This window comes from Hevea brasiliensis, chromosome 1 (genome assembly GCF_030052815.1).
Source record: "Hevea brasiliensis isolate MT/VB/25A 57/8 chromosome 1, ASM3005281v1, whole genome shotgun sequence".
Taxonomy (NCBI): Eukaryota; Viridiplantae; Streptophyta; class Magnoliopsida; order Malpighiales; family Euphorbiaceae; genus Hevea; species Hevea brasiliensis.
In genome coordinates, this window is record NC_079493.1 from 33,119,694 (window position 1) to 33,191,782 (window position 72,089).

The 72,089-nt window shown below is 33.6% G+C and overlaps 2 protein-coding genes across 2 annotated transcripts; one reads left to right on the forward strand and one right to left on the reverse strand.

Annotated features, from left to right (window-relative positions):
• Positions 1-7,396: 7,396 nt before the first annotated feature.
• Positions 7,397-24,275, forward strand: LOC131179199 (T-complex protein 1 subunit eta-like). The gene is made up of 14 exons (XM_058145317.1): positions 7,397-7,538; positions 7,647-7,907; positions 8,475-8,600; positions 8,696-8,899; positions 19,729-19,898; positions 19,982-20,117; positions 20,661-20,777; positions 20,889-21,008; positions 21,113-21,211; positions 21,318-21,407; positions 22,048-22,135; positions 22,370-22,458; positions 22,568-22,642; positions 23,955-24,275. Exons 1-14 carry the CDS (start codon positions 7,524-7,526, stop codon positions 24,051-24,053), a joined length of 1,689 nt encoding a protein of 562 aa, XP_058001300.1. The 5' UTR covers positions 7,397-7,523; the 3' UTR covers positions 24,054-24,275.
• A 744-nt stretch (positions 24,276-25,019) lies between these two features.
• On the reverse strand, positions 25,020-33,956 carry LOC131179206 (NADH--cytochrome b5 reductase 1-like). Its single transcript, XM_058145324.1, has 9 exons — positions 33,706-33,956; positions 32,046-32,187; positions 31,867-31,957; positions 31,697-31,774; positions 28,914-28,994; positions 28,729-28,818; positions 27,457-27,522; positions 25,428-25,514; positions 25,020-25,340 (listed from the first exon to the last, which is right to left on the reverse strand). Exons 1-9 carry the CDS (start codon positions 33,815-33,817, stop codon positions 25,248-25,250), a joined length of 840 nt encoding a protein of 279 aa, XP_058001307.1. The 5' UTR covers positions 33,818-33,956; the 3' UTR covers positions 25,020-25,247.
• Positions 33,957-72,089: the final 38,133 nt, after the last annotated feature.

A 72,089-nucleotide genomic window follows, 5' to 3' on the forward strand; every position in this document is an offset into this window, starting at 1 on the left:
TATCACGATGTATTCCACGAAAATCTAGACGATAAACTGAAGCACTCTTACTCTACCCAAGGAATAATACATAATCTAGAAATTAGGAATTACTGAGAAAAGATGAAATAGGATCCTATACTCATGTGATATCCTAAAGACTTTTTAAAATCCCGGACATACACCTAAGCTCGATTTTAACTTTGTTATGACTCAATCCTATGAGCCTGATCGGCACTAGGACCAAGGCTAGCATAAAGCCCTCGAGGCCCGTAGTAAACCTTACTATTCCCAAATCCATAACCAGGGGTAAAAATTGAGGCCCAACATGCAAATAAAATAAAATATCATATTTTTATTTGGGTCAACCCAACCCGATAACCATCAGAAACTAAGGTTAGGGGAGCTCAGCTCAACTCTGATACCATCATTTATAAAATATTTAAATATCTTAAAAATTTTTCATTTATTAATACCAAAAACTTAAATTAACTCAGTCCCTGATAAGATCAATGCTACTGCTAGCACATGCAGAGCTCTAAATCACAAATCAAGAAAATAATAATACAAATGAGTAGCCACTGATAAACCTACAAGCAAAAGGGAGCAAGTTATTCTGAAAAAGAAATTCTTCTGTAGCCTGAAAAAATAGAGTGAACAAGAGTAAGCGTTCAACTCATAGAGTAAGATATTGATTTTAAATACAATTTCTATAACTATCTAGGGCTAATGCATCCCTAAGGATGAAATGCAACATATATCAATACATTCAACCCAAAGTCGTACTCACTCCGACTTATCACAAAAAGAATCGAGCCCCAAGCGAGACTATTCTCAAGTCGATATGCCCATCCTACCCATATCTAGTACTACACCTCACGCACGTCGACGCACTCACATAACTCTAAATTACCCTAAGGCGACACCCACATCAATTTCATCAAATAATAATGCAACACAAAGTGTGCCTATAATAGCTGTATACATATAATTATAAGTGAATGCATGAGCATACCTTATATGTATTATAATATTGAAATTATAAATAAAATCAATATTTATTTACAGTACATCGGAGACTACTGTGGCGGCTGAGTGGAGGAGCATGACTGACCTTGATCACCTAAATAATTATATTATGAATTTATCAGTGCTAACTCAAATCAAGAACTTAAAGAGGCAAAAGAGATCCTAATTTATGCCAAAAATCTAGCAGAATTTTCCCTGTACTTAAGACCTACCCAACCTGCAAGATAGTTCAAATAACACTTCTAATATTGCAAGCCTCAAGTCCACATTTTAACAACATCACATGACCCCTCTTGGGCCTTCCAAACCAGACCAAACTCAAGCATTCAGATAATTCAACTATAATCCTTAAAACTAATATTCCGCAAAAATCATCCAAACTAGCTTTAAAAATTCTAAAATTATGCCATGTGGTTCTTAATAATATTATAAGGCTATTGCAAAAGGAATAACAATTTTCTGACTACCCACGAATATTTTATTTTATTCTAAACTGAATATTAGGCAAAAATAAACAACTTGGAGTTTGGGTTTAACTATGTCAAATCTGACACCTGGAATGTGTTTAAAACATTTGAAAATGTTAAGATCGATTGTAATATTGACTATGTTCAGAGATGGGCCATTGGGCAGCCGGATCTGGCCAAAAACTCGATCCCAGGCACTGGTGAGCTATCATCGATCAGATTACACCTAAATAAAGCCCAAAAATTATTAATAATTATCATAAAATTATATTTAATTTTCGAGCATCAAAAAGTCGAAAATCTCACTAAGTGATTTGAATAATCCGATGATTCACTTTTTCAAATGGTGTCTAATCGGAGCGGGGTCAGTTCCATCTCGAAGGTCTCATCACTCTGAGTCCATCGGTGGTCTTGTATTTTTGATTTGACAGTCAGATCACTGAAAAAGTGGCCGAAAAGTTTGAAAAATACTAATTTTATCTCTCCTTGTTTTGCATGAATCTGGTGGTTGCTGGAGGTGAGGCTAGTCGGGAAAGCTTCCCCAAGTGGAAGGGAGTTGATCGGGACCGATGGTGTTGCTAGACCATGGCTGGAACGACCAGCGTAGCTTTCTCTCTCTTCTCTTTTGCCGCCACAATTGGAGTTGCTGACCATCGTTCATTGCTCCTTAACAGTCGCCGGTGCTTGCTGACACCATAGAGGAGGCTCACCAACATTGGGTGGCAGGGGCGGGTGGGGGGAAGGGGGAGAAGTCTCTCCATTTTTCCTTTTTTTTTAAAAAAAATTCGTGCAACTGACAGTGGAAGTGGATTTCCACTGCTACATGCCACTGACACTTCATATCTTTTATCTTTTTTTTAAATTATATATATATATATATTAAATTATAATATAAAAACAATACTTTTAACATTTAATTGCATAATTTTTATTGTATTATGTTAAATTAATTACATAATATTATATTAAATTAATTACAAGTCTAAATAGGGCCAATCCCAGTTCCGATGTGAGTTGAGTTAATTCCAATTCGATTCAAGGCCTGAGTCGGCCTCGAATTTGGTTTACTTCAATCTAATTATCATTACCTAAATACAATTGGAATCCATCAGGTTTTATATATTTTAAATAATAATTTTTATAAAATTATATTTTTAATAGTTCCATAATGTCTTTAAATTCTATTTAGAATTATAAAATACATAATATATTTAGTTAATTTATATAAATGGATTGAAATAATAAACTCAACTCAACTCAACTAAACCTCTATCCCAAGAATTTGGGGTCGGCTATATGGATTCTCTTTCTCCATTCTAAATGATTTTTGGTTAAATCCTCGAAAATGTATATGCAATTGAAATAATAAATATTAATATATTATATTTTGTAATTTAAATTCATTTTAAACTCAATTATACATGAGGATATGGACCATCATAGCATGGAACATCTCCATTGCTAAATCATGCTCTTTATTTCATTTCAAATGCCTTTTTAAATAGAAATTAAAAAATATTAGATATCTGTATTTTTATAAAAAAATTAATAATTAATTAAAATATTCTGATAATACCTTTACAATGTAATACAAGCATAATTACTTGTGGCTTACCGTGAGTTAACATAATGTTTTTATTAATTAATTATATATAATATTTAATGATTCATATATATTTATATCATAAAAACATAGTAATAAAATTAATAAAATATGTATTTTGTTATGATTTGTTTATTATTTATGTCTTAAAAATTTAAACATATTATTATATTTTATATGTAAATAAAATAATGTGTATATCTATATTTATAGTTAGTAATGATAATAAGAACGTTCTTTAAAAAAGTAAGGGAAAAAATAATAAAAATTTGATTAAATGATGGTGACTAATTTTGTTAAATTTGGAGTCAATTACATTTAGCGGCTCATGTTAGTTAACATTCAAATATATTGTTAGGAATTTGTTCATTACTTATTTTGTTATTAAATATAAAATTGATTAAACATATCAAATATAAATTGTTTCACTAATGCAAATATATTTAGGATAAGCATTTTTTTATATAAAAAATATTAAATAGTTATTTCATTAGATTTTTGTTAAATTTAATTATTATTTTAAAATGTAAAATCTTTATTTTTTCAATTTTTTGACAACTTGTAATTTATCTTGTATTATGATTTTTTATCATGTAATTAATTATATTTATTATAACATTAATAATACAGTTATTCACTTATGAGACTTGCTAGAATTAAGATGGACTTGCATTTATTGTCACTACCCAATTTCTGGGCGGACCAGCACTAAGACTTGGGTTAGTATGAGACTCTCGAAACCCATAATAAGTCTAACTATTTTTAGTCTAATCATAAAGCCCATAAATGTAGTCCAATTTCAAGGAAATAAATAGGTAGAGTCTGGCCATAAATTGGATTTTCAATGGGGAGCATTAACTCACCGGACCTGTAAACTCAAAATATCAAAATCTGAGGAGCTTAGTTTACCCTCACAATCCTCAAACAAATAAATAATCAAATGGGAGTTCAGGTCCCTCATCCAAAGAAATAAATATCTCATGCATCCAAACATTTCCACATTAATAAGTTTACAACTCCAAAAGTTTAGTTATTACACCCTCATATGAGGATAATACACTATTGGTACATACAGAATTCTAGAATTGAACAAAGATAATAAAAGTAAAACTGAACTTTTCTAGTTTAATCTGCGAGAAAAGAAAGCAGGTTATTTTCAACAAGTCCACCTGTAACCTGAGGAAAAATAGTTGAACAGGAGTAAGCGTTCGACTCACAGAGTAAGTTATTGATTTTAAATATAATTTCTATAATTATCTAAACCTAATGCATTCCTATGTATAAAATACAATATACACACATAATTTTAAATAATTCAAATAATATTCCCACAAAAAATAATTTGGAGTACTCACACACCCGTGTGTCACATTAATATATATATATATATACATATGGGAGCTGATCTCTTACATAGCTCTCTTAATTCCAATACCTATCAGCGAGGTCAATTCAAGCTAAACTTTCTCTTAACAATCCAAGTGCGGTGGTCAGTGAGATTATATCAAAGCTGTACTCACTCCGACTTATCCACATATAAGGATCGGGTCTTAGCGAATCAAGCTTCAGCCGTAACTATCTGTCCTACCCATATCCATATCCACACCACATGCACGCCAACATACACACACAGTTCCAAATTACTTTAAGGCTACATTCACAATAATTTCATCAATAAAATATGCAATACAAGAGCATGCCTAGCATTTATGCATTCACTTATAAATAAATAAAATATATATATATATATATATATATATATATATATATATATATATATATTTTATTTATTTATAAGTGAATGCATGAGCATGCATTGAATAATAATAATAATATTGAAATTATAAATAAAATTAATATCTATTCACTTATCACTCAAAGATCACTGAGGTGGCTGGGTAAAGGAAGAAGGTTGACTTAGATCACCTAAACATTTATATAGATGATTTTATCAATATTAAAATAAAATAAGAATTTAAAGAGTCAAAGACATCTTAAATTTATGCTAGAAATCTGACATAATTTTTCTTGTACCTAAGATTTACCTAACCTGCAAAGTAACTCAAACAATACTTCTTAATTCAATGGCCTTAGGCCTACATTATAACAACATCATACTGCCCCTTTTGGGCCTGCCAAACCAGTCAAAAATCATATAATTGCACACTTCAGTTATTAAGCTTAAAATTAACAATTTGCAAAAACTATCCAAACTAATCCCAAAAATTCTATAATCATGCCCCGTAGTTTTTAACAATGCTATTATACTATTACAAAAAGAATTACAATTTTTTTACTATCCACGAATATTTTATGAATTTTATTCTAAACTTAACATTAGACTAAAAAGGCAGTTTGGAGTTCGAGTTTACCTACGCCAATTTTGACACCTAGAACACATTCGGGGTATTTAAAAATAGTGGGAAGCATTGTAATATTGACCTATTTCTGAAGTAGGTCCGTAGTTTGTCTGTCCAGCTCAAAAATGTATACCTAGTCATCGGTGGAATCTCCTAGAAACGAGAACACTTAGGCGAAACCCACAATACCAGGAATTAAAATATAATTTTATTTAATTAAATAGACTCATTTAAAACCCGAAAAATCACTGACAAGCTTGTAGGATCCACTGAATTTTCTGTGTTAGAAAAATTCTAAATTGGTGTTATTACGAAACTCTCGACGAGTAGAGCGTGTTAGTGGTCTTAGAATCTCAGTGGGGTTCACAGTTTGAGAGAAATTTAGCTCAAAAGTCAAAATAGGTTAAAACTTCCCAGGCTTGATCCACACAAACCATCTAATAAAAATTGAGAAAATTAGTGTCTATGGAAAGCTCTCGAGAAGTAGAATATGAAAGGAACTGGACCCGATTCGATTGGTAGCCAGATTAGTTGGAATCGGCCAAGAAAGATGAAAAGGAGCATTAAAGGGAGGAAAAGTTTTTAGGGTTTTTCCAGCCAACTGGAGGGGCGGTGATGGTAGGGGAGGTCGGCTGGAGGGGCGCCAGTGAGTGGACGAGCAAGGGAGGGGGGGTCAGCTAGTGTTGGGGGAGGGAGGAGAGAGGAAAAAAAGAAGAGAGAAGGGAGAGGTGTGTCGTGCACGGGAAGAGGAGGAGGAAAAAGGAAGGTCAGTCTGATTCGATCGGTTTGATCTAATCTGGTTTGATTCGATCAGTTTGACTCAAGACACTCAAAATTTAATTTTTGCTTTGCTCTGAGACCCAAAACGAGACTTACAAATTTCAAAAAAATTACAGACAACTCAAATATATTTTTAAACTTATCACATGGTTTTTAAATTAATTTTTTTAAAAATTATTAAAATTAATTATCTTAAAAAATAAAAATTTTATTTTGAAAACTCAAAAAATTTAAATTAAATAATATAATATTTAATACATTAAAATATCATAATTTACATATAAAATAATTATTTAAAAATTTATGATGTTATATTTATACGGAAAGCATAATTACACTTTCATTACTATTGAAAAAGAAAAAAATAAAAAATGCAAGATAAAAAAGCTAAAGAGTACTATAGCATTTTTACAATTTAATTAAGTTTATTTAAATTATATAAAAATATTTAGATAATATTTATTTATGTAAATATTGAATAATTTAATTATATGAAAAATTAAAAAAAAAGAAAGAAGTGAAATAAAATAAGCAAACGAAAAAAAAGGGTAGAATAGCACTTTTCATATACCTTCCCTTTTAATTTAATAATAATAATAATAATAATAATAATAATAATAATAATATGTTTTTGTGAGACACTTGAATTAGTATTATTGATAAGGATTAAAGTGGAACGTAACTTTTTAATATATTTTGTGTCATATAATTTATTTTATTTAGTTTTAAAATTTGTGGTTAATAATTATTTTTTTATGAATTAATAAAAATAAAAAAGTTATTTTCAAATCTTGTCTGGTTACACATTTACGTGTTGCCTCACGTTAATCTAAATACATAGTAATATATAAATAATGAAGAAAAGCTGATTTTCCATCTGCAGGGAACCAAAATATGACACTTTTATTGTTCATAAGAATAGTAAAGTGTAACTCTACTTTATAATATATATGTATAATAATAATAATAATAATAAATAAAAAAATAAAATTATATTTTTATTGTTACGATAACCGTATTATATTTTTTTAGTAATGTATAATAATAATAATGATAATAAAAAAATAATTAATTCTTTTTTTAATTTTTTAAATGACAAATAATGCGATAAAAAAAATTTTTAAAATCAAAGCTTAGGCGGACGGAGTATAACGCACTGCAATCCCACGTCATCCGGTGAACCCTCTCGAAAACTCGCTGAAAAACATAACCCTAGCGTCCTCTCTCCTTACTAAAAATCTGCTCCCTACTCTCTAACCCCTCTTTCTCTCATCTAATCTTCGTCATTTCTGCAAATCTTCAACAATGGCAGCCATGCTGGTGAGTTACACTAGCACACATTCTCTCTATTATATAATTTGTTATATGATCTAACTCTGTGTTGGTGCTTGTGGAAATGGCTGTGAAATTGGCCGAAACGATGAGCAGCAACCGCAGATCATACTCTTAAAGGAAGGGACGGACACGTCGCAAGGGAAGGCTCAGTTGGTTAGCAACATCAACGCTTGCACCGCGGTGGCCGACGTAGTCAGGACAACGATGGGACCCAGGGGTATGGACAAGCTCATCCACGATGACAAAGGCACTGTTACCATTTCCAACGACGGAGCTACCATTATGAAGTTGCTCGATATTGTCCATCCGGCTGCTAAGATCCTTGTCGACATCGCTAAGTCTCAGGACTCTGAGGTATTGGTTTCATTTTCGAATTCATGTAGGTGAGGCTGGAGTGGGGAATATAAGTAAATGATAATTTGGAGGTTTTTTTTTTTAATATTGTAAGATAATTATTCATTAGTTAATTTATTTCATACAAAATTCAATTTTGTGTTAAAAAAATTTAGAAATGAAAAACCAGAACATAGTTACTTGCGCAAGCAAAATGCTATTACTTGAAGAAACCTTACATATGAGGCATCAGATTTTCTTCAAATATGATCTTGGAAAGTTAGTTGGGCTGAAGCAACTTATGCTTTAGTCCAGAATCTTAGACTGGTTTGGAGAAGTGACAGAATTTTTCTGCTATCAACATCAAGCATTAATTAATTGTAAATGCTATTCATCACAAGAACTGCTTAGCTTTTGATACGGGGAAGTATGCACTTTTTGATGTCTTTTAGCATTTGTTAAAGAAATGAGATTTTCTTAGCCAGTTTGTCTCTGTGTCTGATATTTATTTTTTGAAAAGCTTCAATGATGATTTTTAAATATGTTGGCTATGCATTCTGGGAAATTACAGGTTTTGCTGTGTTACAGGTTGGTGATGGAACCACTACAGTAGTATTGCTTGCAGCAGAGTTTTTGAAGGAAGCCAAACCTTTTGTAGAGGATGGAGTCCACCCTCAAAATTTGATACGGAGTTATAGGACTGCATGCTATTTGGTACTTATATATATTTTCTCTTTTTTGATGTATTGTTGATATTTTGGGCCTGATCTTCACGTCTCGTTTCTTAAGTGCTGTAAATGATGTTGCAGGCAATTGAGAAAATCAAAGAACTAGCTATAAGCATAGAAGGCAAAAGTCTAGAAGAAAAAAAAAGCTTACTTGCTAAATGTGCTGCCACAACTCTCTCTTCAAAACTTATCGGTGGGGAGAAAGAGTTCTTTGCACAGATGGTTGTGGATGCTGTTATTGCAATTGGGAATGATGATAGACTAAATATGATTGGAATAAAGAAGGTAATTTAATTTGATCAATTAGACTTTTTATATATTGTTGTCTTGCTATTCAAATTGCCATTTTAGCAATTGTCACTCTTTCACTAATAACTTTGGTGCAGTGCATATTAGGAAATCATACAGTTTTGGATGTGTGGGCATAATTGAACAAATCATAGAGTATGACATGTGGAAGTAACTGCATTGGTAGACACGTTATTTCAAGATATAAATTGATAAGGAACTTTGGCAACATGATAATCTGCAAGATAGAGCTTTATTCTTGATTTATTTTCTGTAAATTTCTTTATCACGTTAGGTGTTAGATTGAATTCTGGTTTTGTATTGAGTTTTTGGTTGGCATTATATAATGGCATAATCAAGTTGGCTATAAGCTTGACTTGTCTGCTAAAAATTACCCTTAGCCAACTTTTGATGATACTATATGCTGAATAGTGGTTTTTATGCCAAGGCAAGGAGAACAACCTAATCCCCTGGAGGCAAATGGGGCTCATGGAAATATTTTTGTTGTATGAAGCACTAGGCTATTTTCCTTCCTTTCATCTAGTGGCATAGTTTTTGGGGGTGTTTAGGCTCAAAGCTCAAGAGGCGATTGGTCTAGCTCCTCAATTATATTTTCACTGCCACCATTTATTGCTTTCTATTTCTTGATGCTACTTGGAGTGTATTTGTTTTAGCTTATAAGATGGTCATACTAGGTTAGAAGCTTTAAAAACAAATTTACCTGATTGTTTATAACATTTTTGAGCTTATAAGCTAAAAAAATAAGCTGGGTGGGATTACCTTTTCATTTTGGTGCTTATTAGTATTTACAAGTCCTATGCTTATAAGCCAATTTGATAAACTATTTTACCATGTTACACTCATTTAATTTTTAAAAGTTTACCATATATAATAAATGTGCTTATAAGCTACCTTTTTTACCAAATGTGTTGGCTAATTATTAGCCATTTATACGTACTTTAACTAAACATGTAATTGTTTAAAATTTTAATTCTTATAAGCTTATATTAGCTTATAAGCACTAAATGCTTGTAAGTTAATTTTTGATAAGTTGAGCCACAAACTCTCTTAATATATACTATTAATATAAGGTAGGGTGTTTATAAATTTGTAATTCTCCCAATTAAACTGAAATCAACAAAGAAAGGACTACATAGGTGTTGCAACATTTAATATATGTTCCACAACCTTTCATAGTGTGAGATTCAGAATACAGAATGAAATGCTTTGTATATCCTTTGTAGGGCTGGACGCAAACCAATAGAACTAAGGAACCCCATGAATCCAAGCTAGCCCAACTTGACTCATTTGCTACATAGAAGTAATAAACTCAGTTGCTGCTTCTAGCAGGAAATTAAATCACCAATAACATGGTTTCATTGTTAAAAAGCTGGACGACTACATATCTTGATTGTTGCACAATTTCAGCTGTAATGTAGACATGGCTGACTTATTTAGTGAGGGGTTGCTGGACCTTGGTTGCATTATGATGTAGCTTGGATTTAACACTATATATATATATATATGTGGCTCTGATACCAAAGCGACGCAGGATCGAAGGGGATATCCAACAAGGATAGAATTAATATAAAGAAGAAGAAGAAAGAACAATAAATAATAAGAAGAAGATGCAATAAATCAACAAGTTATAATAGCTTAAACATATGGGCGGTAGAACTAGCCACAGATATGAATATAAAGAATAAAACAACAAGTTATAAAAGCATAAAAATATGGGCGGTAGAACCAGCCACAGATATAGATATAAAGAATAAAACAATTAAAGATTGTAAGAAAGTTTTATTAAAGCTCTGATATCGGACACTTACAAGGAGATAGAATAGGGGAAAGGTAGAGGTATCCGAAAGGAAAACTTGAAAAATGAAGTAGAGAGCCTCTTCCTTTTATAGATGAAGGAAAGAGGTTTACAATAATTATAAGTTACTATTACACATGTGAAAGTTAAAAAGATATATAAGTGGAGTGGAAAATGCCGAAAGTTGTTGCAAGTGGAGTTCCTATAGCCATGTGATGACCAAAGTTGCCTTGATGATAGCCAGAAAAGTTGACCTTGAACTGTAGGCATGTGAAGAGTTATTGGTGCTTTAAGGCAGATGATATTCCAAAGCAGTCATCTTCGTTATCATTACCGAGACTGACGACATTAGAAGATGAGCTAGCTTGGCTTGGAGTTTTCGAAGTGGGGACCTGCTATTCAGCAGTTGTTACGTGATAGTAAAATATTCTTCTTCAGACTTGGCCTGGGCCAAGAGGGCTTGAGCATTTGATTTTTGGGCCAAAAAAGTCGTCGTGTTTTGGGCAGAAGTTGAAGGAAGTTGTCTTTGTTCTTTAGGCTGTTTGAGTAACCATTGTTCCACAGCTTCTAAGGAGGCCTTTTGATGTTTTTGAAATTTGGACCACTATTTAATTTTGAACTTGCGAATTAGAACTGGCCCTTGGAGAAGTTGATCAGTTTTGTAACCATAGTCCCATGAAAGAACCCATGGCACAAAGAACTTTGAAGCAAATAGTATGAGGGGATGAAATATGTCTTCTTCAGTTGTAGGCTTGTAGTATACCCTTGATTGATTTTAGAGGGCAATATTTCAGGGATGGCTCCCATCCAATTCCACCATTGGGCAAACCATCTGAGAAAGTGAAATTTGAAGACGCTCTGGAAGAAAAATAGCCAAGTGTGACAGTTGCTGAGGTTTTGGATTAGGAGAGCATTTATCCAAACTTGGTGGTAATCCTAGTATGTGAAAGTTGTAGTAGAAGGGAGGCTTTGGCCAAATCTAGCTTGAAATTTCTTTGGATAATATTAATTAGACTATTCAACTCATGGATATATTTTGCAGAAATCAATCTATTTTCAGTTCTTCTACTTCTGGAACTGGAGAGAGGATAGTCAACAGTGAAGAATTAGTTATTGAAGACTTTAAAAAAGCAATAGATAATTGGGAACTTCCTAAAGTCCAGAAAGATCAGATCTATAAACAAAGCAAGTTTAACTTCCTGACCAAAACTGATTATACCATCAAAACTGAGAAAAGAGATATTCCAATCACAAAGCCTTTTGAAATCATCAAGCTTTTAACTTCTGCTTCTTAAACAAACACAAAGCCAAAGGTTACAACTATGTCCATATAGGAATAGTTCAGGTAGGGATCAAGCCCTTAACAAAAGGTCTAAACACTTCCATTTTAGCTGTTCTTAGAGACGCTCGCTTCTATGACTTCCAAAATTCTTTGTTTAGTTCTGTTGAGTCTAGTCTTTGCGCTGGTCCAATTTCTTTTGAATGTTATCCAAACTTAATTGTTTCTTTAAATGATAGAAATTTACTTGATAGTCTTTTTTTGCAAATTAAAACTCATAATTATAAAATGCTTCCTGGATCTATTCCTATTGCTTTGATTTTTAAAGTTTATTACAAAGCCATGATGACTGCTTTTGCTTCTAAAGTTCTAATTCACAGTCAGAAAGGAGAAACCCTCCTCCTTCAAACTGATCTTACCAGAGCAAATGCTGTTATTCCCAAAGCCATCAAATGGAATGAAGTCTCACTACCTGAAGACTGGATCCTAGAAGGAGCCACAAGACCACAACCACTGCCTCCACCTAGTCCAAATACACAGCGTAAAGAAATCGCCCAGTTCCCTGACGGAAAAGTAAAACTCTCTTTTGCTAGAAAACCCTCAACTTTCAGAAGATCTTTTGATGCTACCTCTTCCTCTGGAACTATAGACCTAGGAAGAATCTCACAACTACTTACTGTTATAGATCTACCTCTAAACAGAACACCTTCTGTGGTTAATTATCCAACAACTACAGAACACTTTACTTGAATCCCAGATCTACCTTGACACTCAACTTTTGACATACCAAGAAAAACTTCAATGCAAACTGCTGACTTTTCAACTACTATACCACGACCTGTCTATTCCACTCCTAAAGAACAAACTAGACCTACATCTCCAACCTTCTTTTCTGTGACTGAGAATATAGAATCTGAATTGAATGTTCTTCAAAAAGATTTTCAGATTACCAAAGCTTATCTTTAAAAAGATTTTTATGCCCCTCGTAATCATGAGAAAAAGCTTTGGTTTTTCCAAAACTTCATGGATCAAAGGTAGGAAATCCAAGAGAAATTTTATGCATTCCTTCATGGGCATCAAATGCATATTTTTTTTCTTTGATTGGTTTGAAAATTATGCTTCTAAAAATCATCTGGAATATCCTTTTGCTTCTAAAACTGTAAACCCACTTTCTGAAACAACTTCCTGGCAAACTTCAAAAGGTGAATGGATTCAATCTATCCATTCACCTCTCCGAGAACTTCAAATCAAACACCTCAAAACCACACTTCCCCTTTCAAACTTAAGAGAGAAAAACACTGATAGAGATCTTGAAAATATCATCCAGCGGAGCAACTGGACCAATAGTCATCTTCATACTATTGGAAAACATTTAAATGATCTACAAAAGTAGATTCAGCACCCAACTACCATCATCTCCTCCACATAAACAAAGGTGAGCTCCAGCCTTTAAGCCTTTTGAAGTTTCAAAAAGCTCTCTCACTGGACTTCAACAAAAGAGCAAAGAAGAATTTCTGCAAGCTATTCAGGATTGTCTGAATCAATTTCCATCAACTTCTTCAAAGTCCAATGTCGTCATTCTAGACACTCCTGAAGCCTTTGTCAATGTAATGGAACAACCCTCTGACGATGAGAATGCCTTTCAAGAAGAAGCTCTTTCAAGAATATATAAAGTTCATTGGCAGAATCCTCAACAGCTTTACTATCCACGAGCCACTGTTCCAGATATCAATATGGAAGATAAGCCGAGTGCCCTCTCCTAAAGCCGCTACAATACTTCTTCCGTCTATGAATGGAACATAGATGGAATGCTAGAATACAATGTTCTCAACATCTTCCAACAAATGACGATGGCAGCACCACTGATCAGGCTATTGCAAAACAAAGTTATAGCAGGATTCTCAGGTCAACTGAAAGAATGGTGGGATTATTATCTCACTCCCCAGCAAAAACTTGAGTATCTAAAGTTTGTTGAACTCGATGAAGATTAAGATTCAATACTTGATGAAAATGGCAGACCAATTCAGAATGCTGTTGCCACCCTCATCTTAGCCCTGACACTTCACTTTGTCGGAGATCCTTCGCATCTCAAAGACAAGAATGCCGAGCTTCTTTCAAATCTTCGTTGCAAAAAGCTTAGTGACTTCAAATGGTATAAGAATACTTTCCTTACCAGAGTTATGCTTCGGGAAGACTCTAATCTACCATTTTGGAAGGAGAAATTTCTCGTTGGCCTCCCTCCTCTCTTTGGTGAAAAGGTTCGAAATAAGATCAGGGAGCATAACTATGAAAAAATTCCTTATGATCAGCTCACTTATGGAGAACTTATCAGCCTCACCCAAAAAGAAGGCTTGAAGATTTGCCAAGATCTTAAGCTACAGAAACAACTCAAATGGGAGCTCCATAAAACCAAAAAAGAACTTGGAACCTTCTGCCAACAATTTGATATTTCCTATCAAAAGCCATCTTCCTCTTCAACTTTCAAACCATGCACAGACTGTCAAACCAGAAGACACCGCAAGCACAAAAAAAACTTTTCCAAACATAAAACCACTTACTACTAAGACAGACCTTCCAAAGGAAAGTCTTACATTAGAAAGTACCAAAAACCTTCTCAAAAGCCCTATGATCCCAACTCTACTCCCAGAAAATGTTACTTGCTATAGATGTGGCAAGAAAGGTCACATTGCAAAATATTGCAAGCTCAACAGGAGAATCCTCCAACTTGAAGAAGAAACTTTGTACAAACTTGAAGCCCTTTTGCTTGAGTCCTCTGATTTTGAAGAAACTGTTTCAATTTCTTCAGAAGATAATCAAGCCCTCTAGCTTGATGAAGTCCTCTCCGACTCTTCTATTTCTGATAAATCCGAAAAGCAACTGCATATACTTACCAAAGATCAAAGGTTTATGCTTGATGTTATTCAACAAATCCAAGACCCTCAACTTCAGAAAGAATATCTCACTAAGCTTCAACACTCTTTTGAAGCATCATCTTCTGAAACCCCTTCTACATCTGTGCCATCTAAAGTTAATAACCCATATGACCTCACAGCCATCTTACAAAAGGCCAAAACTTCCAAAACAAAAACCTCTGCTTCTGCCATTCAAGAACTTCAGACTGAAATCTAAACCATCAAGTTTGAACTCAAGCAACTCCAAACCAAACAGAAGGAAGACTCCGTAGTCATTCAACTTCTTCTTAAGAAATTTTCCGAAGAAGAAGACGATCCAGAACCTGAAACTGAAACACCAAAACTAGCTAATCTACAAGATGTTCTAGATAATTTTCTTTCAATTTTAAAACAAGTCACTTCCCAAAAATATTGGGTTAAAATAACTTTAAAATTTTTTGATGATTTTCGACTGGATACTATTGCTCTCTTTGATACAGGTGCTGACCTTAATTGTATCAAGAAAAAAATAATTCCAAACGGATTTAGAGAAGCAACTACTGAAAAGCTCAAGGCTGCCAACAACTCTTATCTCAAAATTGATTCAAAAACTGATGCATATGTTTTGAACAACGGTTTGCAAATCAAAACTTCATTTTTCTTGTGCATAACATTCATCATACGGTCATACTTGGCACTCCATTCATAAATTTTATTACTCCTTATGCTGTTAATTATGATCATTTTTCTGCTAAACTTAAAGGAAAGAAGATTGTTTTCCCTTTTATTGAAAAACCCCAAACTCGTAACTTGCATATTATTAAAGCCTGCTCTGTTTATGAAAATCAACTCAACTGTCTGATTTTGTCTAAAGAAATAGAACTTCAAAACCTTAGAAAAACTGTTTTAATCCGAAGGATTCAAAATCAACTTCAACATCCTGTTTTAAAAAAAAGGATTTCTCTTCTTCAACGACAAATAGAAAATACTGTTTGTTCTGATCTTCCGAATGCTTTTTGGGAAAGAAAACAACATATTGTTGATCTCTCCTACGAAAATGATTTTCAAGAATCTCAAATTCCTACTAAAGCCCAACCAATTCAAATGAATAAAGAACTTGAAGACCCCTTTAGAAACGAAATTAAAGATTTGCTTTCTAAAAATTTAATTTTTGCTTTCATGTCCCCCTGGAGTTGTGCTGCTTTTTATGTTAACAAATCTTCCGAAATTGAAAGAGGAGTCTCTCGACTTGTTATTAACTGTAAGTCTCTTAACAAAGCTTTGAAATGGATTCGTTACCTGATTCCCAACAAAAAAGATCTTCTTCAAAAACTTTTTGCTGCAAAAATCTTTTCAAAGTTTGACATGATATCTGGCTTTTGGCAAATACAGATAGCTCCCAAAGATCGTTACAAAACTGCTTTCATCGTCCCGTTTGGCAAATATGAATGGAATGGCATGCCATTTGGTTTGAAAAATGCCTAATCTGAATTTCAACGCATCATGAATGACATTTTTAATCTATACTCTGCATTTTGCATTGTTTACGTTGATGATGTCTTAATCTTTTCATCTTCTATTGAGCAACATTTTAAGCATCTAAGAACTTTTATCCTTGTTGCCAAAAGAAATGGATTAGTAGTTTCTAAGTCCAAAATTAGTCTTTTCCATACTAGGATTAGGTTCTTAGGACACATCTCCAATGGTACAATCTCACTAATAGAAAGGTCATTTGTTTTCACTAATAAATTCCCTCACAAAATTATTGAGAAACTCAACTTCAAAGATTTCTAGGATGTTTAAACTATGTCTTAGATTTCTTTCCAAACTTAAATAGATTGCTTCAACCACTTCATGAAAGACTCAAAAAGAATCCTAAGCCCTGGACACAGGAACACACTTCCCTTGTTCAGAAAATCAAAACCCAAATAAAGCAAATTCCTTGCTTACATTTTGCTGATCCATTTGCTTTTAAAATTGTTGAAACTGATGCCTCTGATCTTGGATATGGAGGAATTCTAAAGCAACTTAAAAATAACAAAGAAGTTATAGTTCAGTATGTTTCTGAGCACTGGGATGAAACCCAGAAAAATTATTCCACTATTAAAAAAGAAATTTTGTCTATAGTCATTTACATTCAAAAATTTCAAAGTGATTTGCTTAATCAAAAGTTTTTGCTTCGAATCGACTGCAAATCTGCAAAAGAGGTTTTGAAAAAGGATGTTCAAAATATTGCTTCCGAACAAATCTTTGCTCGATGGCAAGCTATTTTAAGTATTTTTGACTTTGATATTGAGTATATTAGAGGAGATATGAATTTTATCCCTGACTTCCTAACTCGTGAATTCTTGTGGACTCCTCACAATGATCCCAAGAAAGAAGACTGAAGAATCAACAAAAGAAAAAGCTTCAGCTTCTACCTCAAAGAAAACTTCACCCAAACCCCAAGCTTTCTTTCAACAACTTACGCTAAGTCAACCTAAGATGACTTCCTAAAGCCCTATTGTCTCATGGAATGCTTTATTCCAGAAAGAAATAGATCAACTTGACCAATCTTCAATTTCCCAAACTCCTCTAGAACAACTTTCTCCAAATGACTTGTAAGTTTGGCTTGCAGGCCTTATTAATCACTCGCAATTTTGCTAGTCCCTCAGAGATTCGCTCCCAGAAGGACAACCTAAAAAACTTTTAACTCAAGCATGCTCTCAAGAAGCTGAGAGAGAGATTATTGTTCAAAATCAAAAAACTCTCTCTCAAAAACAACTTTCTCAAACTGTTTCAACTCCTAAACTTGTTCCTTCAACGGATTTGACTTTAAAATCAAACGAACCAGTGGTTTTACAAAACTTTTCTCAAAACTCTAGTTCAGCATTTAATTGGATTTTAAAGGATTCTTATCAAAGTATTTTAACTATTGAGGATGGATTTTATGATTCTAACCCTCGTTTATGTGCAACTAAGTTCTTTGGTTCTTGGCACTACAAGCTGTGGGATAAGTCTAAAGATCCAGCTTACTATCAAAGTATCTTGATTGAAATTGGGTCGGTCAAAATTAAACATTTCCCAGAAAACTTCCCTGTCCCAAACTATTCCACTTGCACTATACTCAAAGTTATCCACCCTGTCAATTGGGGACAAGACTTGTCTGCCCTAAAGAAATTTCAAGCTAGATTTGGCCAAAGCCTCCCTTCTACTACAACTTTCACATATTGGGATTACCACCAAGCTTGGGTAAATGCTTTCCTATTCCAAAACCTCAGTAACCGTCACACTTGGCTATTTTTCTTCTAGACCGTCTCCAAATTTCACTTTCCTAGATGGTTCGCCCAATGGTGGAACTGGATGGGAGCCATCCCTGAAATATTGTCTTCTGAAATCAATCAAGGGTATACAGCTTTCAAGGCTCGCTATAAGCCTGCAACTGAAGAAGACATATTTCACCCCCCTCATACTATTTGCTTCAAAGTTCTTTGTGCCATGGGTTCTTTCATGGGACTATGGTTACAAAACTGATCAACTTCTCCAAGGGCCAGTTCTAATTCGTAAGTTCAAAATTAGATGGTGGTCTAAATTTCAAAAACATCAAAAAGCCTCCTTAGAAGCTGTGGAACAATGGTTACTCAAACAGCTTAAGGAACAAAGACAACTTCCTTCAACTTCTGCCCAAAACCCTACGACTTTTTTGGCCCAAAAATCAAATGCTCAAGCCCTTTTGGCCCAGGTCAAGTTTGAAGAAGAATATTTTACTATCATGCAACAACTGTCGAGTAACAGGTCCTCCATTTCGAAAACTTCAAGCCAAGCTAGCTCATCTTCTGATGTCGTCAGTCTCGGTAATGATAACGAGGATGACTGCTTTGGAATATTATCTGCCTTAAAGCACCAATAACTCTTCACATGCCTACAGTTCAAGGTCAACTTTTCTGGCTATCATCAAGACAACTTTGGTCATCACATGGCTACAGGAACTCCACTTGCAACAACTTTCGGCATTTTCCACTCCACTTATATATCTTTTTAACTTTCACATGTGTAATAGTAACTTATAATCATTGTAAACCTATTTCCTTCATCTATGAAAGGAAGAGGCTATCTACTTCATTTTTCAAGTTTTCCTTTCGGATACCTCTCCTTTTCCCCTATTCTATCTCCTTGTATGTGTCTGATATCAGAGCTTCAGTAAAACTATTTTCTTACAATCTTTAGTTGTTTTATTCTTTATATCTATATCTGTGGTTCGTTCTACCGCCCATATTTTTATGCTTTTATAACTTGTTGTTTTATTCTTTATATTCATATTTGTGGCTGGTTCTACCGCCCATATTTTTATGCTATTATAACTTGTTGATTTATTGCATATTCTTCTTATTATTTATTGTTCTTTCTTCTTCTTCTTTATATTAATTCTATCCTTGTTAGATATCCCCTTCGATCCTGTGTCGTTTTGGTATCAGAGTCATATATATTCTTTTTGGAATATTCAATTTTTATGTTTCGCCAAACAAGTTATTTCGAATTCTGTTATTGCTCTTAACACTTCCTTGCCATCATATACAAGTTTTCGGTAGTATGCTCGAGTATCAAAGCAACTCCTTGGTGAATTATGTTTTATTAGATTGTTCAGATTTTGGCCATCAAGTTATTAATTTAATTTATCAACTTTATGAATTGCTTGAGCATTCTTGTGTGTTGTGTAGTTCTGTCATGGCCCATTATTGTCTAATTAGCATTGCTTCTGCCATTCTTTTGGATGGAAGTTTGGAGCTGTCTTGAATTTTTGAAACTATTACAATGAAAGATTTTTATTTTTTATATAATCTATATGCATGTTTTCTTGCAGGTGCCTGGTGGCAACATGCGAGATTCATTTCTAGTGAATGGTGTTGCCTTTAAAAAGACATTTTCATATGCAGGGTTTGAACAACAACCAAAGAAGTTTTTAAATCCAAAGATACTTCTACTCAACATTGAATTGGAATTGAAATCTGAGAAAGAAAATGCAGAGATAAGGTTGGATTGTATTGATTTATTTTGATTTATTTTCAATTTAAGAGATAGATGCTGAAGTCCATGCTGCTGTTTTCTCACTGCAGGCTGTCAGACCCTTCACAGTATCAGTCAATTGTTGATGCAGAATGGAATATCATTTATGAAAAGTTGGATAAATGTGTACAGAGTGGGGCCAAAGTGGTTCTTTCACGTCTGGCTATTGGAGATTTGGCAACTCAGGTTGGTTTTCTTCTATTCCTGAATGCATATGACTTAATTTAAAAATTCGGAATGGAAGTTGAATGATTTATGGCACATTTTTGTCCTTTTTTGAGACATTTATTGCCCTGGCAGAAGCATTTGCACTTCCATTTTTGTGTTCATGAAAGTATTTTTAATTTGTTTGACTTTCAATAATTAGATTCAGCTGCAGAAGTACCTTTCAGTTACTATTCTGGATATATTCTGTTTTTGATGGTTCATCAAAATCTGTTAAAAAAAAAAAGAAGAAATGTGTATATATTCTGTTGATTCTTCCTATATGAATGCTCGTAATTCTGCATGAGCTTTGCTGGAAGAGAATGTGGTTAAAATTTTGATTTTTGTGCCCTAATAGATTACATTTTCTTTTTGCAATAGATTCCTTTTTCCTTTTTGCGGTCAATGGTCATTGAGTAATAAATTGTGTGAATATAACATCCAGTGTTACTAACAGAACATGTGTTCTTTGTAATTTTTTTGTGCTATTGTTGATATATTGATTGAATGTTTTGTTGGCAACAGTATTTTGCAGATCGAGATATTTTCTGTGCTGGACGTGTAGCTGAAGAAGATTTGCAAAGGGTTGCAGCTGCAAGTGGTGGAACCGTGCAAACAACTGTCAACAACATAATTGATGAGGTTAAAACATCTATTTATAAAAAATACAGAATCCTTTGTTATTTTATGTTTTGATGTAAAACTTTCTTCTCTTTGTGATCAATTGAAATTATTGTGTTGTTTGGCCTTTAGGTTCTTGGAACTTGTGAGATTTTTGAGGAAAAGCAAGTTGGAAATGAGAGGTTTAACATATTCAGCGGATGCCCTTCTGGAAGAACTGCCACTATCGTTCTTCGTGGCGGAGCAGATCAGGTTTGCTAGTTTATTTTGATTGAAATTATAAATGATTATTATAAATTAATTTTAATTAGGGTTTTTATGTTGATCTTTGTGTTTTCTTGTAACACTAATGTCAGTTCATTGAGGAAGCTGAGCGGAGTTTACATGATGCAATCATGATTGTTAGAAGAGCTTTGAAAAACTCAACTGTTGTTGCTGGTGGTGGCGCAATCGATGTATGAGTTAATCACAGCTAATTATATCATGATTATGTGTGCGTGTGTGTGTATTTATTTATTTATTTTAAGCTTTGGTAATAAAGACAATGCTGTTTTATGACAGATGGAAATAAGCCGATATTTGAGGCAGCATGCTCGCACAATAGCTGGGAAGTCTCAGCTATTTATTAACTCTTATGCAAAAGCCCTTGAGGTACATAGTTTATGTGATATTTTGGATGAAATGCCCTTCTGGTCTAGCATACAAAAGTAGTATTGCTTAATTTTATCATGATTTTAACCTCCTTGCTAGGTAGTTAATTGGTAGAAGTTTTTACAGTTATCTTGAAATCAAATTTTGATTTTAGAATTTATATGGCGTTTTGCAATGTCTGAAATTTCCATTGCGTTATGAGGGAAAATATGCATGATAATGTTTTCCTAAAATTGGTAATTCTAATATTACAGCTATTTATAAAATGTTGTTACGTGTTATATTTATTAGATTGAGGTGTAAACTCTTGGCACTAAATGTAATATTAGCTCCTTTTTTTTTTTTTAAATTACAAAGAAAGTTTAAGCAGGTAATTTTCAATCTTGAAACAATTTGTTTGATATCTTCTTTAGTTCATTCTCAAATCTCACATTCATTTTTTTAAACCATGAATAACTCTTGATAGAAGTGCTGGACCAAATACCTTGCTATTGCTGAATAATGCACATCATGGAAATGCATTTACTGGTAGAGTCAGAGATTCTTTGTAACTGGTCTTCCGTGTACAGAAAATATCTCATACTCACAACAGATTTATATTGGAAGAAGGTTCATGAGATTTACCCCTCTTGTGTTGCAGGTTATCCCACGGCAGCTATGTGATAATGCTGGGTTTGATGCAACTGATGTGCTGAACAAATTAAGACAGAAGCATGCACTTCCATCTGGTAGGTCTCCATTTTAGTTACCATTTGGAAAAAAAAGTTTGCTATTTGGCCATGGTTGAAGGAAGCTTTGATATATTGATATACTGGCCCATTGCCCTTGTCCTTTTGATGAGCTGGCATCTTTCCTGAGTATAGGGCTTCTATTGATGGCAGGCTAGCAAATTCAGTTTCAATGGTTATTTCCAGAATGAATTTCAGGTCGATCATTGCATAATATTTTGAGCTTTTTAACAGGTGAGGGTGCACCTTTTGGAGTGGATATCAACACTGGTGGAATTGCAGATTCATTTGCCAATTTTGTTTGGGAGCCAGCTGTTGTGAAGGTGTCTTTCTTTAATTCTTCAGTCATATATGCTGATACTGGATACATTATTTATCTTTTGTATTTGTATTTATATAATGGTCCCTTTGGTGATTGAAATCTTGTAACAGATCAATGCTATAAATGCTGCTACTGAGGCTGCATGTCTTGTATTGAGTGTGGATGAGACAGTTAAGAACCCTAAGGTAAAGTGAATAGCATGTTAAATTTAGCTGCTTATATTGGAAGTTATATTTAGCTGCTCATTTTCAGGCTACCTAGTATAATGCATAAATGCTTTTATCTGAAAGTGTTATATATTTTTTACTCTGAATTCAGTGCATGTAGCTGTCCTGCCTGGTTTCTTGGTTTCACTGTGCCACTAGTACTAGAGCATAAAAATATTAGGACTAGACACTAGACAGTAAATGAAATACAGACTAAAGCAATTGAATGTTAATGTAGTAAGTTTTTGGTGAACATTGCATGAAAAGGTTCATGCCTTTGCATTTCTCTGTCATTACACTGAATAATGTGAGAAGGGAGTTATCAAGTGAATGTCTTGATATTCTATTCAATTAGTAACAATCTTTACTGATGATTTTAAGTAATTGAAGCTCTTATAATTGATGTACTTGAGAAATCAGTTAGGATCATACAACGGTGTTTTCTATAGATGCATTACCTTTATTTTGATTCCTTTGATCAAGCATTTCTTATTTGTCTAATTGAATGATATGCTGCAAAAATAATTTTAAACTCGACTTACTAGGTAAACTGAAAAAGCCATGTCAATCTCTTTAACCAGTTAAACCCTAGCTATTCATGAGCAGCACATGCACTATAGATGGTGTTTTGTTTGATCTTGCTGCTAGCCTCCTATTATTATTTGTTAAAAAAAAACTGTTATGAGGAAATATACTGATAGAGTTGGGAACCATAGAATGAACTGAGAAAATATGGAATGAAATTGCATTGATATTTGCTCTCTTCAAGAGTACAGCAAATTTAGAGCAATTAAGAGATTCAATACAATGACTCTCTAATACAACTCTCTCCCAAACCACAATAACAAACGAAGAAAAGAAAAATTACCATCCAAGGAATTTGGCAAATTCGCTTGGCCCCAGCTGTCAGCCTAAACTTTCAGTAGAAATCTTCTTCCCCCTTTTTCCTTCTCTTCTTCTTTATTCATAAATTTCCCTCCACGTGCCATTCTGTTTCACTCTGCCAGCATCCCACATTCCTTCTAGAAATTTCTGCCACCTCGTTTCTTCTGGAACCTTCTTTTAGCTCCTCTCTTTCAGCTCTCTTGGGCCTTCTTGGCTTCTCCTGTAAACTTTCAAGCTTCCCAAGCTCTTCATCTGATCCACATCATATACACAGTTAACTTATTATTCATTGTAATGATGAAATATGCTGCAACATAATACATATTAAATTACCTTAGCCCATCCTGTAACTAAGAAAAGTCCCAAATATTAAAGCATTGATTTCTCATCTTGCTTGAATGTGCAGTCTGAAAGTGCTCAGGGGGAAGCTGCTGCAAGTGCTATGGGTGGTAGAGGGCGTGGAGCTGCTTTTCGTGGTCGTGGACGGGGAATGCGAAGGCGATGAGCTTACTGGATATAATTTATTGGAATTATTACTATACTTGTTAACGAGCATCTTTTCAAATTTTCTCCCCCTTGATTTCAGTTGGTTTCACTGTATCATCACTCGAATTAGATTTCTTCCATCTGCCTTTCCAACTTAGGAGCCGAAGTGGCCTTGTAATTCGATGTCAGAAGTTTTGTTGATTGGTAACTTTTTGAAATGCAGGTGCTGCTTTTTCTTTTTTGGCTAGGGTCTCCGTTAAAATAAAATTAGAATCGGACCAATTTAAATTGGGCTGGAACTCGATTAGAATTCAAGTGATCGGATTGGCTGACTCAGTTCCGATCAAAATTGCATTTTTTAATTTTAAAAATAAAAATTTCGAAAAAGTTGAGAACATTAGGTTTGATAAAAATCGTATTGAATTGAGCTGAGCCAGAAAAACTGAGGAAGATCTTTAGGGGCTAGTTCAGACATACTCTAGTGAATCAAAACCATCGATTTTGAGTTGATTTCAAATAAAATCAGCCAGTGGCGGACCCTACGAGTACCGATGGCAACTCTAAACTAGAAGGATTACCGTTTCACTAGCTATAAATGCCGGGCATAGACGAATGGTATCGTGCCCTGGAAATATAAAATTATTATTGTTATTATTTTTATTTCCCGGAGAAAGTTGTGCTCAATTTAAGCATTAGTCAAAATGCAAAATCATAACAATGCAACTTGTTTTAATTGATAACTCGTTAAAGTAACAAAAAGAAAAAGGAGATGAGCATAAAATCAATCTAAATTCTAACTTGCTATAAAATTAAGCTATATACTGCATGTTTATTACAAGCTAATCTTCAAACTTAAATTCTTTTCAATTAATTATAAGATAAACGAAAACTTTGCCTCGATAATTTTAAAATAAAATTTCATAAATTAAATTGTTTGATTTTAATTTAAAGGACATGTGCAATCATTTCTGTTGGGAAAATGGAGTAAGAAAGCAAAGGGGGCAACAATGTCTTAAATAACAATAAAGAAGGAAGGGTGCCTGTCACCTGCAATTTCAATGGTAAACATTCATTTCTTATCAATCACAACTATGATGAATTGAAAATTAGGAAGACCTCTTCAACCTATAAGAAGAACCTGAATTTTGTTGTGTCCTTATTGTCTGAAACTAACACCACAATGGTTAGAGAATGACAATGCTCCACAACATGCCTAAAACTGGAACTGCATTTGGGAAGTGTATCCAAGAGCCTCTAGGTGAGCAGCCATGGCCTTGTTCATTGGTGGAGGACCACACCTTAGTATCTAAAAGAAGGGGGGGAAAAGGTTTGTCTTACTTGTTTTCAATAAATATGAGGAAGAACGAAGGGGATTATGCATTCTGAAAGTTACCTGAACATCTGCTGCTGGTGGTGGGCAGTCGGTTTGAATCATTTCCTTGGATACAAACCCCATGCCACCATCCCATCCTTGAGGAGGCTGAAGATAACATTTTGTAATTAATTTCATAATAATAGAATAAATAAAACCTTTAAGGACAACAAGAATATTGCGATATATGCTTTTAGGAACATGTTATTACTACCTGATTATTCAAAATCAATGTAGTTTTCATCGGATTTTTTTTTTACACAAATATTCCTTGGCCATTTTATGAATAGCAGACAACAAATGATGATCTTTATATGAGCTGTAGTTGGGCTGACTCCAGACCAACAAATATAGACCAGATAAGAGCTCAAGCTGCACCGACAGGACAAGCTCGACCTACCTTGGTCCTAATATTATGCTAATAATTTTTTAATTCTAATATCATATATTTTAATAATAATATAATTATAGATGAAAGAATATTTAAAAAACGTGAATAAACATAAAAATTTAGTTATAAACACAGGTTCGTTCTTTCACTAAAGCAAAATGGTCTTTTAGCCAGTTTTTTTTTTATAATTTTTTATATTTTTTTTAAACATCTTATTCATATATATGTTATGCTTAAGATACGTTTGGTAGAAAGTTAAAAAATTAAGGGTTAAATATCATTCTTGTAAGTTTTAACTTTTAAAGATGCTAAGTATTATCTTTGTTCCCCCAAGGTTAACATCTAACCTCTTAATAAGGCATAAATATTAGTGATGTAAAAAGTTAATCTAATCTCTTTAAGTATCCAAATAATATTAATGAGGGATTAAAAGTCATAAAAGTAATAATAATCATCCCTTGTTAACCTCGTACCAAATGCCTCCTTAGTATTATGTTAAGTTTAACTATAACGTCACTTCTTTGTAGTGCCTGATAATTAGATAATTTATAATATTTCATAATATGATACTTTGTAAGTATATTTGATGTAATAAGGCATTTATAGTAAAATTGTCACATTCCATATAAGAGAATCAATCTAAGAAAATGCGTTCAAGTAAAAGTGGGTTTCACGAGAAAAGTAGTTGAAAGACAGAGAGAAAGAGATCCTAACAAAATGGGCCAATGTTAACTCGCTAAGACCACATAAGCTTTGGGCTAAGCATGCACCCAGCATTGTGAATTGGGTCAAAACTCAACTCTGAGCTCAATCAATTGTATTCAATACAGAATACCTGCCTTCAACCCAGGATGTCGACGGCACTAACATGTCCATAGCCTAAGTCTATTCCAAACTTAATTAATTAATTACAAATTAGACCAAAAAACTATTGAGTAAGTTGGAAGGCCTAAAGGTCATACAAAATATGTTATAAAACATAATAATGCACTAATCATCCCAATACATGTTTTCATTTAGGAAGCTGTTGAGTGGATAAAGGATGGTACAGCTTCCCTTTAAAATTTATGCTTATTGGAAAAAAAAGAAAAAGCCATTACATAAGCAATTTTAGGAAGTAAACTCCTGAATTCACTCGTTGTAGACTGAAAATAGTGATTCACTACATAAAATTAGTAATCTTATTAGAGATAATTAGATAATTCTTCTGATCAACTGAATCTCTCCTATGCAGAAGAAATTTGAGGATGAGCTAGAATTTCCAATCAAACCCAAAGAAGAACCAAAAAAAAAAAAAAAAGGAGAGGTGGGTTGGGAGGGGGGGGAGGGAGGGGGAGAGAGAGAGAGAGAGAGAGAGAGAGAGTAAGAGTAAAAGGGAAGAGAGAATGACAACAATTGCATGACAGTCCTAGCAGCATCCCTCCATAGTCCATATAGACAGCACTCACCCAATCCAGAATTTCTACTGTATTCGTTAAGTTAGGTTTACCTAGTTTATACCCCCTACTGGAGCACTAGAAGTTCTAAAAAGATTTCAAAAGCTTATACAACTGCCATAACCATTTTAACAAATTTAGGAGAACAAAATGCATCACAAGAAATTGAGAATACAAAAGAAAAGGGAAACTAAGAGCTTAATAGAAATTAAAATAAATATACCTGATTCAGAACATAGTAGACACTGAAGCGGTTAGGAAAATTGTTTGCAAGGTCATCCAGCTCTTCCTACAAACATAAAATCAAAACGAAGTTATGCGATAATTTATTTGAGACCTTTTGAGTCCTAGAATATTCATCACAGCTGTTTTCCCAAGTTTGCTCTGCCTTAAATGTTCCCTCTCTTGTTCTTAAATCTAACTAGTCTGGTATCAGTGTGATGCGCAGGGGATAATATCTGCTTTTTTTAATAATAATAATAATAATAATAATAATAATAATAATAATAACAATAATAATAATAATAATATCACAAGTTAATTTTATAGCATTAAATGTTAAATAATTATGATTGACAATAGTTTTTGTTTTGTTTTTTTTACTATATATATAGTGGTCAAATAAAATGTTAAAAAATTAAACATAATTTATTGCATCTAGAAGAATAAATAGGGTAATTATAAAGAAGAGAGAGGCATAAAATGATAAAATAATTTAAATAATATAGTTAAAATAAAAAAAAACTTGATATTTAATCTCCATTATATAAATTTATATGATAAAGAATATATATAATAATAAAGATTCCAGACCAAGACATAATCATTACAATCACTGCTCTTAAGGATTCCAAAACAAGGCACAATGACAATTGGACCTGATTCAACTCATCCTTGCCCACATGACATATGTTAACAAAGATTCATCACAGCTATATATGTGACTATACACAACCAATTTTGCCCTATCCAATCTCCCTTAAATGTTTAATAATGAAAAATGTCTTTATACACTTATTTAGGATACTATATCCAGCAGAGCTTTCTGCTAGTGCTAGCAGCATCACTTTTCCTCATCACTGTAGTACTCTTTCGAATATTCACTTTCCTAGGCTTACTGGTGGAGTAATTGCTCTTTTATGCATGTATGAAACCACGACTAGTCACTTTTTCTCACATTTTACCCAATGCATACGTCTCCATCTCATGAACTTTAATTACTTTTGCCCCTTCTCTTCTTATATAGAAATTCGTTGTTGTTCCGACTCTTATGGTGAAATATTCTTGACATGTTACATTTAAATATTGTCTCATACGTATATGGCATGCACACACACACACACACACACACACACACACACACACACACAATATTTTAGATTAGTAGGTATACATCTATATTTGAAAACAAAAAAGCCATGGTATGCCTTTAGTTAACAGATTAGGCATTCATGAATAATTCTTATGAGAAAGAGGGAGAGAGGGATAGATTTACCTTTAAAAGAATGTCCTCATATGTGACATTGGCATAAATAAGATGTACATTGGTCTTGTCATTGGGATTTTCTACTATGGCCCTAGTAACCTATGGGAACCAAAAAGAGAAATAAAAGTGTTTGTTAAGTAAAAAATGATGATTTTTACAACTGGAAAATAGAAAGGCCATTTCTAATCACATACTTGGAACATTGGAGTTATTCCAGTACCTCCAGCAAGCATCCCAAAAGCTCTAACTTGGTTAGGTTGATACTTGAAGCGCCCCTAGAAGCATCACATAAATATGTCAATCTTTACACGAGTTTTTTTAAAGGATTGATAAATTATGAATTTAAATTTTTTCTAAAAAGAAAGTGACCATTCAGAGATTTGAAAAAATTCAACTCGGCATAAATTTGACCAAAGTAAATCAAACATGAACAGTTAAGAATGTTGGATAAACTAAATGTCAAGTTTTAATTTTTCCAATCAATGCACTACTGAAGAACAACAAAAATGGAAGGAAAGATAAATGAATTGGAACTGTTAAGATCAATCTTACAGTTATGGTAACAAAATTATAAAGTTTTGAGGTTTAGAGTGGATTCATAGAACTTGTCTGAAAGACTGTCTGCAAATGACGAGAAACAAGCTCTACAACTCAAAAGATTATTAGCAATCTTCAAAAGAAAAAGGAGTGATAAAGCCATTAAGCTGGAGTCTTAGGGTTTGAGAATAAATTTGAGGGTCAAACGAACATTATCAAATAATAAAACTTCGAATATTAATATATGTAGACAGAGAGAGAATTAAGCAATTATGACCTTCAAATAAATGTCAATTCATGATACTATTCAATACTAGCCAGATTTCATGTGTCAAATGTTATAATTAACCCATAAATACTTCTACCAAGCAAAAAAACACAAAAGTTTTTCAGGGAATTTTTTTTTTAATATTTTAACAAATTTATTTAAAATAAATATTAAAATGTTGTTGGTAACTACATGAAATTAATAAAAACTAAGATCAAATTGTTATTAAAAAGTGTTGTAACCAATTAGAAAATCTCACAAAATGATAATTTCTTTCATAATTAATATTTTCAGAAAATCATAATTTTTTTTTCACACACAAAAATGATTTAACATGAGCAGATAAGAAGATTTAAGCAATAGCTGATTAAAATTTTATTTTTCTTACATTATATTTATGCATATCTCTCAAAATTAAAAATATTAAAAGAAATTATAAGCTCATTTTATATTGATGAAGCACGATATTTATTTCATATTGGATCAAGAAATCTTAAAGCATATGTAATAGTATTTTATAGTAATATTTTATATAGGTTAATATTGGCCTCAACAATACATTTTAATATTGAACAAAGTGCATTTGGGAAAAATTATAGCAGATAAAAGCCTACAGGATTTTTGTAATATGAAAAACAATAAAAATCCTCTCTTGTCCATTTGCAATAAGTAGTTGCACTTCTATATATTAATTTCTTTACCATCAGCCAAAACGGTTGCAGGCCTATTTATGAATTCAAACCCTACTAATAATAAAAGCTAGCCACTAAAGAAAAATAATCATGATTATTCATCAAAGCCCTACGAATTTACCATACTTTCCACACATTTCAATATTATTTTACTTGTGATGCCATAACTCATAAACAACTTCATTGTCAACCATTGTTAAGACAAGAAATCAATCAGTCCCCCGTCTTGAATCAACAGAGCTTTCAGGTTTTAAAATAACACTAGTAAGTCGATTCTAGCTAGGAGCCCAATTTTAAATCCTGGACAAAATAGAATATGTAGGAAACAAGAAAATCATATAGCTTATGTGAACATATCTATCTAGGAATTATGTAGCTTATGTGAAATTTTATTATTTTAATTTACAATTCCACTAGAAGGTTATATTAATTATTCATCAACCAATAAGCTAAGTTTTACTGTATTGGTTACCACTCATCCTTAGTTGACTGTTAATGTTTGTTTAGCAGTGGATATTTAAGTGTATCTTTTCCTTTTCAGTTTCTTTCCTTTTTTTTTTAACCCCCTACAGATGGATGTAGCATATAAGTATGCCAGCATCTCACAATTATATTCCTCCACATTACAACATACCTCCTAAGATTCACCTTACATATGCGTTGGCATACCCAGAAAATATCAGATACAGTTCAAGCGTGATTCTTGGGTTAACAAATTACGTAGCATTTCTTTTCATCAATTTATAATGAAAGTTCCTTTCTTTGAAAATATCATATGTATTTACTATTTAGTTGTCTTTCTTCATTACAGTTTGCCTTCATCCTTTCATATTATGAAAAAGTTATGCAGTTCAATTTTTCCATTTCTCCCACAAAGGCCACGCCAATGGTTAAGGCCTTCAAGAAATTTCAAGGGCTAAGATCAATAAGATTTATAGCCAAGGCTACAATCTTACTATAGATATACATATGGTAAAAATAGTCCTATAAATTTATATTCTGGTTTTTGTCTAACGTAGTTGCTTTTAGTTACTTTAAATGTTTAAGTTGCATGATCTTTCAGCCAATGTATTTAGCATTAATGGAATGAATCAACTGTTTCTAGTTTTATATAGACATATGCTGATATATAGAGAAAATCTTTTAGCTGGCTTGAATCGCTTGATTGCTTCCTACTTGATCAAGCTAGCATGACATAACTGTTAGATTCAAAAGTTTTAACTTTTGTCTTATTGATGAGAAATTAAAATGTGATGCAGCTTTACTCAGAATGGATGAGCTTTGTGACTATTTGTTTGCGGGGAAAAAATAAACATATTCACAAAAAATCTCTGCTGAGAAGTGGGAACCACATTTTTTATAGCACTGAGAAATTGCTTGAGCAAGTTGAAAATTGAATTCATTAAGGCAAAAAGTCAAATAGAATAAATGGAAAATCCAATGGCATCAACGCATGACTCAAGAAAGGAAATAGTTTTACCTTGGGTCCCTTCACAGCCAAGTAATCACCTTCACACATCTCTCGAAAATGGTGGGACATCCTTCCTTGTGGATACATCTATGTATATGAAACAATAAAATGAGGATGGCAAAAGGAATTGAGTGACAACAAAATGAAATATAAAACGATAAACTGTAGTATTTGTTGACCTTTATAACTAGTTCAAAGTAACCAAGATCAGAGTCCAAAGTTGTGGGAGTATATGGCTTGATAACTTCTTCACCAAGACTGTCTTTTCCTCTGTTGAGAAAATAACTTTTTTTAGCATGATAGAAACAAAGGCATCAGCTATAGATAAGTACAAAACAAAGAGAATCACAAAACAAACCTGCAACTCATATGTTGTCCAATTGGTAGTCCCAATACCGAAGTTGGTGTGGGAAGAGCAAATTTAAACTTAGCTACATTATGACTGAGTTGGGTGCGCTTAACAAGTTTGAATTCCTTGAAGTTTTCAGGGTCCAAGCAACCTATCAACTTGTGAAGTTGGTTAGTGAAGTTTCAGAAGCAGCCAAACAAATAGACATAACTTCTGCTGTATATTGGAAAGATTATTAATGCAGAATAGGAAACTTAAAATTTTATTTAGGAATTTTAATTATTATAGAATTAGGAAATTTAAAGAGTTTTTATTATTAGGAATTTTATTATTATTAGGTCTATTATTTCTTAATTTATCTCATTTAGTATTCCTAATAAAGATTAAATTAGAGTTCTTAAATCGTAATATGATTGAGATACCTAGTTCTATAAATAAGACCTCAATTATAGAATGAAAAGCAACCAACAAAAAATGCAGATCAAACAGTACAAAATCAAACAAATCTTTTGGTTGCATAAAATCAAGATTAGACATAGTTTTAAGTAATTGACTTTTCTTAAATGGACTGAGGGATAGCACCTTTTCTCTGAGATAAAACCATCCTTATGGAATCAAATGGTACTCTTGTAATAAAACATATGTCAGGGTTTCTTTCTAATGATTACTGCAGTCATAACTTATTTTCCTTTGCTTTTTCCTTGTACTTTGCTAGTTTCATGCATACAAATCCATTTATAATAATAGTTTTTGTTTTTCCTCTTCAATTCATTTAAACTATATAATTGTCATATTTCATTTGATCAAGACCTATAGCATTAATGTTATAGATGCTGCATATTCTTCTTGTAAGCTGCCCAAGTAGATGATAGGGAAAATAATATTCACATCCTCTGAAAATAGAACTTTTTTCCCAGAACATAACAATTTCTCTTTTACTTTTATGATATGACAAGTTTCGCATATTTTGAGCTTAAGCACAAGAAATACATAATCCATTTCACTGCATTTGGACTTTGCCTAAGTGAGTGTACCAATATTATCATTTGAAGAAATGTATGACTTCCAATTGAAAACAAAGCTAACAAGTCTAGATGTGGTTGACTAACGTACCTTAGAAAGACAATATAATAAGAACTAGTTCCATTTGTAATTTAAGTTCACCCTTAAAAACTCATCATCCATATTCACATCCCATGGGCTACATTCCATACCTTTCTCTCATCTTATGACTCAACACAAATGTTCATTCTTTGATTAATATCAATGTTTATCCCTAAGCCTCAACATAAGCACATATATTCTTACTCAACTCATATCATCTTATAACAAAATCCCAACAAATTTTGGTCCCATTCTTCTAGTTTCATACATCTCATAAATTAGCATCCAATTAACTTATAAGCATAATTTAGCAGAAATTAAAACATATGATTTACATAACTAATCTCCAAAAGGGAAGAACCTACAATCCGTAAAACACATAAAAGTCAATTTTCCTATCCAAATTAATTATATAAAAAGAAAAAACCATAAATGGAAATTTTCTTCAGTATTAGCTATCATTAGACCCCAAGAACCAAAAGCTTCAAACGTATATGCAAACACAAATGTTTACTATATACATACGGAGAGAGAGAGAGAGCAAAAGAGATGGAAAAGTTTATACCTTTAGGTTTCTTGGTGGTGATATAGAAATAGTAGGCGGTTCCCGCACCGATGGCCAAGAGTGCGACGGCGATGCTTATCATCTCCGCCTTGTGAGACTTTAAACTCTCCATTTCTGGAACACAGAGAGAAACAAACGTTTCAGCACTGGAGGTTTTTATTTTCCCCTTCTCGCTCTTCCTTCCTCGACGGATTCAAGACCATTTAGTAGCAACTGTTCATATAGGCTCACAACTATTTTAGAAAGTCTCTGCTGCAGGTGATAATAACTCTCCCCCGTTGAATTTCAGATAGAATTTTTTATGATATTTTACAATTAAGTCCTTAAAGTATAGTAAAATCTACAATAAGTAATAGTTTTAATCTTGAAAAATTAATTCTATTAACAAATTAGTCTATATCATCTATTGCTTTTCACTTTAAACTAATTTAATTTTAAAATTTTATTTTATTAATAAAATAATTTTTATATTTAAATTTTATGTTTAAATAATTATTTATTTTTATTTAAATAGTTATATAAAATTTAGATATATAATTATTTAAATATTAAATAAATAATTATTTAAATATAAATTTAGATGTAGGCACTACTTTGCTTATAAAATAAAACTTTCAGGAATATTTTATTAAAAAAATAAAACTTTAGAAATGATATTATTTTAAATTTAAATACAATTAACAGTCAATTTAAAAAGTAGGAACTAATTTGTTAATAAAATTAAAATTTAAGGACCAAGTTGTTATACATATCATGGATTGATTATGGATTTTACTATACCTTAAATTTAATTATAAATTATTCTATTTTCTTCTAGATTAACTTATATTTTACCAAAATTTTTAGACATGACCTAATTATTCAACTGATAAATATAAAGAATTGAAGTTTTAAGGTTTAATTTGCATCCAATCCAAATTTAATCGTTATATTATCAAATAAATGTTAATTATATATTTTAAAAATAATAATCTCTTAAAAATAATAATAATGTATCATTATAATTAATTTATATATTTTATAAATAAATAATAAAATTAAATTAGTTGTATTTTAAAATGTATTTTTTAAAAAAATAATTTGAATTTTTTAACTAAAGCTTCAAATTTAAATAATAATAATTTTTTTGAAAATAATAATATTTCATAATAAAAAAAACTTAAAATAAAATTTTCATAATAATGAAGTTATTTGTATCAATAAAAAAACAAATTTTGATAAATAAAAATTTAGAACACAATTAACAAAGAAAATTTATATATTTTATGATATAAAAAATCAATCTAAAATATAAAATTAATTTAATTATTTAAGTTAAAAAATTAATAAAATAAATTATTAGCATAATTAGTTATTCATATCAAAATTTAAAAAAAAAAAGATAAATTTTATTTTTTTTTAAATTATTATTATTATTATTTTACAATTATCACATGTAAATGTATGTGAAGAAGAAGAATTTACAAGCTGTGTATAGTGGAATTAGCGGTCACGCATTCAAGCTTTCAAGCTTTCAAGCTCTGCACAGACAAGAGGTCGAGTCTCTTGCAGAGCAATTTATATTTATTTATTTATTTAAAAAAAAAAGTAATCTATTTTTTTTTTAAATTCGATCCAATTAATTGTTCATTAGTTATCTTATCAGTTCACATCTATCAATTCTAATTTACAAAATAAGAGGGTTTCATTGAATCTAATTTTCTATTAAATTGATCTGATTGATGAGTCCATTCCAATTCTAACAGCAATACATTTTAACATTTAATTACACTTTCAATTTTTGTGTTAAACAAATAAAATTTACAAAATATTATATTCTATAAACACCCAAATAGGAATATTTAACTAAGGGCATATTAAATATGTAATTTAAAAAAAAATTATGGATTGCCGAGGTAGCATTAACACTAAAATTTTTTCCGAAAATATTTATCTTTTCATAATAAAAATAAAATAGTATTAGATGCTAAATGTCATTTAAGAGCTTGTTTGATATTACTGTTAAAATTATTGTTAAAAAAATTATTTTTCTAAATATTAATTAGAGAGTATTAAAAGATAATTTAAAATTAAATTATATAAATTTTAATTATAAGAACGTTAAAATAACAAAATAATTTTTCTCAAATTATTTTTTTTAATAATTTTTAAAATAATACTTTTATTCAGAAAAATAATTTCAATCCCAAAATGCATACCAAACAGCACTAAATTTTGTTTGTGATTGTTATTGAAAAAATTTTTTATTATGGTTATTAAATATTGTTTACACCAAAAAATTATCCTAAGAATTGCTCAAAATACAAAAAAAAAAAAAAAAAAAAGGTGTTTTGTAGTTTTGCACCATTTACCACTAAGGTTTTAAACTAATTTTATAACTAAAAGGACTTTTTTGCTATCAGCAAACAACGTTAAATTTTGATTATGTGACATTAATATTTAATTAAAAAAAAGAAAAATTACAAATAGTGCCATGTAGTTTCGCTTCTTTTTCAAATAAGGGCTTTAATTTAATTTTGTGAGAAAAAAGACCTTAAATTTTTATTGTTAGCAATGTAACTTTTTCATTAACACTGTTAAATTTTGATAATGTGGCATTATATGTCATTTAAAATTATTTTTAATTATAAATATGGGTTCCATTGAAAATAAAATTAAAATTAAAATATAAAAAAAGGCAGGTACGACTCATGTCACCCTCAAATCGATGTCAACGCGTGAGTTATTGACATCGATGAGCTCGTCTAAAGGTGGAAAGGCTATATGCAGTGGTTTCTGGCTTCCGATAGGTGGTGGTGATTAATAGAAAGGTCGGTAAAGTTCAAGGGTCTAGTTTGGTCACCCTCAAATCAACACCAATCCATGAGCTGTTGAAACTGACAAGCTCATCCAAAGGTGTAATGCCATGAAACTTTTAAAATTTAATAAATTGTATAAATAATTATTTTAATATTATTTTTATTTCTTTTAAACATATTTTATAAAAATTAATTCAAAACTTTAATTTTAAATTAAATGATTATTTTCTAAAGTTAAATTTTATATTCATCATAATCATTATTATTGTAGCACTTATATTAAGTTATTTTTATTAAAAAGAATAAATGTTAGATGTTGTGAATTAGATTATTATTAGTGTTGTTTTATTTAAAATATTGTTTTAAGGGAATTTAAATAGGATGGATTTAATTGAAAAGTATTTTGGATTTGATTGTAAAACCATGAAAAGTTTAGGATTAAAAGATAATTAAAAGTTAAACAAAAAATAGCCTTAAATTTTGAAAACCACCGATAGTCGCCCTCCCCAAAATCTCTCTCTCTCTCTTCCTCCTGCATCTCTCTCTCTCTCCCTCCTGCATCTCTTTGTTCACTATCCTTTGGCTAGACCCAGTGGCTGGCAAGCCTCAGCAGCACTGGTGCAAGCTCAATGGGTAATGAACAGCGGCGGCCAACGTACTTTTCTAATGAAACGTGTAGGGGGAAATCGAATGGTTTTTCACTATTTTCTTGCGATTCTGACATCGGATAGAAGCTAAACCACTGACATTCAACTCCTTTTTCTCTAGGTTACCAGATCCAAACAACCCTGCTTTCTATCATGGTTGGAATTAGCAAATCGAGGAGAGAGAAACAAAAACTTCTATGGCCAATTCTGACCAATTCAACCGTTGAATCGATGATTTGAGACCACCGATGGACTCAGACGAAACTTTCAAGATGAGATCAACTTCACTCCGATTGGACACCGTTTGAAAAAGGCAATTATTAGACGGTCCAAATCTCTTGGTTCAATGCCGTAAATTAAATAGAATTATATGATAATTATTAACAATTTATAAGTTTCGTTTAGGTGTGATCAAATCGGCTATAGCTCACTAGCACTCGGGATTGAGTTTTTAGGTCGGGCTGACTGCTTGATAGGTTGTCTTGGAAGGTGGTCGTGTTTATAGTCATTTTTAGTGTTTTCAAATGTTCCGAACACGTTCCAAGTAGTAGAATCTGCAATAGTAGTCTCTAACTCATATTGTGTAGTTTTTGCCTTAATTAAACTAGCTAGTTGAATCTGTAAAATATTTTTAGTTGAGTAAAATTAAGTAAAATGAATTTAGTTAATACAAGGATGAGGTAGAGAACCTCTAGGAATATTTTTATAATTTTTGAAGTACTAGAAATAATTATTTAAACTTCAGAGGAGTTAGGGGCTCGAGCTAGAGTTTGAATGATTAGACTTAGGTTAGGTTCTCGTGGGCTCCGGATAGGCATGTGTTGTTATGAGCCTGAGGCCCTGTGCGTTGCATTTTACTAAGTTTTCTTGCAGGGGGTTAGGTCCAGTTATAGGGGAGACTCTGTCGAAATTTCAATAAGACCTTAGGATTTATTCTTATTTTTATAAATTAAATTAATTGGTTAATTCTATTATTATTTTGATAGTCAATATGTCTATATAGGTGATCGGGCTAACCATCTTCTCTTTTTAGCTAGACTAGCTACAGTCGAGTCAACCAATCTATGAGTTAGATATTGATTATTTTTTTAATTCAATATTATTTATAGTTTTGACATGCTCATATATTTTATAAATATATTTACATACTTAGTTAAATAAATTAGGAGCATTTTTATTGTTGCATATCTATTTGTTGGTAATTACTTGTGCTTGCCGCTCTGAGGATAATTTGGAGTTGTGTGTATGTTATATATGGTATATGATGGATACAAAATGGATGGGTAGTCGTGGCTTGAGCTAGTCTTGTTGGAACTCGGTTCCTATGGATATGAAAAGTCAGGGTGAGGCACAACTTTGAATTGATCTCGCTAGCCCCAGCATATGGATTTAAGCAAAAATCTGGCTTGAGTTGAGCTCGCTGGTTAGATTTGCATTGAGAGAGTTGTATAGAGGATAAGCTCTCATACTTATGCATTGATGTGATACACTGGGTATGTGTGTAGCTCCAAATTATCTTCTTGTACGAGTATTGGATGAATTGCTTGTTGTATGTGCTGGATGTACATTTCATGGTAGAATTGCATTAGTTTTTAGGTAGCTATAAAAATTGCATCTGTAATCAACATCTAAACTCACTGAGTCGAATGCTCACTCCTGTTCAATAATTTTCCCAGGTTACAGGAGAAATTATTTTTTTTAGAGTCTAACCTGTATTTTTCCCTGTGGGGTACAATACCATTAATTAGAAAATTTTATTAATTTATTAGTTTATTTAATTATTTATTTTATTCTCAAAACTACACTATTTTATAAATATATGGTATTAATTAATGGTATTAATTATATGGTTTATGCATGTTGGGTATCAAGGTTGAGCTGGACTTCCCTAGTTGTAAATTTCATATGGTTATTAGGTTGAATTGGTACAAATTGATTTATAATATTTTATTTTATTCTGTATATTGGTCCTTGAATTTGGGGCTAGTCATGGGTTTGGAAGCAATGGGGCTTACTACGGGTTTCAGAGGTTTTATACTAGCTTAAGTCCTAGTGCTGGTCCAGCCCATAGAATTGGGTTGTGACAAAAGGTGAGGAGGCTATAGTGGTGGGTATTAGGGCTTCTGGTGCTGGAGGTGGTGATTCTCCGTGGATTTGGCTCTCTATCAAGCACTCTCTCTCCTCTCGTTTCTCATCGATCCACCGTTGTTGCACTGATCTTGCCTTGTTGATGGTCATTGGCCATTGCTTGGAGGGTTGGGATGTCATTGATGTTAGTGAGGGAAGGGTTGCTGAAGGGAAGGAAAAAGATAGGAGGAAGGGAAAATGGGTTAGCAAGGGGGTGGTTTGCCCGTTCCTTCCCATTTTTCAATTATATTTTCTAAATTTTAAGTTTAAGTGGGACCCACAATGATAATTAAAAATACTTTATGTTTATTAAATGCCACATCATTAAAATTTAACTATGTTAACGAAGAAGTTTCACTTTGCTAATAGAGTGAAACCATAGGCATTCATTTATCACAAATTTAATTTGATGCCCTTAATTGATTTGAAATTTTAATTTTTAAGTGGGATCCATTTTTAAGTAATTTATCTATTACATCAACAATATTTAACGGTGTTAGAGGGAAAATCCATTCTTTCGGAACAACGTGTAACCATAACACACCACTCTATCACAAACTTAATTTCAGGTTCTGATTTGAAAATGTGTGTAACCACAAGGAAGGTAGATATATGTAGGCACCTAAAGCATTGTTAGTTAATAAAAGGGACCACAAGAGCAATCTTAAAAAGGTAACTCAACTAGGTGATTAGTATCAAAATATACTGTAATCATGAAGAATGTGTCAAAGAATATCTCTAATTTATGGCACCACATGTCTAAGCCATTGAAATAGAATGGCTTGAACAAAATGCTTAATACAATTATAAATAGTGGGAGAAGAGGAAGCATACAGGGTTCAAAGCCTACTTATAATGCTACTCTACCATCATTTTCTCCTCTACCTCGATAGAGATGACAAAGCACTTGTGTGGCCAAGTCATAAACTTCTCCATGTGTAAAAGACCATACTAGGTTGGAATATGAATTGGTGACTGTGAGAGGGGGAATACCAAACATATATTTGCAGCGGAGATATATAATAGAAGTAGTGTGCTCTTTCTTTTGATGGAGGTTCTATCGATGCATGGTTGAACTAATGATTAATCCAAGAAAAGTATGTTCACATGATGCTTTTCTCATCCTTGCGTAGATTCAAATGATCATGAGTGCTCAAAATTGAAGCATGGCTAGTCCTTCTACCATGGGCAATCAAACCAATAATGGCAGCCATATCATGCCATGCAAAAATATAAAGCATTTGGCAGAAAATAACCAAAATGTTAAAGCCACATCAAAGAGTCTTAGATTAAGCTACAAATTGGACAAATGAGTTTAATAAATTGATTTATAATAGTTTCTAAGTTACATTTTGAAATTCCCAATGTATTATACATGATTGAATAATGTTATATCGGTGAATTCTAAAGATCTATAGGTGGCCAATTAAAGGTGGAAATATAAAATTTAGGGTGTATACAAAATGAATGATAGAACCAAGGAGTGAACATATAAAATGAAGAATAAAAAAGGCTTAAGTTGTAATTTCCCTTTTCATCTCTCCATATAGAAGGAAGAGAGAGAGAGAGAGAGAGAGAGAGAGAGAGAGAGAGCTAGCCAACTTTCTCCACACTTTTCCCCTCATTTTCTTCTCCTTCTTCCCATATCTCTATAAGCTTTCTCAAGACTCTTTCTAAGTCTTTCCCTTTCCAAAAACAAAGATTCATGCCTCCACTTTATCTCCTCTCTTGCTTCCATTTTTATTCCTGATTCGTTTTCCCATTTTTGAGCAACTAAAGGAGATTCATTTGTGTAAGTGTTGAAGCTAGCCAAAATGAGAAAAATAGAGAGATAGTATTAAGCCATTAAAGAGGTAAGCCAACCCTTACATCTTTTCTTCCCTTTCTTTTTTCTTCAAACTTTCTTAAAGTCCCAATTTATGTTATAGAGTGTTAATTCTCTAATGGAGTAAGCAAGGGGGAAAGTCTTAGTTAGGTTTCAGCTAATTTTAAAGATAAAGGAATTTCTATTTTTGGCTTCTTTTATTCCTCCCTTTCTTACCTCTAAAAATGTCAAAATGAGCATGGGTTGAAAACTAATAAGATATGTTGATATATTATTTATCTAAGTAAGTGTTATCTATATGAGAAAAGAGAATTTTAGCTAAATGGTAAACTAAAATTTGTTGATTTGAGAAAAGAAACCAAGACAAGATTGAAATGATTATTTAAAGATTTAGCTTTTGTTAAAACTGATTTAAGAGAGAAAAAGAATCTTCCCATTGATTGATTTATGAAGAATATAGAAAAATGTCTTTATATACAAAGATTTTCTAGAGAGAAAACTATAACACACCCCCTTAAAATGGGTTTAAACAAGTTCAAAAACCCCATCTTGCTGACTAAGTACTGGAGCTGTCACCTACTAAGAGCCTTAGTTGGTAAATCTGCTACTTGTTCTTTTGAAGGAACAAATTCTGTCACCTTCTTGAATTTCATCCCTCATAATGTGGCAATCAAGTTCTATGTGCTTTGTACACTCATGAAAAATAGGATTATGAGCTGCATGTATTGCAGCCTTGTTATCACAATGAATGTTTGTTAGTGCTACGATTTTAACTCTAAGTTCCTGAATTAATCTCTATAGCCGTATTATTTCACAAGTTAAATCTGCTAGAGACATATATTCTACTTCTGTTGAATATTTGGATATGATATTTTATCTTTTTTTTTTTTTTTTTTTTTTCTAAGAAATCATAGATTTCCCAATGAAAACACAATAACTAGTTATGAACCTTCGAGTCATTGGACAACTAGCCCAATCTGAATCACAACAAGCTTGTAACTTTAGCTCATTTGTTGCATACATGAACACCCCTTGTTCTGGTGTCGCTTTCAAATATTTCAGTACTTTGAATACTGCTTCAATATGAGATTTTCTTGGAGCATGCATGAACTGGCTTAAGGTTTGCATTGCAAATGATATGTCTACCCTGGTTACTGTGAGATAAATGAGCCTTCCCACAAGCTTTTGAAATTTTGCAATATCTTCAAGTAAATCACCATGCTCATTATCATGTTTTAAATTCTACTCCATAGGTGTAGGAGCTGGCCTGGCTGTTGTCAAACTTGTGTCTGCTAGTAACTCCAATGTGTACTTCCTCTGAGATATACATTTTCCAGCAGAGGACTTAGCTATCTCTAAGCCTAAAAAATATTTCAAATCTCCCAGATCTTTCAACAAAAATTGGGACTTCAAATATTGCTTCAATTCTTCTATTTCTATCATACTATCACCTATCAAAATTATATCTACATACACCAAGATAACAATAAGACCTAATTTTGTGTTTTTTGTTAACAAAGAGTAATCACATTTGGACTTCACAAAACCATTAGCTAAAATAGCTGCAGATAACTTCTTAAACCACTGCCTACTAGCATGTTTCAAACCATACAAAGATTTTTGCAACTTGCACACTAATTCCCCCCTCCCCCCTTTCTCTGAATGGTTTGAATAAGAGCCTGGAGGTAAAGACATTTTCACTTCTTCATATAAATCTCCATTCAAGAAAGCACTATTCACATCCATTTGAACTAAAGAGCAATCCTTTAATAGCTGGAATATCTAACAAAGTTTTAACAGTGGACATTTTAGCAATGAGAGAAAATGTTTCATGAAAATCTATCCCTTCTTTCTATGTGTAACCTTTGGCCACTAAACGAGTCTTGTGCATCTCAACAGTCCCATCATTTCTATGCTTAATTTTGTAGACCCATTTAGACCCTATAGCTGTCTTATCAGGGGGAAGAGTAGTCAAGGTCCAGGTTCCATTCCTTTCAAGGCAGCAAGTTCATCTTGCATTGCCTCAATCTATTTTGGATTAGAAATAGCTTTGGCATAAGTACTTGGTTCTTTTTCGGAGTTAATGTGAGTGAGAAAGGCTTGATATGAAGGTTTAACATTGGTTGAAGTATAAAATGAAGAAAAAGAATAAGGAATATGAGAATGAGAATTGAGAAGAGAATTAGAACCTGAACTTGGGAAAAATTGTGCAAATTGAGAAGCAACCGTATTGCAAGTATAGTCATTGAGCCAAGTTAAAGGTTTAGAGATTCTTGTTGACCTTCTTAAAGGCAAATATGACTCTAGAACAATGTAATTATTTTTTAATACATTGAACTGAGAATGAACTAAAGAATCAGAAGAAACAAAATATTCAGCATAATTATTGGAAGGCATAATAGAATCAAATGGAATTGCATAAGATAAAGGGTCATCAAGAATAACAGGATTAATAACAACAATAGAAAGAATAAGTTCAAATGATGTAGAAACATATTGAAATGGAAAAATGGTTCCATTCCATGAAATAACACATCTCTAAAAACAAATGAATGATGAGTAGCTAAATCGTATAACAAATATCATTTTTGTATGAGGATATCCTATGAAAATACACTTGGCGGCTCTAGGAGTGAACTTATCTTTACGACTACATGACAGTAGCATAGTACAAGCAACTTAAGACCTTCATATGGGACAAAGTAGGTGGATGACCATAAAGTTATTCAAAAGGAGTTTTGTTCTACAAAATAGGAGTGGGCAATCTATTTAATACGTATGTGGCGACAAGAATGCAATCCCCTAAAAAAGAAAGAGGTAAGGAAGCTTGAAATTTAATGGCTCTAGCAATCTCAAGAATATTTTTGTGTTTCCTTTCAACCATACCGTTTTGTAGTGGCGTGTAAGTGCAAGAAGTTTCATGAATAATACCTAAGGCTTGAAATGAGTAACTATGTCTTTACTTAAAAACTCAGGTCCATTATCACTTCTAGTTCTTTTGATAGTAGTTTGATGTTTATTCCATGGTAAGAAAATTTTTTACATGAATTAAGACTTCAAATTTGCATTTCATCAAAATATTCCATGCTCCTCTTGAAAAATCATTATAATAGTCACAAAAAATTTAGCATATGTCTTACTAGGGACTTTGTATGGACCTTAAATATCCATATGAATCAAATCAAATTTATGAAAACTAAAAGTAGAACTATTATGAAAAGGAATTCTAGCTTGCTTGGCATAAGCACAAATGTCACACACACTTTTATTATCAATGAAATCAGGAAACAAAAGTTTAAGTTTTTTATTCGAAAGATGGCTTAGCATAGCATGCCACAAGAGATAATGGTCCACGCAAGGCTTATCAACAGATTTATTTGAGCTATTTACATTGGAAAACAAAGAGATAGCAAAGGCAATAGCAGAAGGAATGGTAAAAAAGGATGTGATAAACAATACATTCCATGATGTTGATTACTAATCCCCATAATTCTTTCCTTGTTTAGGTCCTGTATCAAATAGTAATCAAGAAAAAAATGAACAAAATAATGAAGATTTCTGGTTATTTGACTAACAGAAATCAAATTAAATTGAAATTTGGGACTATATAAAACATCATAAAAGGTTAGAGTAGGATTACCTGAATAATTCCTTTATATGTAATGGGGGCAAGAGTACCACCAAGAAGTTTAACAGTGGATTGAGGTATGGAATATGTGATATGTGGTTGGATGCTCCACTATCTATAATCCAAGAATGGATAATATTGGAAAATGTAAAGGTGTGAACTATACCTACCATGTGAACCTCCTAAGAACACCTTGAAGACTTTCTACCATTGACAGATTATAAATAGGACATCAATTGTTGGATCTATGCCTAGGTGAACTATGGTGCATTGTAACGCCCTTCGTTTAGGTAGTCCATACATTCTACTGTTTCGACGACTAACGTCTGTTCGGACAACTAGGATGTCTGGAACTACACTCAAACAAGAGCGAGGAGGCATAAATTGACTGAATAAAGATTAAGAAAAATCAAGGAAAAATAAAACAAGCAAAGTGCAACTCGGTTAAACGAGTCGAGGTCACAGCGATGGGTGACCTTATCGGGAAGCGATTGCAGAGACAGTTGCCAATCCCAGACTCATGGGAAAACCCTGTAAGACAAATAATAGGATTAAATTGAAGGCTTTAAGAAGTTTAAAAGGCAATAAAAATGCTAAGAAAAAAATTAAGAAAATTTAATCAATTAGTATAGACAAATATAAACCGAAAAACTCAATAAGGGGCATTTTGGTCATTTCAACCCTAGAGTTAAATTTTGACCTAAATGTTAGTTAAAATAAGAGAGATTAAAATGTATAAAATAAATTAAAATGATGAATTATGGTAGGAAAAGAAAAGAAAAGAAAAAGGAAGAAAAAAAATTAAAATGGGATTTATGACATAAGTCATGACATCATTAAAATTAGTGACCAATAAAATTTCAACAAATAATTAAAAGGATTAGAAGGGATTTAAAAGAGACAAAAAAATTAAAAGGAAAGCATTTTCCTCTTCTTCTCCCATGCTTGGCCGGCTGCCATAGATAATACTTCCACCATTTTTTTTTTTTTTCTAAGCTTGGTTCTCCCATTTTCTTCCCATAAAACCCTAAACACCTTTCACAAAAATTAACTCCCACACCAAGAGGAAGCTTTTGATTATCATAAAGTGAAGAAATTTCAAGGTTTATACAAGCCAAGAAAGAGATCAAAGAGGTTAGTGCACTAAACAACTTTCTCTTCTTCTTTAACTAGAAAAAGCATGCCAAACTAAATGTAAATCTTATGAAAATTAAAAGAAATCTTGAGAATATGGGAACTTAAATTTTCGGCAACCATGAGGGTTGTGTGAAATTGTTTGAAATTGAGATTGTTTGATGATGTTTAGAAGTGTTATGAATGACAAATTGTAGTTTGGGATAAGGAGGAATGAATATTGGGAGTGCTTCTCTTATGTAAGAATTCGGACCTACGAGTCCAGTATACTGTTTGAGTTATAACTAAAGTTGTGTGGCTCCAATTGGTATGAGGCTAATTGGAGGTGAAACTAGACTCAAAATACCCCATTTTTCATGAAGAAATCATGTCCAAATTCTGTCCAAATCTTGACCTAATTACTGTCCCAATCTGGCTTACCAAATCCTCAGTCCAGAAAATTGACTAAATGAACAGTACATGTTCATTTGGCCATAACTCCCTCTAGACAGGTCCAAATGACCTGAATTTTATACCATTGGAAAGATTAGACATAGGATTACAACTTTCATTGAGAACACCAAGCCCAAAAATGCCTCTAACCAAATGAAATTATTGACCCAAATTGGGTCACCAAACTGACCAGAATCAATTCTGCCCAGAATTTCGTAAACATAGACCACCCGACCAGTTTTGGAAAAATGGCCATTAAATTGGTCTACAAAAATCCAAATGCAATGAAACCAGTGGAAAAATTTCCACAAGACATATATCTACAATATTGATGTTTTGACCAGAACCCATAACCCAAGGGAACTAAGCCAAATTGTTATAAAAATTTAGTACACTAAATCCTAGAATTTGCCTAAACTACCACCTGACCCCAGAACAGAATTTATACCATAACTTTCACTAGAAAATCCCAAATGGGATGAGCCAAACTGTTCTGGAAACCTAAGAGATAGGGCTTCAACTTTCATTTAGAAACTTTTCTCAAAATTTGAGTGTAAGAACCCTAAAATGAGAGTTAAAGCCACTGACTTGAACCTGGAATCCTGTAGACACAGGGCACCTGAGTCTAGGTTAGTTAATTTGCTATAATTAATTCTACAAGACTTGAAAAATTATAATTAAAAATTTTGAGTAATCATAAGACATAGGGTAACAACTTCTATGAAGAACATTAGGCCTAAAAGTGGCTGTAACATGTCCAAATAATTAGGAAAAGATTGACTCCAAAATCTGCCTAGTTCTGGAACTTGAATGAGTTAAGGAACCAGTTTTGGTTATTTTGTAACACCCTAGGCAAATCCCACATTGACAAAATACGGGAGAGATGCTGGGTTTATAAGTTGATGATTCGTAACCCCTAGTGACGGGTTTTAAAACCGTGAGGGCTTCAGCCCAGAGCGGACAATATCACTAGTGGGCCGGGCCGTTACATTTGTGATATCAGAGCACTCCGCGTGCAACCTTGAACGATGGTGGGGCAAACCTCAGCGAGGACGCTGAGTCCCATAAGGGGGGTGGATTGTAACACCCTAGGCAAATCCCACATCGATAAAACACGGGAGAGATGCTGGGTTTATAAGTTGATGGTTCGTAACCCCTATTGACGCGTTTTAAAACCGTGAGGGCTTCGGCCTAGAGCGGACAATATCACTAGTGGGCTGGGCCATTACATTTGTGGTATCAGAGCCGCTCCGCGTGCAACCTTGAACGATGGTGGGGCAAACCTCAGCGAGGACGCTGAGTCCCATAAGGGGGGTGGATTGTAACACCCTAGGCAAATCCCACATCGGCAAAACACGGAGAGATCTTTGGGTTTATAAGTTGATGGTTCGTAACCCCTATTGACGCGTTTTAAAACCGTGAGGGCTTCGGCCCAGAGCGGACAATATCACTAGTGGGCCGGGCCGTACCTTCTCCAGTTAGTATTGTCCGCTTTGGCCCATGGGCCTCACGGATTTGTCTCTTGGGAGGTTTCATTCCCAAAAGCCCGCTGACCAGGTGAGGAAGGCTCCCACATATATGGCCCAAATCTTTTCTTCCCATTTCTAATGTGGGACACAAAGTTTCCAGTGCGTAGTTGGTTGAACAAGCACGTCCCAACCCCATCCCTGGGTCGTGACAAGCCCACCACTTCCACAGTGCGTCCTCGCACCACACACCGCACTAGAGGAGTCGGCTCGATACCACAAATGTAACGGCCCGGCCCACTAGTGATATTGTCCGCTCTCGAAGCCTCACGGTTTTACACCGCGTCACTCGGGGTTACGAACCATCAACTTATAAACCCAGCATCTCTCCCGTGTTTTGTCGATGTGGGATTTGCCTAGGGTGTTACAATTGTAACACCCTAGGCAAATCCCACATCGGCAAAACACGGGAGAGATGCTGGGTTTTGTAACACCCTAGGCAAATCCCACATCGGCAAAACACGAGAGAGATGCTGGGTTTATAAGTTGATGGTTCGTAACCCCTATTGACGCGTTTTAAAATCGTGAGGGCTTCGCCGTGAGCGGACAATATCACTAGTGGGCCGGCCGTTACATTTGTGGTATCAGCGCTCCGCTGCAACCTTGAACGATGGTGGGGCAAACCTCGTGAGACGCTGAGTCCCATAAGGGGGGTGGATTGTAACACCCTAGGCAAATCCCACATCGGCAAAACACGGGAGAGATGCCGGGTTTATAAGTTGATGGTTCGTAACCCCTATTGACTCGTTTTAAAACCGTGAGGGCTTCGGCCCAGAGCGGACAATATCACTAGTGGGCCGGGCCGTTACATATTTGACCATAACTTGAGTTCTAAAACTCGAAATGACATGATTCAAAAAGAAAAACAAAGACAAGACATAGAGAGACAACTTCTATGAAGGAAGTGTAGCCAAACAGTGGCAACATGTTGGCCAATTTACTAGGAGAAGATAAAACACCAAATCTAGACCTAAAGAAAGGTTCAAGATATTATTTGATACAAGACATGTAAATTACCTATATGAATTGCTAAATGCATAACTTACATGAAAATGAAAGGGGAACCCATTTTCCCACTATAAATTGACATGAAACTACTATAAAGCACTAATAGTGCATGACATGAAATAGTAAGATAATAAGTAATTAATAATACCAATTTGCCCAAAGTATACATAGACTTATTTATATAGCATGGATCGATTGGTATACCAATTAGGGACTACAGATTGTAGTACTGCCCAAAGGAATAATCATTGATAGACAATATATGTCTGATATGATTGTTCTACTGGCTTTATGCCTGCTCGTTGGCTATTATGCCTAATTTTATTACTGGCTTCATGCCTGCCCACTGGCCTTGTGGCTGACATGATAAATGTATACATATTAGACATATGGATATTTAACTAGTACACTCCCGTGTAGCCAGTCCTTATAGTCTGTCATAGGTTACTTGGGCATAGTTATGAGAAATAAATTTTAAATTCAAACAAGTACATGAGAGAACCATTAATATAAATTTTATAAAATCGAATATAAATTATATGAATAAAAAGATACCGATTAATTTAATTGTTTTCAAAGTTTGATAAACAAGAAAAAAGGACTGTAAATTCATGTAATTGTATGTTACTTTATAAGGTTATACTTAAAATAATTATTTTAAATTGTTTAGTTATTTTTCCTTATTTATGCACCACTAAGAGTTATGCTTAGCGCGATGGATTGTTTCCTTGCGTAGGTACAGGAGATCATCACCAGTAGCAGCAGCAGTAAAGCCTAGATAGGATTTTGATCAGACCTGTTACAGTGTTAGTGTCACCTCAGCAGTCTGTTTTGGTAGGGCTCATGTAAATTTAGATTTTGCATTTTGATAATTGTACATAAGCAAATGTTGTAAATTATTTTGAGACTTGTAATTAAATTTTGGATTGTATATAATTGTACATTATTATATGTAATGTTATGTGAATGAAATGAAAGTTTATTTTCTTGAAAATTTTATGAGTAATGGTATGATATAGTACATGAATAATTGATATGATAAATGATGTAATGAAATGGATATAATTGATTTTAATAAGTAAATAAGGAAACCCGCCATGCACTAATAAAATAGGGGAAACTCTGTCTAGATCTCCATAAAAATGAAATGGGATAAAAAAAAAATTTACACATAAGATAATATAATTAAATTAACATTGTACACGATAAGACAGTACAAGGTGCTCCGGCACTAAATGTAGCACGCCTTGCTCGGCTACACTGTAGACTGGTGAGAGGTGTTACATGCATGGGTGGTTCCAGTACTTGCATTATTAGTGCCAACACTAGAAGTATCGAAGGCAGTAATATGTGCTGCTTATGCTTTGACTGGAGTAGTGCCTCTTCCAGCATTATTAAACTTGAAATTAGGTGGATATCCCACCAATTTAAAACATGTATCCTTTTTGTGACCTAGTTTATCACAGTAATTACAAGTAAAATTCTTTTTTCCTCTTGCTGCACCTTGAGGAACAAATGAACCCTAAGATGGAGTGACTGCAAAAGCTTTAGGTGTTGAATTAATAGATTATGCACTAGAATATACTTTTCTCTATGATTCTTCTTGAACCAATTTACCATACAACTGATTTACTATAAGGAAGGGATCCATCAAAAGAATTTGTCACCTCACTTCACTGTATGTTTCATCAAGTCCCATAAGAAATTCCATGCATTTATCAAATTTAGTAGAAACTGAAGTAACTTGGAACTAAAGAAGGGGAGAAAGATATTTATAGATTAGCAAGGAGGAGAGAAAGGAAATGTCAAGATCTCAATCAAGTTAGGTGCATTAAGGATAAAGAAGGAAAAGTGTTGGTGAAAGATGAGGACATTAAAGAAAGATGGAGAAATTATTTTAATGATCTCTTTAATAATAGTTAAAATGGTAATAGCGTGAATATAGACTATAGAACAATAGAAAAGAATGTGAATTACACTAGAAGGATTAGAGCTTTAGAAGTAAAGGAAGCACTTAAGAGAATGAAAGTGGGTAAAGCCTGTGGACCCGATGAAATACCAATTGAAGTGTGGAAGTGTTTGGGAGATACGAGAGTGGCATGGCTAACTAAATTATTTAATAAGATTCTAAACTCAAAGAAAATGCCTGATGAATAGAGGAGGAGTATTTTTGAAAATAAGGGAGATATACAGACTTGCTCAAACTATAAGGGAATTAAACTCATATGCCATACTATGAAGTTGTGGGAGAGAGTTGTGGAGAATCGACTACATCATGATACTTCTATCTCTCTCAATCAATTTGGCTTCATGCCCGGTCGTTCAACTATGAAAGCGATCTTTCTCATTAGAAGCTTGACGGAGAAATATAGAGATGTGAAGAAAGATCTACAAATGGTTTTTATTGATTTGGAGAAGGCTTATGATAGTGTTCCAAGAGATGTCTTATGGAATGTGTTAGAATAAAAGAGGGTATCTATTAGATACATACAAGTGTTGAAAGATATGTATGAAGGAGCAACTACTATTGTGCGCACAGTGGGAGGGGACACAAGAGATTTTCCGATCTCAATTGGATTACACTAAGGATCAGCTATAAGCTCTTACCTTTTTACATTAGTTTTAGATGAATTGACGAAACATATACAAGAGAGTATTCCTTGGTGCATGATGTTTACGGATGATATTGTTCTGATAGATGAGATGCGAGAAGGAGTCAATAGAAAGTTAGAGCTTTGGAGAAGTACTCTAGAGTCAAAGGGCTTTAAGTTAAGTAGAACGAAGACAGAATAAATGCATTTCAAGTTCAGTGAAGGCCAAATTGGTGATAGGGAAGGAGTTGGTTTGGATGGAGTGGTACTGTCCCAAAGTAATCACTTTAAATATCTCGGCTTAGTCCTTCAAGTAGATGGGGGATGTGAGGAGGATGTTAGTCATAGGATTAAAGCCGGATGGTTGAAGTGGAAATGTGCCACAGGAGTTTTATGTGATCGTAAGATTCCTAAAAAGTTGAAAAGGAAAATTTTACCGTACAGCCATACGACCGGCTATGTTATATGGTAGTGAATGTTGGGCACTGAAGGAGTCATATGCGTCTAAGATAAGAGTTGCAGAGATGAGAATGTTAAAATGGATGAGTGGCCATACTAGACTAGATAAAGTCCATAATGAGAGTATTTGAGAAAAGGTAGGAGTGGTGCCAATTGAGGATAAGTTGAGAGAAGGGAGATTGAGATGGTTTGGTCATGTGAAGCGTAGACATGTGGAGGCTCCAGTTAGACAAGTAGAGCACATTAGGTTAGAGGATAGAAAGAAAAAAGGGATAGACCTAAATTGACTTGGAGGAGAGTACTACAACATAACCTAGAAGCATTAAACATTTCTGAGGATTTAACCCAAAATCGTTTAGAGTGGAGAAAGCGAATCCATATAGCCGACCCCAAATTTTTGGGATAAAGGCTTAGTTGAGTAGAGTTGAGTTAAGTAGTAGAAACTGAAGTCAACTCATGTAATTCATTCTAAATCTTTCGAAATTTAGAGTGATATACTGCAATAGAATCATTGCCTGACTAAGCATCTGAATTTCTTTCTTCAGCTAAAATTTTTTTGTAGCATTATTACTAGAAAACCTTTAAGAAAGCGCTTTCCAAATATTAGAAGCATGTGGCAAATAGATGATTGTATCTACAATTTCTTTTGTATTTGTAATTTCTTTGGACATTGCACTAATCAACCATGACTTAACTAGACTATTGCTTCTCCTCCACAGAGAATATAATATAAAGGATCAGATGCTCCAATAGGTTTAACAAAACCATCTACAATTCCGATTTTGTTCTTAGCTTCCAAAGCAACAATCATAGATTGTTTCCAAGAACTAAAATTCTCAGGTCCTAATACATGAGAAATAAGCTTAAAATATGCAAAGGAAGATAAAAATCCACAATAATTAAATCACAATAATTGAATCATTACCTCCTTGATTCTTCTGATTCTGTGTAACAGATTCACTATCGTATCTTAGTAAAGAAGAAGCTAATCTTTGAAAAAACTAATTAACAATAACAAAACAAACTAGAAATGAAGAAGAAACAAGATCAATCTTAATAAATGTTCAATAAACTTCAGTAGAATCACAGATCTAGAGAAAGAACCTTAGATAAAGAAAAAAAGGAAGAAGAAAAAATAACTATCTGTAGCTTTGATACCATGTTAAAATTTATTTAAGAGAGAAAAAGAATCTTCTAATAGATTGATTTATGAAGATAATAGAATAATGTCTTTAAATACAAAGATTTTATAGATAGAAAAATAGCAACTTTCTAGCACAAGATACACATGTTCAACCACTAAACTAACTGCACTAAAACGGTGTAGTATAAATAAATTATTCTCTAACAGCTTTGATCTTAAAATTTTAAGCCAGTATATAAAGACTCAAAAATCCTAAATTTTATATATGATATATATCTTGAATTTACCATTGTTGTCTTGTATGGATGATAAGATTAAAATGACACATTATATGTTATTTGTGAACGAGATATGTATGCTTTGATAAATTACCAATTTGACTTTATTATGATGAAACGGAGAAATTATGACACATGTTGCAAGTATGCTTAAGGAACATGAGATGATTCAAACTCTTTATTAAGTAATTATTCTTGATCCTTATTGAATTACATGTATCCTATTATTCTTATTTATCTTGCTAAATGGTTATGATTGCATTATGATGATGATTGATATGTTAGATGAAGATATATATTGATTGTCCTAAAGTTGATGTTTGGGAAGCATGGAATTAAAGTCTAAATTGGATAGAAATTTTATGTACTTTTCATGCAAAATACAAAGGATTGTTTAGTGTAATACATAGCCTAGTTTTGTGTTAAGAGATGACAACATGGCCTAGCCTTGTGATGAGGAAATGGGGATAGGGGTGAGCATTATTTGGTTTGAACTGAATAAACCGAACCAAACCACCCTAATTCGGTAATTCAGTTCGATTTTCATGGATTTTGGTTTAGTTCAGTTTTAGTTTTTAGATTTTTAGATTATTTTGGTTTAGTTTGATTTTAGAGAGAAAAATTGAATTAAACTGAATTGAACCAAAAGCCTATTTAAACACAGACGTTTTAGTTATTAGGGTTGATATATAAGTCTCCTTTTCTTTGTCTGCTACCTAACCTTCTTCTTTAATCATTTCTACTAACTTCTTCTTCATTTAGTCCATGAAAACATCGCCTCAAACCAAAATCCCTAGCTCTTTTATTCCTTTTTGTTCATTTTTTCTTCTCCATCTTTTGTCTATTCTCCATCCTGCAAGCATCTTGTTGGTTGTTTGCTAAAGGATTTCTTGCATTTCTTCCTATCTATGAAGACAATCTTTTAAATCAACTGTCATTGCAGCATTTGTCTGCATTGAAACCGACTATTCTCCATGTCTCCTAGCCATTGTCAATCGTTTGCTAGAGGCTTTCTTGCATGTCCTCGCTGTTGAAGCTTGGCCTTCCCTCACCGTTGGCCTCTAGGTCTTCTCATTCTCATCTTGTTTGTATATTATATTAGGGAAATTGACCGTACAAGGGTAACATGGAAACTAAAATTACTAAAATTGGGTGCGATGTGTAAAATTTACCTGACTGGGGTGAGAAAAAGTCAGAGCGTAAAAACACTATTATCAGTAGCGTTTTAATATCCAAAACGCTATTAAAAATAGTGTTCCAAAACAATATCGTCAAACGCTAATCGTAATAGCATTTTAGTATAAAAACGCTACTAATAATAGCGTTTTAGTATAAAAATGCCACTAATAATAGCGTTTTGTTTCAAAACGCCAGTGACAATAGCGTTTCTACCAAAACGCCACTGATAATAGCGTTTTGACATCAACTTTCTACCAAAACGCTACTATGAGTAGCGATTTCCACAAAGCATTTCTGCCCAAAAAATAATAACTTATTTTTTATTTTTTTAAATATAATAGTTTTATAAATTTAAAATATTAAAGTGTAAAATTGTAATTGTATTAAATTAACAAAAACTATGTAGTATAATTTTATTAAAGTGTAAATAATTATTTTTATATATTTAAGGAAATTAAATATTAAATGTAAAAGGGTATTGTGCAATTTCAAATTACTAGAAATTTTATGTGAAAAAAATAAAAAAATATATACTATAATTTTTTTAAAAAACATGTGAGTTTTATAAAATAAAAATATTATTTGAACTAAATTTTTTGAATAAAAATTTAAATTGTAATTATTAAAAGAATAATTAATTTTATAGATTTAAAGAAATTAAATGTTGTACAATTGAATGGAAAGTATTTAGCATCCTGAGGCCATACTCATATAAAAATTTGTAATAATTAATACAAGTTAAAAAAATTAAAATTGAAATTTATAAGAAATAAAGTAAAATTCGTTGCTTTAATATTAATTTTTATTCTTAGTATAATTAGGAATAATTTATTTTGTTGATAGCAATTAATAAATTTAAATTTTAAAGAAATGAAATTATTATTTATTATGTGTTAGCATGTATAACAACATAAAATTTAAATACTATAATTGATTTTCAGTTAGTGCCAAATTAAGTTATTAAAGATTTGTAGGAAATTTAATTGTGCAAAAAATATAAAAATTGTCACTAACATATTGTAGCAATTGACTTAAAGCGAGAAATAACTTGAGAGAAGTTTTCATAATTAATATATAAATGATAACAAATATTTAAATCAGTCATGTGCCACAACTAGGTCTTCTTATATGTCGTCTCGGTCGAAGAACTTGATGTTCTCCCCCTTCTTGATGTTCTGCTGGATGACCCTGTGCATCTTTGGGTTGGCTAGCTTGCCCTTGATGTTGTCCCGATGATTCCCCGCAAAGTATAATGCACAAAGACTTTGTTCATGGTATCCAAATAGACCCGCAGCAGATGGAATATGGCCTAAGGCACTAGAATGATATGGTGCAAAGTATTGTTCTGACCCATATCCACTAAATTGACCTGACGTATAGTATGATGGCCCAATGCTTGATGGTCTGCCAAATGGAGCAAATAAGCTGCCGAATGGTGTTTGCGATTGTTGACTCTCAGTAAAGTCGAATGTGCTTCTATTTTGCCTTTGAGTTTGATATGACATCCATGTTGCTGATGGGCCAGGCATTGATGGGGTAGCCATCCAACCAGTGTAATGAGCAGGGTCAGATAGTGCAGGAGCAGAGGGAATAGGATCAGAATGATCAGGCGCTGATGTGATGCAGTAAGGGTAGAATGCGACAGGTGGGAGCAAAGCATCATCGGAAGGAGAGGCTGGACGCACTGGATGTTAACGACGTCGAGCAGGACGTGATCGGCGTCGTGCTGCTCTATGTGAGGGCTCAGGCTGGTTGATGGGTTGGTCCTCTTCTAATTCATCATTAAAGGTTGTTGCTTGAGGTGCGGATTGAGGAGGTGGCATTTGGCAAAACTGACTTTCTTCCTCTAGAGCAATCATCATTTTTCTTAATGTATGTTTAACTTCAACCACATTTTCTATTGATGGGTTCTGTAATTTTAGCAAACAATCCTCAATTGCATCCTCCTGTAAAAATATGAAGTCCATGTATTATGTTATAGTTTATGTTAAACACTGTAATTAAAAATTATTATTACTAAGTATTTAATAATGAAAAAATATGTATTGTAAATGATTACCACACAACCAATGGCAACTCCACTTATTGAGATCCAACGTCTTGCAACTCGACGATACCACTCCATATATTCAGAATGATGGTGGAGTGGTTGTGCCATATCTTGCCCTTGAACAATGTAATGTTCTCGCCTATTCCAACGATTAATGTACGTCGCATGGGGGTGCGCCCAATTACTCTCACTAAATCGGAGAGTAATCTCATGTAACTCATCTGTTTGCATTGATCGTCGTGGAATAGGTTGGGCCAAACCAAACTGCCTCATCACTCTATCAGGCTGGTACCATTCAATAATATGGAAGCAAATTAATGGCACCACTGCCTTCCATATGGGATGGCCCTGTATGCACATGTCGGGCAGCTCATCCAACAATTCCTCATTATATGGTTCCCATGTAATCTGCAAGTGAAAATGAGCAAAACATGAAGTATTAAATTTGCAAAACATAAAGTGATTAATATAGGAAAAAAATATAACACTATTTTAAGTCAGATTTTGAGAATTTTGATTTACATCTTCAAGTCGCATTCGATCAAGATTGTACCGAATTTGTTGTAGTACATGAGTTGTAACTTCAGTGATCTGTCGAGCTCTACTCCACTTGTTAGTTGATAAGAAAATTTAACATATAATGCAATAAAAATCAATTTTTTGATTGTTTAATAGAAAAAAATATAAATTTAGTTACATACCTAGCACCTAGGGGTGCATCATGAGGTGCCGATGGATCTCTTATTGATGGAGAGATTATTTTAAATCTCTCCCAAGCCCAGATTTGCAATATGAACAGGGGTCCTGAAATCTCCTTTACTTCAGTAATTGCAACACGATAAAGCTCACGATAAAGGAAGGCTAAGCAAGCTCCACCCCAACTGTATGTTACAGCTTGCCTCAAGTCTTCTAATAGGGGTAGGAACATCAAGTTCACACGTGAGTTTGTCTTATCGGGAAATATCGAACCGATGAGTCATAATATGAATGCTCTTGTATGCCATAACACTGTTAAATCATCAGCTTCATGTGGAATAGCTCCGAACTCATCAGTTAGCCATGATAATTTTAATGTATGTCCTCGAATCATTTTTGGAGGTGGTCTAGCTCCCAACAAGAGCTCACAAACTTCTGGCCATTCGGCTCGTGACATTCCAGTTACTGCAGAACCATGTATTGGCAATCCGGTGATAATGCCAACATCTTGAAGACTGATTGTGCATTCTCTAATTGGCATCATAAATGTATGAGTTTTCGGTTGCCATCGCTCTACAAAGGCACTAATAAGGTGCCAGGTAAGGGGAAAAAATCCTAATCTAGCAATTCCAATAAATCCAGAATCGTGGAGATGAGGAACAATTCGGTCATCAATGTCAGCATGCAATATGTTCCCCTACCTTCTACACGTAAGCACCTCATGCTCTATTGTACCAGTCCAAATCCCTTCAGAACGGTGTTGTGACTGGAGTCGTAGAAGCTCTGGATCAATTGGACCTAGCACAATGTAATCTCTTCTTGTTTGTTGATTAGCCATACCTATTCTTTATATTAAATATACATTTTCATTTTGTATTTGTGACAGGTAAAATAATGCACATATTTTCCTTATACAGTAAATAAAACATGAATGGTAAAAAAAATATTTAATACACGTATTAAATAGTATAAATAAAAATTTCTCATTCAATGCATTAATTAATAAGTCTACATTACATAGTCAATGCAAAGATAAAAGTACATCATTGTTTACTACATTAACTTGTTTACTACATCAACTAATTAGGTCAGTCTGACTATTTGATTTACAGGACATGATCTAATTAGCTTGTCATAAATATCTTTCTCCAATGTGTAGTCGATTTTAGGTAAACAGGGCTTTACCAGAGTATGTTTCTTCCTATCACGCATTTTTATACCACTCGCCCGATACATTATCCTTGTAGCGACCCAATTAGCATATTCTTTGACAAATCCTTTAAGAAGTAGTAAATATGATGGGGTACGGTTAGCTTCTAATTTTCCCCATACACTGTCAAGTATAACTTTATCCTGGACACAACTAAAAGCTGACTTTAAAGCCAAATATCTAGGTTTATCTGTTAATAGCTCTCCTTCCCATATGATATGTTAAATTAGCCCATTCACCCTTATCATATGCTTAATAATGCAGAGTAGGTAATCTCTTGTAGTTGATGGAGTTACTTCCATAGGTAGATTAATAAAATTCCTAATTAAACCATGTACTCTTGCCCGCTGTTGTTGACTGACAATTCTTTTTGGAGTGCGCATTATACGAGCCATTATTTTATCTAAGTCATAAACAAAAGAGAGCATAAATAAATATATACGAAATAAATCATAATGCAGTAATTATATTAAATAATGCAATAATTTAAGATAAAATTGAAAAGTACGTAACCTAACAACAGGGGGGTAATAATACACATAAAATGAAAACTTAATAATGAAAACTGTGTCCAACAATTTATGATAATAATACAAAGTATTTGAAAATAGTGTCCTTCAATGGATTTTAGACGGATCCCCTCTTTTTTGAATCACCATCCAATCCATTTCATTTGTCTTCCTTAAAGAAGTTGGTCTTCCTTTAGACCTTTTCCGATTTGGGTCAGGTACAAGAATTGGATCATTGTCTGTTGGCCAATCATCATGATGTCCAAGTGCATGAAACTGCCACTCATAGCACTTAAGCGTTCGTTCCAATGTATAATAATTTGAAACGTATTGCTTATAATTGATTGACATTGATTGGCATGCTGCTATGACATGAGAACATGGAATACGTATCTCTTGAAACTTCTCGCATGTGCATGTCCTCTCATCAAGTTTGACGATGTGGTTGTCCCCAGTTCTATCCTTCCAAACTTCAAATTCACCACAATCGCGATTAAATAATCGAACATTAAGTGAGTTTGCTTCATTCAAAATTTGACGACATGCCGGGGTTAAGTTGAAGCCCAACTGCAATTGTCACACCTTACCCCTCTATAAGGCATAACATGATCCCGTAGAATACTTAATGAACTACCAAACTTCACCTACCGATAACTCATTAAGTACCCTACAAGGGATTTTAAAACAATTTTCTTACATTTTGGAAGTGGTGAGCATTTTGGTAGGAATTAAAAACCATTTATTCAAAGTTTAAATACTAGTAAAAAATTTTGTCCATTTTAAATTTGCCCAAATTTTATAAAAATTTTGACAGAGTTTCGCTTGTATTTGGAGAAAACAGTTCTTTAAATACCTAAAAAAAAACACTTCTAATAATTTTCTCAACTCCCAACCTTCAATTAATCTCAAATCAACTCAATTCAATTCACTTCAAAATAATTCCACAATCCAAATCAAAATTTATCATCTCAAAATATTTAATAACATCATTCACAAGGCCTAAAGTATGAAATTCACAAGTACAAATATTAATTTACAGAAGGAAATCCAAAAATAATATTATTACAATTTATTTTACAACTGCCCAACTTTACATTGATACATAAAAGCGTTATAATATTTACATCAAAATTAACTACAGGGGTATAAAATAATACCCGTACAAAAGATCAGTGTGTTCCTCAACTCAATAACAGCTCACTCTGCTGCTTTTTCCTTGCTCTTATCTGGGACAGCAAAATAAGCTATAGCTGAGTATAAAAATACTCAGTGGTGCACAATAAAAATTTAAAATACGATACATAAATCATTCATTGCCAAAACACAATTTAAATATTTCTCAATCACATTTCACAATTATCAAAACTCAGAATAACACAATTTATTCAAATAATTTAACAAACACAGTGTTGCCAAAATCATACACAACTTAAGCCATGACACAAAATTTCCGATCAATGCCGTGTTATACACCACGACAAAACAATCTACAACCCCATTAATCGAAATCAATGAGGGAGGTGGCTAGCTAGCTAATGAGTACTCATCCGATCTCAACCTCAACTGGCAAGCCAGAGAGGGAGGAAAATAAACGATCTCAACCCCATAAATGGAGGAGGAATAATGTGATACTGTCATGCTAAGTGTGAATACAAAATCAATTTAAAACAATTTATTTAAATAATTTGTGAGAAATTTGATCAATTTCCAAAGTCATATTTGCGATCATAAAATGGCAACACAATACATAATTAATCACAAAAGTCAAATTTTTGAGAATAAAATATTTAAACAAGAATTATTGTGCACAGACCTGACGTGAGTCGCCTCTAGGCCTTGACTCAGTCTCTCAGAGTTTTCAAGTCTTTTTCAGCTGAAACACATAGTTTCACAGTGTTTCAGTACCATAACTTAGCATAAATCCAAAAATAAATTTAACTTCACTTTTACCTAGCTCTAACATGCTAAATTCGACGTTCTCGAAGTTTTTTTTATGTTTTGGGTTACTATTCACTACACTATTCAAGTCAAATTATTGACTTTTTAAGGCTTAATAGGTATGGGAATTCCAACTTCACCCACATACCACATTTTGGTCATTAAATTTGTTGGTTTTGGTCATTTTCTCAAAGCTTAAGTCCTTTAAGCAAAATTATCAAATTTTCAGTTTTGGTATTCCTAGTTGTACTGTTTCATTGGTCATTCTACTGTTGGAATTTAGCAAACCTTTCTTCATAGAAAATGTTCTCTATTATCTTAAGTTTATTCTCCTTTTTGAATCACTCCAATTGGAGTTTTGTAGCTCAAGTTATGGCCATTTGAACCATGGCTGCCAGATTGGACACAACCCAGATTTTCTGGGCAATTTTGGTGCTGGTAGTTTTGGGTCACCAACTTGGGGTGGCCAAATGACTTAGTTTCTAGCAGAATTTGGGTTTGTGTTCTTCATGAAAGTTTTAGGTATATATCTCATCTAACCACTGGTAAAATTTCAGATCATTTTGACCTGCGTAGCTCAAGTTATGACTAAATGAACAAACACTGTTCATTTGGTCAGTTTGTGCAGGGCAGCCTGCAATTTTTCAACTTTGGTCAATTTGTTCACTAGGTTTTGGTCACTTTTTGGGCATGCTTCCTGAATGAAAATTGTGTCATTTAGTGTCTATTTTCATCCCCAATTAGTTCCATACCAAATGGACTTGTAAAATTCCATTTTTGATCGTTCAAAGTTGACTTGGTCATGCTGCCAGCAGCATGACCACACTCCCTCCGAATTTAGCTTTAATTCCAATCATTCCAACACAACTCATTTGGTCATAAATGACCATTTTTCACTTCACAATAGGTCAAAGACACCATTTACTCATTTCTCACATTTTTGGTCCATAAACCCTAAGTCCCAAAACCCTAACTTACTAAATTATTGCATTTAGCCAATTTCAAAGCTCTCAACTATAATCATTCAACTAAATAAAGTTTCTAAACTCATTCAAATCCATCAAACCATGCAAAACACACTCCCCATCATGCTGGCCAAATTTTAGTTTAGTCCTTTACAAGTGTTTTTATTTCATTACTTTAGTTTCTAAGCTCATTTCAATAACTAAAGATGCATTTGAAGTAGAAAGTTGAAAGTTAGCATACTAACCTTTGTTTGGAGGGTTTCTAGGCTTTCCTTTCTTCAATTCTTTCTTCTTCTTTTTAGTCTCTAATGTTTCCTCAACATGTAAGGAGAATTTTTTGTGTTGGGACTTTGTGAATTTATGGGATAGAGTAGGGGAATTCAAGCTTCCTTTCCCTTAACAATGGTGGAACAAAGTGAAAGAATGGGGAGAGAGAGGTGAGGCGGCAACAAGGGAAAAAGATGACTTTATTTTTTTTTCTTTTCTTTTATCTATTTTAGCTTATGGAAGACCCCAAAAAAAAATCTAATTAATTAATTTATTAATTATTACTTTTATGGCATCATGTATGATGTCATGCATGATATCATCTCCCTACACTTTTTCATTTTCTTTATTTTATTTTTTTTATTATTTTTCTATTAGTTCTTTAATTTAATTCCTGACTCCGAAATTTTCTTTTCTCCGATTTTATTTGACAGTTAGGTCAAGAGTTAGCTCTCGAGGTTAATTGACCAAATTGCCCCTCGCCGGTTCATCCCGGTTTATAAATAATTCAATATTTCTTCCGGCTCCCTGACCTAATTATTTGACTGACTTAACAGTTCTTTTTCGTAATTTTCTCTTTTCCACTGTGTTCATAAGGGTCCTAAGGATCGCAGGGTCACATTTTACAGTTCAAAATTTGAGTTTAAAATGACTTCGCAGTCCTTCCCGAGAAGGTCACCCATCACTGTGACTCTCGGCTCGTTTAACTTCTTATATTCTGTTTTTCTTATTTATACTTAACTAATTGGCAATTACTAATTATTTGTGTTTATGGCTTCTCTAGTTGTCTTAAGTGTGGTTATAATCCCCTTAATTATCCGGACCGACACCGGTCACCGGAACAGTGAAATATACCAGGCTATTCAAATAGGGGTGTTACAATTCTCCCCCCCTTAAAATAAATTTCGTCTCAAATTTTACCTGGTATCAATCTCTGAACAGCTGTGGGTGTTGTTTCCTCATGTCCTCCTCTCGTTCCCAAGTAGCCTCCTAGCCCGAATAATGGTTCCACAGCACTTTTACCAACGGTATCTGCTTGTTCCGTAGCTGCTTCACCTCATAAGCCAGAATCTTTATGGGTTCTTCTTCATATGTGAGGTCTGGATTTACTTCAATTTCTTCTACTAGTAGTACATGAGATGGGTCTGATCGATACCTCCTCAACATCGACACATGGAAGACGTTATGTATCTTCTCCAACTCTGGAGGTAGTGCCGACCGATATGCCAAAGGACCCACTCTTTCCAGAACCTCATATGGCCCAATGAAACGAGGACTTAGTTTCCCCTTTCTGCCGAATCTCATAATTCTCTTCCAAGGAGAAACTTGGAGGAAAACTTTCTCACCCACTGCATACTCAATATCCCTTCTTTTCAAATCAATATAGGACTTCTGACGGTCTGATGCAGTCTTAAGTCGATCTCTGATTACCTTGATCTTCTCCTCAGTTTGCTGAACAATTTCGGGTCCAATCATCTTTCTTTCACCCACGTCATCCCAACACAACGGGGTTCTACATTTTCTGCCATACAAAGCTTCATATGGAGGCATCCCAATGCTTGATTGGTAGCTGTTGTTATAAGCAAACTCAATCAAAGGCAAGTGTGTATCCCAACTGCCCTCAAACTCAATCACACAAGCCCGTAGCATGTCCTCCAAGATCTGAATTACTCTCTCGGGTGGCCACACCGTGGGTGGAATGTAATCAAGTTCAATCTAGTTCCTAGGACTCTCTGAAGACTACCCCAAAATCTAGAAGTGAACATAGGATCTCTGTCTGAGACAATTGATACTGGCACTCCATGAAGTCTCACAATCTCATCGATGTATAACTTGGCCAATCTGTCTAAATTGTAGTCTATTCGGACTGGCAGAAAATGAGCAGACTTAGTCAGTCTATCGACAATGACCCATACTGCATCATGACTCTTCTGTGTCTTTGGAAGTACCATCACAAAATCCATTGTTATTCTTTCTCATTTCCATTCTGGCACTGGTAGTGGATGTAACAACCCAGTGGGTACTTGATGCTCTGCCTTTACTTGCTGACAAGTTAGGCATTTGGAAACAAACTCTGCCACATCTCTTTTCATACCCATCCACCAGTAATGCTCCTTTAGCCCTCTATACATTTTTGTACCACCAGGGTGCATGGCAAAAGGAGACTCATGTGCTTCCTTCAAAATGATCTGTCTCAAATCAACATCATTAGGAACACATATTCTGCCCTGATATAGCAATAAACCGTCATCTCTAATTGAGAATTTTGGTTTCTTGCCCTGCTGAACTTCTTCCAACAATCTCTGATACTTCTGATCATTCTGAGCAGCCATTCTAATATGATCAATCAACACTCGCTGTACATGCCATGCAACTGCTGTCTGCCCCTCATCATTAATCTCTAAACTGGCATGTAATGATCTCAACTCATGTACCAAAGACAAAGGAGTAACCCGTAGACTTGCCATAGTCTTGCGACTTAAGGCGTCAGCCACAACATTAGCTTTCCCTGGCTGATAGTCTATCAGACAATCATAGTCTTTTATCAACTCTAACCATCTCCTCTGTCTCAAATTCAACTCTTTTTGGGTGCCCAAATACTTCAAACTCTTATGATCTGTGTAGATGTAACATTTCTCCCCATACAAATAGTGCCTCCAGATCTTAAGAGCAAACACAATGGCTGCAAGCTCCAAGTCATGTGTTGGATAATTCCTCTCATGCAGTTTCAGCTGGCGTGATGCATAGGCAATGACATTTCGATCTTGCATCAACACACAACCTAACCCATTGTGAGAAGCATCGCTGTAAACTGTATATTCTTTACCCGGTGCAAGTAATGTCAGGACTGGAGCCTCAGTCAAATATCTCTTCAATTCATCAAAACTTTGCTGGCATTTGTCCATCCACTGAAATTTCACATCCTTTCTAAGTAGCTTGGTCAACGGAGATGCCAACATGGAGAATCCCTTCACAAATCGACGGTAGTATCTAGCTAACCCCAGAAAACTGCGAATCTCTGTGACATTTATGGGTGGCTTCCAATTAAGGATAGCTTCAATCTTGCTAGGATCTACCCTAATACCATCTGCTGATACTATGTGCCCCAAAAAGGATATCTCCTTCAGCCAAAATTCACATTTCGACAATTTGGCGTATAGTTGTTTCTCCCTCAAAGTCTGCAGTACAGTCCGTAGGTGTCTATCATGCTCTTCTGCATTCCTCGAATAGACCAATAGATCATCGATAAATACCACATCAAACTGGTCGAGGTATGGTCTGAAGATAGTGTTCATCAGATCCATAAAAGCAGCCAGAGCATTAGTTAACCCGAATGGCATGACCAAGAACTCATAATGGCCATAGCGAGTTCTAAAGGCAGTTTTAGAAATACTCTGCTCTTGTACTCTCAGCTGATAATAACCTGATCTCAGGTCAATTTTTGAGAACACAGTTGCACCTTTCAACTGATCAAATAAGTCATCAATGCGGGACAATGGGTATCTATTCTTTATTGTCACCTTATTCAACTGCCGATAGTCAATGCATAACCGGAGAGTGCCATCCTTCTTCTTTACAAACAACACTGGCGCTCCCCAAGGTGACACACTAGGTCGGATAAAGCCTTTGTCAAGCAATTCATGCAATTGCACTTTCAACTCCTTCAATTCTACAGGTGCCTTTCTGTATGGTGTTATGGACATTGGGTCCACACCAGGCATAACATCAATTTCAAACTACACTTCTCTTTCTGGAGGTAATCCTGGCAATTCATCAGAAAATACATCCGGAAAGTCACATACAGTAGGAATGTCCTTCAGTGCTGGACTCCCCACTTGGGTGTCTATCACATGTGCCAAGTACGCCTTACACCCTTTCCTAATCATTTTTCTGGCCAGTGCAGCTAAAATGATGTTTGAAGGCAATAACTGCCTCTCCCCATGTATTACTACATCACCATACTGAGGGAGACCAAAAGTGACTGTCTTGATCTGATCCAATCATGGCGTGATGCCTGGCTAACCAATCCATGCCCAAGATAATGTCATAATCTCTGAAGGGCATTTCAATTAAATCAGATAGAAAAGTGTGTCCTTGGATCACCAAAGGATAGTCCCTATATAGCCTATTTACCCTGACCTCCTGGCCTAATGGACTAGTTACTAGCACATCATAGTCCATTGGTACACACTGAATAGCAGTAGAACACATCACACTAGCACTAACATACGAATGTATGGAGCCAGGATAAAATAACACATGTACATCTTGGTCAAGGATGGAAAAATTACCAGCTACAACGTCTGATGTTTCAGCCTCCTCCCTCTGACGCATGGTATACACTCTGACTAGTGCGCCACTGGGTACTAGCTGGTTAACACTGCTTTGACTTCCAGGAGTGTTACCAGAACCCCAACCTCTACCTCTACCTCTACCTCTAGTAGCTGACTGTGACCCTCTAGGTGCAGAGACTTGGGCTGATCCCTCAGATGTAGCAGAAGGTCTAGACCGGCATGGACTAGTACAATCTTTAGCGAAATGTCCGCTCCCTCCACAGTTAAAACATGCACTGGTGGCCTTGAAACAAACCCCACTGTGAGTTTTACCACAAGTTTCACACTGTCGTACTGATAGAGCTCCTCGGGGTGCCTGCTGGGTCTGCTGACCAAACCGGGGTGGTCTTTGGCCAGAAAATCTGCCTCTGCCAGATCTACGGGAGCTGGATCCCCCAAACTGTTTCCTCTTCCCAGAATTACTCTCAGGTGCTTGTCCTGTAGTCTTTTCAGTCTTCTCTTTCTCTTGTGTACCCTTCTTCACTGCCCCTTCTGATTCTATCCTTTCCAGTTCCAGGGCCTGTGAGATCAATTCAGCGAAATTCTGATGTCGGAAACCCACGACTTGCATTCTCAGATTCGGCCTTAACTCGGACTCAAACCTCTTACATCTATCTCTGGGGGTGGAGACTAAGCTTCCAGCATAGTGGCTTAGCTTTGAAAAGTCTCTCTCATACTCTGCTATGGTTCTGTCTCCTTGTTTCAAACTCAAGAATTCTTGTAATTTCATATCTACATATGCATCAGGAACCCATTTCTGTCGAAACTCTCTCAAAAAGTCTGACCAAGTAAGGACTGGAGGTTCTACCAGGCTATGGGGGATGGTCTTCCAGCATTCATATGCATCCCCTTGGAAAAGAGATACTGAATACTCGAAGTAAGGAGAATTTTTTGTGTTAGGACTTTGTGAATTTATGGGATAGAGTAGGGAAATTCAAGCTTCCTTTCCCTTAACAATGGTGGAACAAAGTGAAAGAATGGGGAGAGAGAGGTGAGGCGGCAACAAGGGAAAAAGATGACAATTTTTTTTTCTTTTCTTTTATCTATTTTAGCTTATGGAAGACCCCAAAAAAAATCTAATTAATTAATTTATTAATTATTACTTTTATGGCATCATGCATGATGTCATGCATGATGTCATCTCCCTACACTTTTTCATTTTCTTTATTTTATTTTTTTTATTATTTTTTTATTAGTTCTTTAATTTAATTCTCGACTCCGAAATTTTCTTTTCTCTGATTTTATTTGACAGTTAGGTCAAGAGTCAGCTCTCAGCGTTAATTGACCAAATTGCCCCTCACCGGTTCATCCCGGTTTGTAAATAATTCAATATTTCTTCTGGCTCCCTGACCTAATTATTTGACTGACTTAACAGTTCTTTTTCTTAATTTTCTCTTTTTCACTGTGTTCATAAGGGTCCTAAGGACCGCAGCGTCACATTTTACAGTTCAAAATTTGAGTTTAAAATGACTTCGCAGTTCTTCTCGAGAAGGTCACCCATCGCTGTAACTCTCGGCTCGTTTAACTTCTTATATTCTGTTTTTCTTATTTATACTTAACTAATTGGCAATTACTAATTATTTGTGTTTATAGCTTCTCTAGTTGTCTTAAGTGTGGTTATAATCCCCTTAATTGTCCGGACCAATACCGGTCATCGGAACAATGAAATATACCAGGCTATTTAAATAGGGGTGTTACAGCAATTGTTCGCGGAAGGTCGTGCGGCATGTGTCAAAATATTGGACACATTGGAAAAATATTTTCTCTACCATTATAGTTATTGGTAGTGCACGAATCCCCTTAAGCATTCCGTTAACTGACACAACGATATTGGTTGTCATGGAGCCATACCTTTTTCCTCCATCATGAGAACGTGTCCATTTCTCCAATGGTATATTTCTGGCCCATTCAAACATATCTGGATGCTCGCTCTTGATTATGTCCATAGCATCATAAAATTTCTTTTTCTGAATTCGGTGAGCTGTTAAAAAAAAAAAAAAGACATTTTTGTATTATATAACATTGAAAATGCAATTAATGCTTGCAAAAATAATATTCTTTGGCAAAAACTAACCTGCCTTTCGGAGAGCTTCTTTCATGTCAGGATTTTTAAACTTCGTGTTATAATTGCTCAGTACGTGTCTTAAGCAGTATCGATGATGTCCATTAGGAGGCTGCCACCAATCTTGTTGCATTGCTTTTTTTATGGCAATATGTCTGTCTGATATAACACAAATATCAGAACGATAAGTCACAAACACCCGTAAACAAGACATGAACCAATCCCAGTTCCTTGTATTTTCACAATCAACTATTACCCATGCAATAGGAAAAATATGGTTATTGCCGTCTAGTCCTGTAGCACAAAATAAACACCCTTTGTACTTTCCATATAAAAATGTGGAGTCTATAAAAATAACTGGCCGACAGTGCTTGAAACCTTCAATTGTTTGTTTGAATGCCCAAAACATCCTATCGAAAACTCGATTCTCAGGTTTTAATTTATTATTAACAAACAGAGGTTCATCTTCAATCAAAAACGAAGAATCGGGGTTGTGTTTGCACAACGCAAGCATGAATTGACGCAATCTTGTAAAAGATTCCTCCCAACCACCAAATATCTTAACAACTGCATCGTGTCTAGCCTTCCACATCTTCCGATAACTCGGCATATATCCAACCTTATCTTTGATTTCTGCTTGTAACGCAGATATCTTCACATTTGGCTGTTCTCGTACAATTGCTTGGATGAAACCAGATATAAATTTGCTATCCAATTGCCTATGATCTTGTGAGTTTGATGGATTAACACATGTATGGGGTCCGTTATATCGAGTAATTTTCCATATATCAGATCATTCCCGACTAGACGCACGCATTCTCCACTTACAATTGTTGTTTCTATATTTGCACCTTATAGCATATGTTTTGCTCTTTGTCTCATCATAAGAAAAGTCATGGTGCACAAGTAAATAATATTCTTTGGCAGCTCTTTGGACAGCCTCTCTAGACGGAAATGTCATTCCAACTTCAAACTCATTCGATGGATCCCACATTGAACTATATTGCAGTTTTGACCATGGATCAACTGTTAGCAATGAAAAATCTAATTCACAGTAAGGTGGAGGATGGACAATAGGCATTATTGGGTTTACAACATGAGTGTTATAGTATGAATGCAAGTTGACTAATACCTCATTATCATGCTCAACATCCTGATTAAAGTCTGCCTCATCACTATCAATTTATTGTTCATTAGAATCCTCTTCATCGACACCATTATTGGGGCAATAATGACTATAAGAAAAGTATGATTCGTTTGAATCGTACACCCATCGACGTTCACAAATATCTTTAGATTCATTGATAACCCCCAAAACTTTATCCTCAAACGTACTACTATCAAGTTCAGACGATTGATAGTGAATAACTACCTCATCAGTAGTACCAACATTTGATGGTCCCGCTTCATCAACAACATTTCTAGATGCATCTGGTCGAAAAATATCAATATATAATTCTATCGATGACATACCTCCAATTTCATCAATAAAATTAAACATAATATTTACATCATCATCGTTAGTCAAACCCATACAGTCCCATTTCACAGAACCATCTCCTTCAATGGGTTGTCTGAAAAAGATATTCAATATAAATTCACACCTAGCTTCAAGATTGCACGTACTATTTTCATACATAAAGTACTAAAATCCATGCGCCTACCAATGGTAATGACTGTTGATGAAGCCCCACAATAGTCGCAGCCTTCACCATCAATAATAATTTCTCCATCCCAATATAAGGTAGCAAACGATGGAATTGACATTTTTCTGATTAAATAAGAATCCTAGTTATTTGAATGACACATAAGAAAAATTATAATTAATAGTATTGCCTAACTTTGTAAAAAAAAAAAGGAATTCAAATAAATATGCAGTTTGGTTCTTTATTTCGGCCAAACCTATTAAATTTTTAATTCAAATCTAAATTTTTTTTAAAAAATCAAATCTAATGCTGCTGCAGTTTGATTCGATTCACCTAAGAAATTCTATAAGTACTAGGATAAACAGTCCTGTTCACCTCATATATTCAACTATATGTGTTGAAAAAAATAATAAAATGAATCGAACCAATTTGGTTTTCTGGTTTGATTCATTTAATTAATTTTTGGTTTTCTGAATTCTCATAATCGATTAGGTTAACCACAAATATTCAATTATTTATTTTAATTTCTTTTATTTTTTTATTTTTGTTTGAACTATCAACTTAATAATATTCATTTATATTATATATTCTCTACATTCTTTATTATAAAATATTATAAACACTATTTTGCTTGAAATTTTTTCTTCTTTCTATAGTTTTTACATTAAATATTTTTAATCTACGTATTCAACTACTATATTTTAAAAAATATATATATATTACGTTTTAACTAATATAAACTTTATTTCGGCTATTTATGGTATTTATTAATTTTTTTAATTATATTAAGAATATAATATTATATTATCTCTTTTATTTTATTCTTTAATATAATATATTATAAACTAAATTTCCTATTATTTTTCTCTTTTTTCACTAACTTTTACAATTTTTCAAAGTATATATATATATATATATATATATATATATATATATATATATTCCTTTCGAATCTTAACCTAGTACTAAATTTTTTTTCAATTAAACCACTATTTAGATTAAATTAACTTTTCCTATTATCCTTAAATTTCTAATTTACATTAAATTTATTTTCTTCCATAATTAAAATTTTTATTAAGAATATACTATTATCTTATCTATTTCATTTTATTCTTTTATATAATATATTATAAAAGAATTTTCCTATTCATTTATTCTTTTATATAAAATTTTATATTTTTAATAAATTTCATCATTTATCAAAATATTATACTATTATTGATATATATATATATATATATATATATATATATATATATATATATATATATATATATATATATATTGTTAAAAATATTTCCTTTAATTTTTAAGATTATCTATAAACTAGTTAAAAATTATAAAAATTAAATATATATTATTCAAAAAAATTCATTTCAAAATATTAATAATAAATCACTCATTTTTCTTCTAATATATGACAATATCACCTAAAATTTGTAAAATATTACTCAACAACTATGTATAAATGCATGCATATTTAAACAAATATTTCATCAATTTTCTATAAATATAAATATATGAAACACTCAAATATTTAAATATAATACATATTTATTTCCTTAAAAAACTAAAATACGTACCAGGGATACAAGCACAACAAAATTTCTTGGTCCACCGAACACCTCCACCACCTGCTTCAATAAGCAGTTCCACGAGAAGGGAGAAGCAGCTTGGACATGGGAGAAGAAAGGGAGTAAAAGAGAGGGACGAATGAGAGAGACGAGAGAGACAATTGGTGGTGTTTAAATCGGGGTTGAGTGGGAGCTTGGGACGCTAGTTTGAGAAGTGTCCTTTGTTCATTCTGCCTTGACGGGACGCCACGGGCACGCGACGCAGGCGACGGGGCTGCATGACCAGGCTGCTGCAGTGAATCTCTGCTGCACGCTGTCATCGATAGCGTCCCGCATTTGGACGCTTCTATAACTGGT

Bases quoted from the DNA above. Each gene is read 5' to 3' on its own strand.
- LOC131179206 (XM_058145324.1), bottom strand. From the start codon at position 33,817: ATGGAGAGTTTAAAGTCTCACAAGGCGGAGATGATAAGCATCGCCGTC. The intron at 31,775-31,866 runs GTCAACAAATAC...TCATATACATAG, and splicing joins ACTTTGAACTAGTTATAAAG to ATGTATCCACAAGGAAGGAT. The intron at 25,341-25,427 runs GTAACTTTCAGA...CCCTTCTTTTAG, and splicing joins CACCAGCAGCAGATGTTCAG to ATACTAAGGTGTGGTCCTCC.
- LOC131179199 (XM_058145317.1), top strand. The intron at 22,136-22,369 runs GTAGGTCTCCAT...GCTTTTTAACAG, and splicing joins GAAGCATGCACTTCCATCTG to GTGAGGGTGCACCTTTTGGA. The intron at 22,643-23,954 runs GTAAAGTGAATA...TTGAATGTGCAG, and splicing joins AGACAGTTAAGAACCCTAAG to TCTGAAAGTGCTCAGGGGGA.